Below are 72,089 nucleotides of genomic sequence, written 5' to 3'. Positions count from 1 at the left end.
AAAGATGAGTTCTCTCTCTCTGTCAGTATTCTTACTGTAAGGGAGCCACATCCTGTTGTGCAGGTGAGCCAAGTCAACCAACTTAAATAAATGTTAGAGAAAAAGATTAGTTAACTAATACAGAGATATAATTGAGGGATCAGTGGTTATTGAAAAAAAGAAAAAGAGATGAAGTAAAGTACTGCAGATCTAGTTTTTGGCTCTAGTTAGTGCATAAGAGACTACTGTTGGAATGAAAATGTTCAGAAATGTGACATCTTTGTGAGACCTGACTAGATTTCTTATTTTGCACAGCTTCTAGGTTTTTCAGAGCTGCTGGCTATGGCTATGCTCCTAAACAGTAGGAGCAAGGCTTCATTAGGAGTTAAGGTTCCATCTAGCTATTCAGTTTTCATTATTTCTTTCTATGGATGGACACAGTATGAAATGCCATTATTTCTTCTTTGGTATTTCAGCTTAATGGGAAAGTGTTTTTCTTGTACACTGTTATCTTTGCCAAGATTTCCATGAAGGATACAGACATTCTTTGGCCTAGTTTTCTACAGGTGTTGCTTGTATAATGTTACTTCACACCTTTAGAGGGGCAACACGTTGTGACGTGTGAGCAGACCCTCACAGAGGACAGCAGGCAGCAGCTTGGTGAAACATGAAAAGCTCTTTATTATCTGACTCCAATAGCTTATATACATTTTGTACAGAGGGCCAAGATTGGCCCAAAGAGGTTACAACCTCCTGACTCCATTGGTCAATATGACCATCAGTCAAGTTCTCTCTCAGAGAACAAGAATGCAAAACATACCAATAAATTCTAAGAATACAATATTGTTTACATGAAGCAGTGTGAGAAGCTGCTGCAAAGACTCAAACACTTGAAACCAAGAAATGCAGGGATGACAATATAAGGTATTTTAGATAAACTGTTTCTTAGCTGCAGAAATGTAGTGGATTCCTAAGCTATGGTGGAAACTGGATGTTGTCAGTGCAGTCTGAAGTATTTATTGCCTTATTCTGAGATACTGACTTTAGAACTGCAGAGCTGCAGCAGATTTTCAGTCTCTTCCTTCTCTGTGAAAACTGGGTTAACTTTGTCTCCCTGCGTTCAGAGATCAAAAAGAGACTTCTCTTGATGATGGAATGTAACTGTCTTTACAGAACAATTTTCTCATCCTTATTCAGTAACTTGATTTACAAATACCTTGGTGTCATCGCAGTCTGCTTGGAGCGGCCAGTATTATCTTTGATTATGCTACATGTAGCTGTCACCCTCTAGCGTTAGTATGTATTACAACAGGGTCATCAAGATTGATACAGGTCCTAGAAACTATTGAATTAACCTGTTAAGAAAGAAGGATGCTGATGCACTTCGAGAAGGATAGATTTTAAAGGGCACAAAGACTTCTGCATGTTTTTTCTGGAAGGCTGTTGCATCAGTGATGAGTGACATTGTGAAAGCAACCAGTAAAATTCCCAGTAGATGGTCAGGCCAAATGAAGAAGCAGTGGATGGAAACAAAATAATCAAAACCTCAGGCCAGCAGTTTAAGTCTCCTAAGCAGTAAACTCCATGCCCCCAACTTCCCACTAGTTAATGTGTGGCTGGATTGATGTGCAAACAACAGATTCTTTCAGAGACTCTTCACTGATTTATACAACCAGTATGTGAAGAGACTTATTAAGCTTAGAATGCTTACAGAATCAGAAATTTCTGAAATGCACTAGTAATTGTTGTTGAGATGAATAGCATTAATTAATTGGAGTCTTATTGTTAATATACAAAGTGAAATTTCTGCATTTCTGCCTTCTCTTCCTTTCCTTTTTTAAGGAAGAAAGAGTATTCTCTCCTGATCTGAAATGGAATTTGTCTGTTCCTGTGCCATTTCAGAAGCAGGTCATAGTCTAATGCATAAATTAGCTCTAAAGCAACAAGCAGGAATAGGTGAATATATAACTATATAACAAAGTGTCAGAATGACTGAGTAAGTAACATCAGAATGGAGCTCTGAAAGTCATTTAGTCCAATGTCCCTGCTCAAGCAGGTTTCCCTAGAGCACATTAGTCAGGATTGTATCCAGATGGCTATATAAATGGTAGGTGAAAAGATAAGTAAGATCTTGGAGATATCCACGAAATTACTAGTTTACAATCTTTATTTTAAATTTTGCATTTTGTTAAAATATTTATTTTTGAAACCCACGAGTGGCTTTCTAAAGAGGCTGGTGAACACTACTGGGTACTGCAAATACTCAGTACAGCTTTTCATATCACAGTATGGGAGTGCATGACATTGAAAAACCCAGATATGATATATCCAGAGAGGAATTGCTGCATGTTTTGTTGATTAAAAATTTTTAACATCCCTTGTATTATTAATTACATTATATGACATCCCTGTGTTATTAAATGCATGTAGGACTGGATGAAAGTGTTGATTATTAATATTTTAAGAAAAGTAAAGTACTTATTAAGATGTCAGTAACAGTGGTGTTTACAGAAAACCAGTATTAAAAATAGTATTAATAGTGATAAGCAAGATGCATCTTAAGAGATATCTGTAGTTCTTAATACGACATTTTTTCATCATGTTAATTAGTATTTAATTTCAGTTAAAGAGTGCATGAAGAGCTCGTAATTATTACTTTTTAATATGTGAGAGGAGATATTCTAAGGTACTTTGAAATAATAAAAATTATTTATGTTTATGAATGAATGAATTTATGTAAAACTTAAATTTACTTCCATCAATGGGTATTAATTTTAGTAGGAATTATTTTAGCATCATGGCATTTACCTGAAAATTATGGGCCAAGGTGGTGTACTGAACAGACCAAGATGTTTCAGGTGAACTAAGTTGCTTTCTTGATTTTATTCTGAGTTACAATTAGATAGGGAAACTTTCTGTTGTATCTTAATAAATGAAAGAGAATGTGATATTCATTGTATTGAATGTACTGTGGTTCTGAGAAGGTACATTTTAATTTGACAAGTTGAATATTTTGTAGTTACTGGCTTGTTTGCAGTGACATTCTTCAAAAAAATAGCGATTGATGCCTTCTGAAGGATATAGTTTACTCTTTGACAAAGTCCACATCAGATAAATTATGTTGATCTTTCCTCCCCTTTAAAAAAAACCCCAAATGATGGAGTTTGTAACCAGATTGTATAATCAAGTAGATGAGGGAGTCCACAGACTGTTTCTGTTGTCCAGTAAATGCTTTTGGCAGCTGGGGAATCTTGGAGAAGCAGGAAAATCTGAGAAAGATTGTGACCAGGTCATCATTACTTTTTATGATGTGTATTAAACAAACTACTGTTTTAAACTCCTTTTTCTCTGTTTAAATAGCTGAATTTATCTGACATTACGTATATCGCTGTTTATCGTATAGTGCTGCTCAAAGACAATATGTGTGCAGTGCTATTAATATTAATATGAGCAATTTATGAGCATGCAAAACAAATTATTGTCATCAGGTCAATGTGTCAAGCTGCCCAATTCAGTTATAACATAAGGAGGTAGAATTTCTTAAGAAAGACATATATGAGATAATATTGTATATTAAGTATATTAACTTATATAGTATATTAAGTATAGGTTACATATTATTACAAGTATATTAACTTAATATTATATAGTAAGCATATTAACTTATTTCAACAAACCATCTTAATTTCTATACACTATATCTGTGAAGAGTCTATGTTTGGTTTGCTGAATGGGGAAACAAATTTTTTTGCATTTTTATGCAGATAAAACTGTAGTTTGTAAATGAGCAAGAAAATTATCTTGACCCTTAAGATTGAGGATAGCCTTGATTGGAGGAAATAAGAAAGCTGCAAGAAGATTTCCAGGTTTTGATTGACAAGGCTAAGGTGATGTTCTCTTTCCTTATACACCCACCCAAATCCAAACTGAAAAACCCCAGCACAACAGAGCACTATTTAAAAAACTAGATGGACAAAAATATGGTTTGGGTGTTTTTCTCTCCCTCCCCTATCAGTATTACAAGAAAGGAGTGCAACTGGTGCCAGATGATTGTTCATTAAATATGGAAGAGAAAGATCAATCTTTAACAAATACCTGATTAATACCTGAGTCATAAACATTCTGACAGAGAGGAGGAAGACTGAGCTGAAACAAATCTATCAATTTGTGTGAGTGAAAACTGTTATTTTACTTCATTTTCATGTAAAATAATTACTATGATGTTCATGTTATACTCTGTAAAATCTATGATTTTTTTCAATCATTAGCATTACTTGTCTTGTGCAACTATGCCTGACGTAATAACTTCTTTACTTCTTTATAGATGAAGCTGATGTAAAATCTCACCTACACAGATCCGATTCTAACACAAGTGCCATGGACTTTTCAAATTTTTCATGACAGCTTGGCAAGTCAGAAAATTTCTGTACAAAATAGCAGAGTTCTGAGCTTCACAATAAACACTTTTAGGAAAGCAATTAACAATATTACTAATTTATTTGCATATGTAAGCCTAATTTGGCCTCAGGGCTATTGTCCTTGTTCTCAGAGTTGTGTTATGTAATAGCTTATTGCAGTGTGTGTCCCCTGATGTGATGTTTATCACCTTTGATGCCTGGGCTGAGGTTATAACGTTTTTGTACTTTGTATTAATGACTTATGAGGTGATAGATTCGCTGGTCATGAACCTAATCCTGTCTGCCTGCTTGGCACTACAACACCTCTGAATCTCGGGAGCCATCTGGTGGGAACTGTTAACAATCACACCTATATTCTCCCACGTCTTCCCCTTCTCTAGGCTAATTACAGTGGCATTTGGGGCTTCTGAAAAATTTGAATATTCTTGGGTTGTTGAAACCAGCATGGTCCTATTGTTAGGAACCATGAATGTGGTTCAGGTCTTGTTTAGAGGTGGGGGTTTGGGTGGTTGGGTGGTGTTTTTTTTTTTTGTTTTGTTTTTTTTTTTTTTTTTTGGTTTTTTTTTTGGTTTGGTTTGGTTTGGTTTGGTTTGGTTTGGTTTGGTTTTGGTTTTGGTTTTGGTTTTTGGTTTTTAATTGCCTTTCCCCCCCTTTTTACTTCATTTCAATCCATCCCCCTGGGGAGGGGGGAGCAAGTGAGCAGCCACATGGGAGTTAGTTGCCATCTGGATTTAAACCACAACACAAGGTTAGACTGCTGAAGCTAGATAGTTTTTCATATAGAAATGCCAAGATAAGGATGTTAGACTGCTGAAGCTAGATAGTTTTTCATATAGAAATGCCAAGATAAGGATGTAAGGGCTCCTAAACAGGTAAATAATGAAAGTCTAGACTCCAGTCAGGTCTCACCAGAGGGGAGAGAGAGAATCTTCTCCTTTGCCCTGCTGGCTTCACTGCTTTTGATGGAACCAGGGATATAGTTGACTTTCTGGGCTGTGAGTGCACCTTGCTGGCTCATCTCCACCAGCAATCCAAGTTTTTCCCTTCAGGGCTGCTCTCCATTCTCTCATGTCTGTGTTGATACACAGTGAACCTCATGAGTTCTTAGTGAACCTCATGAGTTCCCATGAGCCCACTTCCAAGCTTTTCCAAGTCCTGGATGGCATCTCATCCCTTTCACAAGTCAGCTGTAACACTCAGCTTGATGTCATCTGCAAATTTGCTGAGAGTTGCCACCGTGTCATTGATTGAGACAGTCCTTGTCTCAATATGGACCCCTGAGGGACACCGTTTCCCACTGATATCCATTCAGCTCTTGACAGATACTTTCTGGATACAGCTGTCCAGCCAATTCCTTATTCACCAAACAGTCTACACACCAAATCCATGTCTCTACAATTAAAAGAGAAGAATTTTGTCAGGGACCATATCAAAGGCCTTACAGAATGGCCAACGAATGTCAGCCACAGCCCTTCCCTTTTCCACTGAGTAGTCACTCCATCACAGAAGTCCACTAGACTGGAAAGGCAGGACTTGCCCTTGGTGAGCTGTATTGATATTCCCAAATGACCTCCCTGTTTTCCACGTTCCTTAGCACAGCTTCTAGGAGGACGTGTTCCAGGATCTTCCCAGGGACAGAGGTGAGGGTGACAGGCCAGTAGTTCCCAGGGTCATCTTCTCTACCGTTTTTAAAGATGGGTACAATGTTCCCCTTCTTCCAGTGTCCTGGGACTTCACCTGATCGCCATGAATTTTCAAGTATCATGGAGTGTGGCTTGGCAGCTGCATTGGCCAGCTCCTTCGGGACTCTGGGATTCATTTTGTCAGTTTCCATGGACTTCTGGACATTCAGGTTCCTTAGTGGTCACAAGCCCAATCTTCTTTTACAGTGGGAGGGAATTTGCTCCCTCAATCCCTGCCTTGAGAGATGTGGAAAGAGAGATTTGCCAGTGGAGACTGAGGCAAAATACTTGGATCTCAGCCTTCTCCTAGTTTGTTATTATCCGTTTCCCAGTTGTGTTTATCAGAGGAGTATACTTTCTTTGACCTCTCTTTTTTTTTCAGAAATACCTATAGAAGCTCTTCTTATTGTTCTTTCCCTTGCCAAGTTCAGCTCCAGCCAAGCCTTGGCTTTTCTAACCCCATCCCTACACAACCAGGCAGCATTCCTATTGCTATATTTTTATAAAAATCTGGGCCAATAGTAGAGTAATTTATCTTGGAACTTTTGGACCACTAGTCCAAATACACCAGGTAAGCAGATAAAGGGGTCCAAATGTACTAGGTAAGCAGATAAAGAAGTCCAAATGTACTTATTAGGTTGGGAGATAAAGAGGTCCAGATGTACTAGGTAAACAGATAAAAACTTAAGGACTACCATATTCCATTTTGAAAGGTGATAAAACTAAACTGACAAAAGTTTCAATCAATTTGTACATTGTTCTTGTCATACAGAGATCAGGTATATGTGGCCATTTTCAGCATACATAAAGTTGCACAAAACACTGTAATACCTACATCATCAACATCATCATCAGATGATGAACTGGAGTTGAAAATGAACAAACTGGAGTTGAAAAATGGAGGAAAATATTTAATATGTTGTCAAGTCCTATCTATTTCTCCTTGCGTGTTTTTTACCACTCATTTGAAAGCAAAATTAATACAAATACAAACCAAAAGTCTGCAAAAATAAAAATCTTCCTCAGAATGACAACGTCTAAAAGAGATGCCTCTTTCCTGTAATTTAAAGCATATTTAGGATTTTTCTTCTGCTTTTAATAAAATATTTAAGTATTCCATAAGGTGTTTACTTGAAAAAAGAAAAGAAACTGAATCTTTGAAGTGTGGTGTGAAATTTTCACAGCAAAACAGATGTGGAATTCTTTGGAAAAGCAGGATCAGCACAGCTTGAAGGAAATCTTCATCCCACTGGTTGCCTAGCAGAACACATGAGAGGTAAAGGAAGTGTCCATCATTGCTTCCTCTGGGACGAAGTGCCAGATTGAAAGAAAGAAACATCATCTCTGCTCTTGTGATAGCTGGATGACAGAGGCTTTTCTCCTAGCCTGGATAGATTCTGAATGTTTTCTCATTCAGTATCACAATAGAACCATAATTTCTCAAATAACAGGAAAGAAAAGACCATCTGTTGCTCAAAGCAAGAGCAATAACATGCTTGCCTGGAAAGTTATGCGAGAATTTTAACATCGCTCTGTTTCGTTCAGCTTGTCTTGTAATCAACCTTCAGTCTCCTACCACAAGCAAGTATCCTGGTCATCAAGGTACTGAGCTCTTCTAGAGTCTTTGTCTTTTCCACTGTAGCAACTGTATCAACTATTCCTTGCTGACAGGAAGTGCAAAATGGAAGGAAGGATATTGATGTAGTTCAATGACTGTAGTTTTTAGGAGAAGGTCTATGTTAACTCTGGGAAATCATCCCCATTGAAATCAGCATGGGAATCCCCAGCATAGCATCTTTCATGGAAAAAAAGACCCCTGGAATACAGATCATGTTATGCATTTAAGTTGAACTCTGAGAGCTTTTTTTGTATGGCATAAAAAAGTACAGCAATATTCTTATGTATATGTGCTGCACTGACCTTACTGTTCCTGCTGGGTAGCAGTCTGTATTTATTTGAGTTATCTTTGATGTAAATATGAGGGCTTAAAAGCTGTCTGACTGCAGATCTCACAGATGATTACTGCAGACTCACAGTATAGCTTTAAAATAGAAAGCAGCATGTGACTTCATTCTGGCTTGCCAGACTCCCGCTAGCAGCAAACAGCAGCTGCAGATAAAAATAGAAGCTCATAAGCAACCAGGATCTTTAGTTAAATATAGAAGTCACTCTCCATGACAGTAAGGAGTCCAGAACAACAATGAAGTCTCTCCGATTCATTAGCGCGGAAGCATTCGTGTCAAATGCAGAGTTTGCCAGGAAGAGTCTCGGTGCTGTTGCCCATGATCTTTTTCCGCTTCTTTTTAAAGCCAGCTATTTACTGGAGCAAGGGGAAGTGATTCATGACTTGGTAGAGAACTGGCCACTTTTTGATTTTAACATGGGAAAACTTTTGGGAGCTACTCTGGACTACCAGGAAGACCTGAGCCATAGAACATGCTCAGTGTGCTTGGAAAGCTGTCTGACAGGGCTGAGAGACTATGTGCTGAATCAGTCTCCTCCCTACATGAAAAAGTTGAGAGTGGTCGATCTGACGGGTATAAAAGATGTTGAAGTTCAGTTTTGTAAGTGCAAGAAGACAATGGGGAGGTGGGCCAGGACACAGCTGCTCTCTAAGCTTTGTTCAGAACTGCTGGTTTACCTGCAACAAGCACAGTGCAATCCAGGTACCTTTGAAATCAGTATCAATGTGCTAATTGACTTGTTTGTTACAGAGAGGAACTATGATCTGGTCGTGAAGGCCCTGTTGAAGAAATGCAGTTGTCCACTGAAAATCTGCTGTGTGGCATTCAGATCTGACAACCTGAGCTTGCAGAAATTCTTCTATATCATAAAGCTCACTGATCCCTCCTTGTTGCGTAAACTGGAAATAGTTCATAATGTTCACTTGGAAATGGAACACTTGGAAATGCTTTTCAACAATATCCACTTCCCTGTATTGATGTCCTTGACCTTGCCAGCACGAACATTTAATGTGCGGAGGTTCACAGCCACAGATGAACAGATGCTTGCTCACATTGGAGAAAAGATGGGTGAAATGACGCAGCTCACTGAGCTGAATATGTCATTTTCTATACTCACTGGAAGAATACAGAAACTTCTCAGGTAATGTGGTCATCCTGCTTTCAGTCACACTGTAAAAAAGAGCACTCTGTGCCACCAGCAAGCTGAGAATCTCTGAGAGCAGGGGAAGTGATTGTATCTTGGGGTGTGTGGGGGAAGGGGCAGCAGGAAGCTAGGAAAGATCATTTGTTGATCATTAGGTATGCCAATGCATACCTAATACACTTCATTACTTTTAAAAAAATTGACTGTTTTGATTAGTTTTCCAGAGTCCATCTGGTGAGAATATACTTTTAGCTACCACATAAGAGGCTGGTATACCCAGACATTTTAAATTTGAACGTATGTATTAATCAGCTTGCACTGCCTTTAATGCAAGTCCTGAGTTGTATTCCAAGTATTTTTTAGACCGTCTAGTGAATTTTTGTCTTCTAAAGAACAGTCAGTAAATATATTTTTCCACAGATACTGTACTTTAAGGAGGCAGGGGAATAGTAGATTCTCATTTGAGACTTTGATTTCGTTTGCTTGTTGTGTCTCTTGATGTCAAGACAAGAGAGATCTGATATTTTTCTGTACTGCAAATTAAACTGATATGTGAATATTCATTATGAAGTCCTGTGGAAAACTGGCAATTTGCAAAAAGCTAGCAAACTACCAGTGAGCAGTATTCATATTTGAACAGGAAATAAGTTAATTGTAAGCTTTCAGAGCATCAAAAAAAAAAAAAAAAAGGCACATAAAAGTTTCATCCAGACAAATCACCTTGGTCTAGAATTCTTCCTATACAAGAAGCTATTTTGTTTAAAATTTGTGAGTAGCATACTGCATATATTGATGGATGCAATTGAAATCAATTGCAAGTTTCTAAGCTTGATCCATCTGAGCCCTGTGGCAGAAGTCTCACTAAGATCTAGTAAGCATGAAAGCGATCTCTTGATTTTCATTTGTCATTTGTATTTTATATTTAACATGAATATCTGAGTATAATCTCCATTACACTTCTTCCAACCTTTTTCATCAGAAGGTCTCTTTGCAACTCCAGAACACTATAATGTGTAAACCTCTTGGGCATTAAAAAATGTAGCAGGAAAAAAAAAGCTAGAAACAGAACCAGATATCCTGTCAGAATACTGATTGGTTTTCACATTGGAATTAATCCTTCCTTAATGGAAATTATCTAAATCCCTGGAATAATAGCAGCTTTCTACAAGAAAAAAGTTGCTCTTATGATAGTAGTGATCTGCTGTTAGTTCAGCAAGTCACAGACACTTGACAACATATAACTGGTTAAAAAATAGATACATAGAATGTTAATAAATTAATCCCCATTAAAATAGCATGGTGGAGTAATGCAAAGGAGATAATTAATGGAACTAATTTCAGGAGGAAAATATACTTGCTATTGTTTCACATGCTTCTGTTTTCAAGAGAGGTTTGAAAAAATAATGTGGTAGATGGCTGCATTCATAATGTGTCTAGATGCGTGAAATTTTTTTTATGTAGCTTTTCAACATTTTGTACCATAAAACTTTTTTTCTCTTTAATTCTGCAGCCCACTAAAAACTCCACTGAAGATTCTGGACGTTTCTAACTGCTCCTTGAACCATGCTGATATGGCCTTTTTAGCCAATAGTTTCCATGCCAATCACTTGGAAGCCCTGGACCTGAGTGGTCATAATTTGCCTGAGCTTTACCCATCAACATTCTTTAAGCTCCTCAGCCATTGCTCTTCAGTGCTCAGGAGTCTTACCCTGGAGGACTGTAATATCCAAGACACTCATGTCAACATGTTGATTTTAGGTTTAAGTCCTTGCCAGAAACTACAGGAGTTTAAGTTTATTGGAAATCCACTGTCATCCCAAGCACTTAAACACCTTTTCACATTTCTCTGTGAATTGCCAATGCTGAAAAACGTGGAGTTCCCAGTTCCAAGGGATTGCTACCCTATTGGCATCACTTACCCCATTGATGATACCAGTCTTTGCAGATATGATCACCAAAAATATGAAAGGGTAGCAGAAGAGCTTAACCTCATTTTACTCCAAGCAAATAGAGAGGATGTGAAGGCTTCAACACCACTCTTTGGGAGTTATGATGCAGCTGTTCAGGAGACAAACAATGAACTGGGAGCTTACTTGATCAAGTCCTTCAAAGAGACTTTAGAGAAGTTCACTACTTCATTTAACAAAATGAGTTAAATTTGTAAAATTGTAAAGTGGTGATGAGATGATCTGCCAAATCAGAGCTTAAATTAGTCTTTTCTAGAACTGCACTTTCAATCATTACTTGTGAATTTTCTTTCATTTTTTGGCTGAATTTACTATTGTTTGAATAGCCTTCAATCACCTGAGGTATTGTAACTTATGCTATATCTATTGCATACACCTTACACAAGCACTACTTGCTCACAAAAGAGGAGAGGACACTAAATAGCACATTATTTTATACAAATGTATTTTTTCTCAGTAAATCAAATAGGTGTCTAATCTTGGCTGGTTTCTTATACAGGTTCCCTTAGACTTGTCAGCTGGTCTGGTAGCCCTGTATAAAAAACAGGGAAGTCCTTTCCCAAGTCCAGCAGGATGTTCAAAAGAGTGTGCACATATCCTCACGTGTGGCTCCCTGAACTGATTTTTTTTTTCCTGCTCATGACCTGAATTCACCAATCTGTGTTTTATGCAGTAAATTCCCAGTAATGGAGGCTGTTGCACAGCCTCCATATCCCTGTGCCTCTTTCTTCTGCAGAGGCAAGTGCGATAACTAGAATTTGTCTTATACATTGCCCTTGGTGAGAAGTAAAATTTCATACTGAGGAGGCAGCAAACCAAATGGTTGGCTGAAAGCAGGGGATCTCATCCCACTTACCCAGCAATATTAAGCAGTCTGTGGGGACTCTGCTGATGTTGTTGCAGCGTGTATTTTAGAAAGGCAGACCAGGACAGTGCCACACAGCCACATCTCTCATGTCAGCTGGTCAGTGCCCCAAGATAATCCCTTCCTGGAATCAGCCTCTTGGCTGGTAGGATGTACCCTGCTCCTTTCAGCTGTTTTAAAGAAAGTCTAGGACTGGGGTAATATTGAAAAAAAGACTAGTGTTGAAAAGACATGAAAAAAAAAAAAATTAATCCAATGCCAATTTAAAAAATGTGGAAAAGAGACAAGGCTGGTTGCTGAGTAACTAGAAGTTCAGCTGTGTAAAACACTGCTGGGCTTCTGTCAGGACTGTGTATTCTCTACAGACTTGCAACCAGTTAAGGAAAAATTGCATTTATCTGTCAAGATTTAGTGCAAGTAAAGTATTAGAGTGACAGAGTAAACAGTATTGCAGACTCCACACAGGCAGCATTGGGGCATAGGTAAAGGGGCCAGCTGGATGTCAGGACAGTAAGAGCCACAAGACACACATCTGGAGAGAGTACTATAATCGGGCCCTGAGTGGTAAACAAGTGCTACTCAGCTTCTCACCTGTAAAACTAGAGACTTGGTTAGCTTCTAGATAATAATAATAATAATAATAATAATTAAAAAAAAAAAAAAAAAAAAAAAAAAAAAAAAAAAAAGCGCTCAGGTTAATGTGCAATATTCTACCATTAAATATACTTTAACAGTTCATGAAAACTTGATCAAACAGGACTGAAAGAGTGCTTTCTTCTTGCTGTAGTTCATCCTTTTACTCTGTTTCCTCTGTTTTCTTTTTCTGAACCCCACAAACTCCTGCCTTTCTTCCATTTTCAATCTCATGCCTATATGCTGGCTCCTGGGCCAGCAGAAGTATGTAGCTTTGGTTTTGGTGCAAAGTGAGGCTCACCACTATGACTATTTTAGAGTTTTAGTTCTCAGAAATCCCACCTTCTTTTCATTAGGTTCTTTAATTATGGTTGCTATCATTGGTTTTAAATACAGGTCGAGCTTTAGCATTTTGGTGTTTGCCTGACTTACTGCAACAAGGATTTCTGCATTCTCTCAGAAGGGTTACTGCATGTCTTCTGCCTCATCAGACTGATTATGGTTTGGATCTGCTCTTTTTTCCTTTTTCTGTGTGGGACTTGGAATGCAGCTATTAGACAAGAAGGATTAATACTATGATGACCTAGCCATATAAAGTTACCTGATACTTTGCAAGTACATACAGATACTGACTGAGTCCTGTTTGGTGTTCCCTTTTCTTCCTTATGGGATTATTTCCTTATGGGAGCCAGTTTCACTGGGTTCAGACCTAAATGGATCCAAGTCCATTTGTACTGTCTATCCAGGAAACTGTCTAAAACCTTAATTACATACCACCTTGAGGTGGAGACAGCCTTCTAAGCTCCAGTTAAGGCTGCCCAGACAGGAGCTACCACAACACTGAAACCACACAGCTGTCAATGAAGTGAAGATGTGTCAGGTGTGGTGAATGGAGTTGTATTCAATTCCCTCCTACCACATCTGCTCATGATGTTCCTTTAAGTGTCCGAAGAGGAATACTCTAAGAACCTTGAGGTTTATTTGTGAAAGACACAGAAAAGATGCACGTAGAAAAAATACCCTGAAAAACAAAACCAGGATAAAATTAAAACCATTCTCACCATATTCAAGCAAATGTTCTAAACACAAAATGCAATAATGTGTATCACAGAGAAATTAAAAGCTGAATTTTTAGTTCCAATACAAAGAAAGAGACTGTTAAATTTGTATTTTATTCACCATGCTTTATTCAGTACCATGTTTTATTCACCATATTGTATTTTTTATTCATTAGAATATTTGAATTTCATTTACTGGGATCTATTTAGTTCCAGTTGCTTGCAGATCTTTCTCTCTTGTAGGGTAAGAATTTCCAGAAGAGCTTTCTGCTGTTGAAATTGCCAAACTCCCCTATTCACTAACTGTACTTCATTCAGTGATATACTTAGTACATAGGAAATAAATATTCTCCTTTGAAAATCTTCATGAAACTGAAGAACAGGTAAGAAATCTTCATAAATGATCTTTAAGTCTCATATTATGTTTTGGCCACAGAGATCAGTTGAAAAAAGCAACAGGAAAAAAGATGATAGTAAGATTTTTACTGTGGAAGAAGCAGCACAGCAGCTATGTACTTGGAGACAGCTATCTCAACAACATAAAAGCCTATCAATAGAAAAAGGCAAATAAACACTACTGTTGCAAGAAAGTTGTTATACAAGAAACCAAAACAAGCTTCCCAATATAATCCTACACCTTTTAAATTAATATTCTTAACCCCAAATTTATGGACTAGAGGTCAATTCTTCTGAACAAGTATGAACTTTGCTTACAAAGCTCTTCTTTCTCTCCTTAAAATATACATCAGTCAACAACAGAGCAGGACGGTATGAACTACCTTGCAAAGAAACAAGGGAAGGAACATTGTACCTGATGCTACTCTCAATACTGCCTTCAAGTAAAAGTACCCTGTGTGAAAATTATTGTGTGTAGGATAATAATTTATAACAGAAATTTAACACCTGTTTCAACAAATGTGTGGCCAGAGATTCAAAGCTGTCTCTGGTTAATCCTAAAAGCAGCAACTGTAAGCATTATTTTGTCAGGTTTTTTTAATAGTCTTATACCTAGACAAAGAAGCTTTACTTTTAAAGAAAACACGTTGACTGTGACTGATGATTGCATTATTTTTTAAAAGTCTTTCAATAGCACCCAGCATGACCTTCTCTATCATTCTTCTAGGTACTAAGGTTAAAGATAGTTTGCTGTCTAAGGTACAGCGGCACTGATATTGCTTAATTTTACCCAAGAATGTTTTACAAAATAATTGTAAAGATAATTTTAATCTCAAGTAGAATGTGCAGACTTTATGCAACATAGGATCACTGGATTTTAAGGGGAACACCACTTGTCTGTCCAGAAAAAAAAGAGAAATTATTTATCTCTGTGAAAGATGAGCAAATCCCCATCTCCCTTCAACTTGAAAGTATTTTAAATTCCAGAACTGAGAATATTCAAACATTGAAAGGCATATATCTGTTCTGGGAATTCATAATGAAGGTGGTGGTATTTTTTTTTCTTCCTTCCCAGTCTTTCAGTCAGAAGTGCTTTTTTTGCTCCTATTGCCTCTGCTGTGAACTGTGGGAAATCATGCACTGAGGTGCTGCCTTTTCCTTTTCCATGCTTTTCTTCACTGGGCTGAAGGTGTCTCTTAGCCTGAGATCCACCATACAACATTGCTAGAGTTTTATTTGTTTGCTGTAGAAGTTTTTATAGACTGAAAGACAACCTTGGCTATGCTTCTCATTATTTTACTTTTTATTTTGAGCACCAGCTAACCTGCTCCTAATGAAGCAGAACTATAAGCTTCATTAATGCTTAATAAAAGTTTTTTTTTTTTTTTCTTTTTTCTTTTTTTTTTTTTTTTTCTTTTTTTTTCTGCAGTGGTTTGATATTTTGGCTCTCTTGCCCATTGCAAGCTTGGAATGGGAGTGAGCTCTGCTATTCCCTTAGCTCCATTTCCACAGAGGCTCTTCCTTGTGCAAAAGAACCTGTGCTTGGAAGGGCTCCTGACTTGCTGCATTGTTCACTGCTGCTGCTTCCCCTCTTTCTCTGTGTCAAGCAGAAGTGCAGGGCAAGCACTAGAGCGCTTTTCATGCATCACTGGCCAAGATACACAGTGGCAGAGTACATTTTGGAAGGCAAAAAGTGTGCTTGTCATTGATACATGACCTACTTTGAAAAACACTCCATGGCACCACACACTTATTCTTTTGTGTGTGGTCAGTATTGATCCTCACTCATTCTTTCAAGTTCTTATTCTCTTTCATAAACCAATATTAAGTCCTGTATCCACTTGGAATACTTTGTGTCTTTCAAAGTTCTTTTGGGGCTGTTTTCTCCAGAATTTTGATATTTTAGTATGGTGTATATAGGGGCAGCTGTTCACCAGTGCAACATGCACATTGAAGCGCATTGATGTGGCCTCATCACAGCGTGACTGCTACATGAAGTTCTTTAAATATTTAAATCCGGTGCATTCTACTGAGGTTTGAAAGAAATGTGCAGTGAGGCTTGGCCACTTCCTCTGTTGTGATGTTGTGCTCTAGGGTAATTCGAGATTAGGTTCATAATGCCTGATTCCTGGATATCAGAAGAGAACAAGCACAAAACCTAGCTTCTCAACAAGGAGGAAACAAAAATTAATTTATAAGTATTTATTTACATTATTTCTGGGCTAAATCTATTTACTTTTTTTTTTTTTAATAATGTTTGCACAGTAGAGGGAGAGTCGAAAGTTTATATATTCAGTGTAACTGCTGCCTGTGTGTAAAAGATGAGAAAAAAATATATGCCCAATATAAAGGCACATGTACTTCTCCTTCAGCCTGTTTCTGTGAACACAGACCAGGTTAACCTCTCCTTCTGCTATCTCCATTAGATTAAACTATTTATACTAAGCCCATTTTGATAAAACCAGGCAAGGGAGTGGCTGCATGTTGAGCTGGCTGGTAGATTTAGAAGAAAATATAAACCAGTGTTATCTTTTGCCTTCCCAGAGCTACAGGCACCATGCACATCCAATGAGAAGTTCCTCAATTATGGTTTCTTCTCAGCTCTTCCACCGGCTAGCTTTGCTCTTCAGACAACTATAAAATGCAAGTTTTGTGGGTCTCAACCTCAGCAGAAATGTGGTTATGGCTGGAAGAAGGAGGGCTCACACGTGGGAAGGAAGAAGCTTTATTTCAGGCTCATGCCCACTTGTGGAGAGAGCCCCGGGCTTCCTGGCTTCCCCTTTTTCCTCGGGGGGAGTCCCCAAGGAGGGGAGAACCCAGAGCTAATAGCAGGGGCAGGGGGATGTGACCCAGAACAGGAGAGCCACCTATGGGAAAAAAAGAGAATGGGGGGAACCTGATGCCTGGCTGAGTCACTTGGCCTTCACCAGAACACTCAGGCCTTAGGGTGTGTGGCAGTGGGTATTGTCAGGAAAGGATTACAATGGGAGTGCGTGTGGGGATAAACCATTACGGAAATTTAATAACAAAACATTCGGAACTTTAGGAAATCCAAAATGCACACCACAACACTCAATCAGTGCTTATTTCAACACACATGGGAATCATCGGGAAACCCTCTGAGGAATAAAATACCCCATTTTCCTTGCTGTAATTTAACCATTTTAGAAAAATCACCTACCTTGCAGCAGCCCTACTTGATCCTCTTGTTTCTGGGACATCTCTGAACACCCATAGAGAAGCATGAAGCAGCACCTCTGCTCTGCTGAGGGCAGAATTTCTTTTGAGCAATTTGCCTGGGGGTCCAGCTGCTTTCTTCATGGCAGAAAGGGTGCCAGGTAACATGCTGCCTCTTGGGGCACATCTGCTGCATGGCCTCCTCTGGGTGGGAGCAGCAGAGTAGAGCAGAGGAGCTGAGGAGACCTCAACAGGCAGCTTGGGTACATCATGACAGCACACCTGACCAAAGCCGTAGTGACCTCGGAGTCTGTGAGTTCTTTTGGCTCTTACAGTCAGGAAAGCCTTGATTTTCCTTTGTATCCTTTGTCTGGGAATTAGGAGGTCTAGTGTACAAATGTAAGTGTACAAAGGTCTCAGCAAAAGGCAGATGTGGGGAGGACTTTGAAGGATCTTTTAAATTAAGACAAGAAATTTGAAAAAAACAACTTTAGGAAACAGGATTTTCTTAATGTGATGAGATGGTGGGGGTGCCTGGCACTGATGGCAAAAGTATTTATTGTGAATTGAGTTAAGAGAGGATGTGACAGAATGAGAGCTCCAACTGCATGGACGGTCACATCTCAGGCAAGGAGAGAGAGAGGAAGGCACAAAAAAGTTCAATACTTTGTTTTGTGAGCTTAAAGATGAGCTTAAATTTGCGAGTGGCATTTTGGAAACTGAAATTTCCACTTTTACATCAGATCTGTCCTGTTGTTACCTGTATTATTAAAAGAGATGGCTTTCTTTATAAGCATTTTTTAATCGCTGTATGTGATTAATTCTGCTGTTTCTTCTCAGGCGACTGCAGGAACAGTCAGTTCAGGCTGTTACCACCGGGTGTCTCTCGCTGGTAGAGCGTGGCATCCTTTTCGCTGTGACCCGCATCCTCTCCCCGCCGATAATTACTTTCTCTTATCTGGTCAACAAAATTCTCTTCAAAGGATTTCTTTGATTAAAGGAAATTCATTAATATGATGTCTAGATAATATTAATGCTTTCCTGCTTAAATCTTCTCACTTACTGTTTGAACGGCACATTATTCCATAATTTCTTAAGGAACATCAGCATCTTCGGAGTTTATTGGAAGCTCTACTATCAATCAATTAATTAACATTTTTTTAGGTTCCAGAAAAAAATATTTGAGAAAAGTAAATCTATGTCTTATTATTGCAGAAAACATCCCTGCCCATCTCTTACACACAGGGATTTAATGTAAATCCTTGGGCGTGTTTACCCGAAGAACAACCTCCCCCTTGGGCTTTCTGAGCTCATCTCGCAAGCTGTCGTGCTCTCGCTCAGCAAACCGGACAAGTTAAGGAAACGTTCAGGAAATTAAGGCCCTTTTGACGCTACAAGCAACTGCTAAAAGGTGTGGTTGTTAACAGTTCCCACCAGATGGCTCCCCAGGTTCAGAGGTGATGCAGGGCCAAGCACACAGACGGGATTTGGTTCTTGACCAGCGATTCTATCATGTCATAAACCACTCCCGCAAAGAACAAGAGTTATAACTTTGGCCCGGACCCCATCGACCATCAGCATCACCGCAGGGAACACGTGCATCAAGAACACTGTTCTATAATGCACCTGTGAGCACACGTGCAGGGAACAAATGAAACAACATGGCGAGCAGCAATGATTAAACCAATTGAATGGTTCCTTAAAGTAATCTGCTTTAACAAGCTCTGATCAGATCTGTTGTTATCTCAATCCGCCGAGCACTACATTGGGCACCAAAAATGTCTGTTGTGGTTTAACCCCAGCAAGTAAGAGCTGTGGAGCTGCTACCTCGCTACCCTCACCCCAGTGGAAAGAGAATTGGAAAGAAGAGGCAAAACTCATGGGTTGAGATGAGAACCGTTTAGTAATTGAAACAAAATAAAACATACTACTACTTCTACTGACAATTGTAATGGAAAAGACAGACAAGAGGCAATAAAACCCAATAGAAACAAGTGATGCTCAACGCCACTGTTCACCACCCACTGACTGATGCCCAGCCCATCTCCCAGCAGTGATCGGCCCTTCCCAGCCAAGTCTCCCAGGTTTATATACTGGACATGATGCCCTATGGTCTGGAATATCCCTCTGGCTAGTCTGGGTCAGCTGTCCTGGCCATGCTCCCTCCCAGGTCCTTGTGCAGCTCCTCACTGGCAGAGCACAGGACCCTGAAAAGCCCCTGGCTCAGGGTAAGCACTGCTGAGCAACGACTGAGCCATCAGTGTGTTACCAACATCAGTCTCGTGCTGAATTCAAAACATCACGCTGTACCAGCTAAGAAAAAAATTAACTCTATCTCAGCTGAAACCAGGGCAGATCCTTTTATTTATTTCTTCCAGAAAGGAAGAAATATGACGAGGAATCTATTAAAGGAAATTTGTTCATTTAAGAAATGGACTTTCTGTCTCAAAGTATGAACCCAGCTTTCATCACAAGCCTAGTCATACGCCTTTACTTTATTCAGAATTAGAATAGCAGTATTCTGAAGAGTAGACAAAAAGTTAACAGTGAGGGTTCTGAGAGAGGAAGAGTTGGGATATACGTATAGAAGACAGAGCAAGTTTAAAATATTTGGAGATAATATTGTCTTTTAAAAGTAGTTGCCTAATTTATAGTGTGAACAGGTTTTGATTTTTTGTTAAATATTTAGGATTCTTCCCCCCCCCCCCCCCCCCCAACATGTGTTTAAAGCACTTTTGGGTAATTGTAATTACGTAATATTGTAATTATTTTTGTTCTGTTTGGAGTTTGTTTTGAAACTCACATTTATTTGAAGCTCTAGTGTATGATTAAGGCAAATGATGATCTTGCAACATCAGTGCCAAAAAAACCCCTACCTTCAATGTATTCAACACTGTTTGTCTTCACAGTGAACTTGAAATCATGGTCTGACTTTTGGGCTGGGGGAGATTTCATATTTTCTGATAGGTCTCACTTCCTTTAGTGCAGCATTGTATTATGCCTGCTAAGATCAAGCAATAAATTCCACCTGACATCACTGAATTGCAACTCAGTAGCTAATATAGTAGTTGGAAATGGCAAATGTGCATATGGGCCAGTGGTACACTACCCACTGTGCCTGTCATCCACTTACTCACATCCTTCCTCTGACTTTGTGGAGACAATGACAAAGATAGCTCACCTTTGGAATATTTTATATATATGTCTACCAAAAAAATAGCTGCCAATGTCAGTTAATCTAGATTATTTAAAGCACTTTTGATCATCTATATTATTTGTTCCCTTACATGGAAAAAATTAGTACCTAGTAAATTTGTTATGGGAACTATTGTTATCTCACTTTTTTGTTTTCGATATTTTCTAAATTTAAAGCAAAAAGAAGTGATGGTAAGAAGAGATCCTGAGTAAGATTTAACTGATACTTCTATGAGATGCAGATCATTCTACTATTAGAAAAAATAGTGAGAGATGCTCACAGCAATTCAATTAAATATGAAGGGCTACATATTCTGTAAATTGAATTTTTTAATGAACAAAGCCTTTCATAGAAAGTAAACATTTGAAAAGATAATATTTCCTTTCTTCTATCATGTATACTTTCATTTGAGGTTTGATATTATTTCATGTTAACTAACTCATAAATACACACGTTACTTTTCTTAATAATATGAATTTCCTTAAAATATAGGTTGGTTCTCTGTGAATCAGAGATTGAGCACACCAGTCCCAGCAGCCTACACTGCTGTTGGATATAGGGCAAAGATGGTGAGTGCTACCTGGATAAATTGTCAACCCACTGTTCCCAACCATGTCTTGTTCTTATTTTTGTGCTGCCCCAGATGAAACATCATTTATTCAAATGAGAGCTACAGTCACTTGTGATAGTGAGATACTCTGTCATTTGAGGTAAGCAGAACCCGAGCAGATGCTCTCCTTTCTGCAAGTGCAATAAACTCAATTGCACCTTTCATTGATGCATTTGTAAATGCAAACAGTAGTTTCATTCCTATGTGGGGGAAATAATTGGTCTCCTTTACTGTGATCATTTGAAGGGAATCCCAAGACATGAAAGTATGTGGTCAAATAGTTAAAGAACCCTTGTGAATGGATACATTTGCAGTCCCTGGAGAGATTTATGAATGAGATGGAAAACACAAGCAATGGTGTCTCTGAAACACCACCTTTCTTTCCTCCTCTCCTCTTTTTAAATGGCAGTGACAATCAGTGATGTTCTTCAGGCACATTGCCAGCAAATTTTCTCCAAATTTCTCAATAAGTGAAAGTTTTTACTGTGCATTTCCCCAGTCAGGAGTAAGGGAGGTAGTACTAATAAAGTGGATGCATGATGGAGGAGAAGCTCTCTGAGTGTTCTCCTCAAGTAATGGAAGCTGGGTCTCTGCACCATGGCACTCAGAGGGAAATTGGTCAAGTAGAACAGCATGAGGCAATATTGCTGCCTGCTTTCACATTTCATGCAATTTGTAGCAAATTCTGTGAGATATGTCAGTGAAAGAAGTGTGAGTGTTCTGTGCATGAGCTGGGGCTGCCTTGGGGCTGTAAAGATGACAAGATTAAAATAAGATGATTTATCATGACAGAAATATGTGTGAATGTAATAGCAGGTTGAACTCAGCCTTAATGAAAACATGTTATGATCTATTTTTTTATTTTCTATTTTACTTCAGAAGACAATTATACTAAGAATTAGGACTGGATAATTAGAAAAGTTATGTATTGCACTCATTTGGTGCCATCAAATTCTATTTACTATGGTAATATCTTTAATTTTATATAGGGCTGCATTTTTCATGGAATAGACATGTATGGAATTTCTCATTTAAGAGGTGTTATAGGGTGTGTCTGGCTCAGCCTTAAAGCCAGTCATTCACGCACCTAGGAAGGACAATAATCTGTTTTCATATAAGGAGATGCTGCTTCAGAACTGCACTGATCAGAGCCCACATATGGAATCAGAAAGCCTGTGCTCAAATAGGCTTTTCTGAACTCGAGAAGAACTGAACACAAATAGGCTTTTCTGCTTTTTCTTGCAGTAGGTTTATGTTGCTATCTCAAAAATCTCTGTGGAGTCAGCTGAGTTCCAATGGTTATAAAATGATCCTTGAATGTTCCTTCAGCCTCCAGTTCTGTAAGAAACTGAAATGAAAAATCGTATGAAAATAAATTCTAACAGGATTCTAAACAGGATTTCTAACAGGATTTCTAAAAGGAAAAAAAAAAAAAAAACCCCACGGTCTATGTTTCCACTTCTCTTCTTGTATCTTTCCCCCTGATTTTCCAAGCTGAGTTATTTCTCAGAGACACAATAATGTATGGGAGACAGTCTATGTATTCTTTCCTGGCGTTTTCCAAACTGCTCAGCCAGCCTGTCACAAAAAACAAAATTAATTTCTGAGTAGAAAGTCAGGTCCTCTAGAACATAACTGAAAATGAAGTGTTTAAACCTTTAAAATTAGTTTTGGCTTTATTTAGTCTAGAAGGAATGGAGCACTGTGTGCCTTTTACTTATGTTTACATTTACATTAAAAATGAAGGCATGATTTGTTTCCCATCTCTGAGCCAAATTACAAAGATTTTATATTATAACAAAGCTTCTGGCTGGTGTTGAAAAAAGAATAGCTGTGCACAACAGGAAGAGAAAATTGTGATATGCATGACATACAGTCACCAGTAGTCTTGGGATGCTCTTTTTGGTAAAAGAACAACACATGGGAATGAGCAAGATATCACAGTTCCTACAGATTTGCACTTGGGTCCTTTGATGGGAGTGTTTTGCACTGTTGTTTGTAAAACAAGGGGCGAGTGCTTTGGTGGACCCTTTACTGGGGAGCTTCTCTCCAGAGAGAGGGAAGAGGCGTTTGCCATCATTCCATAAAACCTGTCTGCTTTCCCTTGACCTGTGCAATGACATTGTGGAATTTTTAATTTTTATTTGGTAGGTGTTGGTGTTGATGGCATAGGGTACAGAAGTTCCTTGTTTTTTTGGTTCTTTTTTTTTTTTAAATCAAGACAATTTACTAGAAACTGGTATGGGAACAAAGTAATTGAATATTCTGCTTCCTTCAACCGACATCCACATGCTGTGTCGTGGGAAAGCTGTCATGTCAGAGCTAGGTATATAAAATAAGAGGTGCTTAGAGGTCTTAGAGGTGCTAAATACTCACAGCTCAGCACTTTTGAAATAGAGTGCAATCTGGAACATGTGAACACTCCCTAGATGCTTTGCTCTGAACATGGAAACCCTGCTGAAATCACAGTGCACACCAATGCATGGCTTTAAAATTTAAAATTTAAGCTTTAGAAGCCTGGCAAGATATTTGTGTGCTTCTGTATTCCATGACTGTTCTTATGTAAAAAAGTCTAAGATCTTTACATAAAAATTGTTCTTTCTTTTCCTCTTCACTTAAGGTAATATAGGCATAAAGAGTTTCAGATCTGACTGATGTAAACTAAATTTGGGTATTATGTACGGTCAATATACCAGGGTGGGCCTTTGAGTTGCAGGAAGAAGCTGGTTTTTAACTGCGAACTGCGGGGGTGTGTGGTTTATCATGTTTTTACATTTTCTATATTGATCGTAAAAAGAGAAGAATTATATTAATAACCTGCAGGGTTTTTTTTTTGTTGTTGTTGGTTTTTTTTTTTGTTTTTTTTTTTTTTTTTTTTTAAAATTCTGGAGCAGGCATGGCATGCTTCTAGGAACACTAAATAGGAAGGATGACCTACTTTAGTTTAAAACCACAGGCGAACTGAGCCTACTTTTTCAAACCTCAGTCCAGCAAGCAATCACATTTAAATGTGGTCTTGAAATCTTAATGTGTCTTTTATAGAAAATTGCTGTGCTAGGAAGAGGTGAAGAAAGCTTTCATCTGACACTGGGCAAAGTCAAGCAGTCAGGCATACAAGCAAGCAGCCTCTCTCTCTGGGCCAATTCTTGAAGCAACAAGGGAAGGCAAGGTTGTTTTCTGCAGTATAATATCTCCAGCTTTTTCTTAATTTATTTTATTATTTTTTCAGTTTCTGTTGAATCAGTTCAGCTGTGGAGCAGGAAAGTTTATTATCTTATCCTGCACCATTCTGAACCCTGTAATGCTGGCAATAACACCTGTCCTGGCCAGCTTGACTTCTTCCATCTCTTCTCACCATGGACTCCTCAGGAATGTTCCATACTGAAACAGCTACCTGCATGTCTGTCACTAAACTTTCTTTTACTCAGTGTCTTGTTAGCAGATTTGAGCATTTTAGAAAACACCTGAAGTAATGTGATTGCAGCGCTATCTTCAGGGTACCTGAGGAAGTGTCAGTGTGATTTCTGGAGGTTTTGTGTCTGGAAATTAAAACAGACTATGGTTCTGAGGTCCCTGTTAGTGTGTGTGTTGGGGATGGGATTCAGAGCTTTGTACAGCAAAGGGCATTTATAGTATTTCTTATCTGATGGTGAATTGGACTTCTGCTGCTGGTATAGGTGCATGATGCTACCGAGGCAGATTTGCAGAACAAAAAGGTTGTTTGCAGTCATGCTGGAGTGAATCTGTTTGCATTACTGCAATACAAGGGGGCTGGGGGGAGTGGGCAATCTTACTGAAAAACTGCAAACAGCCTCAGTTTTTGAACCTTCTTGCCGAGCATTCTAATGCTGTCACAGTTTTGTTCAAATGTGAATCAGACTTACTCATTTTAGACCACATTGCTGAAGATATCACCTAGCATAGCTGGCTTGTGATCCAATGCAACATGCTGCATTAGTGCATTTACCTATAAATTTTGTCTATTTGTTCTACCTCTACTGTTTGCACCTTCAAACTATGTCCTGCAAGCACAAAATGGGAAGTGCTTGCTGAATCTTGAGAGTTGCAAGAAGTAACATTCATTTTGCCAGTTTTTCATCTGAAACAGATGAAGAAAACAAATGCAATTGATGTAATTGTCAGCATTATCTCCATGCGTGTTACAAAAAATATTGCCTTTACACAGTATAATGTACTGTACTTTTAAAACATTTTAAACATATAATTTGCATATAAAGCATGATGGTTAACCTCCTGAAGATCAGTCTAAATTATTGAAAATACTAAATGTATTTTCAGATTTGCAAGTAAAGGAATTTGTGATGGAAATCAAGATCTTACTGTTAGAAAGGATGCTATAGATGGTATAACGAGTCTGTGGTGTATATGCCTTCACACTTGTCACTTCGCTGCAGTTCCTTCTGGCAGGGGCAGCTTGCAAACACTCCTTACAAAGCAGAAATGGCAGCCCCTCTGCTGAAGGATGATCTCCCTGAGCTATGGTTTATTTATGGTTTATGGTATTTTACAAGATTTGCTTCCAGCTAAGTGGAAGAAGTGGCACACAAGTGATATGAAGTTCATTCTAACTGACACACTTAAAAGTCTGCAGAGCTGCTTCAACGTTGGATTCCCAGCCTTCTCTGTGGTTTCCCAAGTTTTCCATTTCCTTCAGCCCAGATAACAGCATAAATCAGACAAAGGTTGTGTACTGAAAGCAGTGGTTACAAAGGCACACGCAGCGCATAATTCTGCTCTTGTGTTGGGGTCCCACTCTCCAAAAGTGTTTGGAAGCACTGTGCTAGGCAAGTGTAAGTGTACCTAAGAGTACCCTTTGTTCTTGCGTGTGGCTTGAAAAATCTCTTTTGAATTTTGAAATTTTGTGGTACATTTGACCTTTAATAATGGCAGTGATTTAATGTTCTACTAAAAGGCAGTTATTGAGGCGGAGTACCCATGTACCCAGAAGAACACCCTGGGCCTTTGTTACTGAGCAATACTATTATTTTTAGGTAAGAAAAGTTGCCTTTAGCAGCTTCCCAGTCTAGTGTTTCTTGATGGAGATGCTAATTTCCTAGAGAGAGAACTCCATGAACACAGCCTTTAAATATTAATGAAAATCAGGAGCCGTACCATCTCTGAAAAGAGACAGGCAAAGATGAAATGGCAACATAAAAATACACTTAGCGTCTTGGAACTCCAGGCTGCTCTGGGTCTGCATGGAGTCGGGCCAGCTCACCGCCCATGCTCAGCTGTAAATACTGAGCGCGCCAACGCGTCTGGGCCATGCAAGGGCTGCAGGTGGGCTTACACAGGTGGGCTTTCCCTACACAGGTGTCCCTCCAGCTCCTCATGCCTTCACCCCCACCGCCAGGATGTCGTGGCAGGAGGGGAGAAGCTGCTCTGGCTCCCAGGGCAAGGGATGAAGAGTCCCTGAACCCCTCGGACACTTAAACCAGAACCTCCCCCGTGCGGGGTAGGTGCCTTTCCCCCGGGCAGCCCCACAGACCGGTGGCTGGGAGCGGCACGGCTCCTGCCGGGCTGCTGGAGCAGCGGGGGGCACGGCGCGCTGCCGCGGCCGCACACGGAGCGCACCCACCCCCTGCCCCGCCAGGCCCGGCCCATGGGAGCCCCCGGGGGCGGGGGAGCCGCTCCCTGCGCGCCGCCCCCGCTGCCGCCGCCGCCGCCCGGGGCTGGACGCGAGGCATGAAGAGGAGCCTCCCCGGCGGGCGGGCCGAGGCGGGCTCGGGCCCTGTGCGGTTGCGGACCGGCCGCCCCATGCGGGCTCCGTCCCCCGCTCCGGGATGGAGGCGCGGGGCAGCCGCCGGCGGCAGCTCCCCGTCCTGCTGCTCTGGGGTAAGTGCCCGCCGGGGCTGCCCGGGGGCGGCCCGGGGTGCGGCTCGCCGCTGCTGCCCCGGGACCGGCTGAGCATCCCGGCGTGTGCGCGGTCCCCGAGAGCGGTGCTTTCTGCCGGGGCGGGGGGTGAAGTTCGGGCAAGGTGGGAGTGCCCCCCCTTTGGCTAGAGCATCCCTTCGGGACGGGCTCTCCGGGCGTCCCTTGCCGGCGGGTCGGGACGCAGCGGGGGATCGCTTTCCCTCCGGGCTCGCTCTCCATCCCGAGCGGAGCGGCGGCTCCGCAGCCGGAGCGTTCCGGGCGGGCAGCGCCGCCGGGGCCCGTCAGCATCGCGCCCACATCGCCCACGGCAGTCCCCGAATAGGACGCCCAGGCCCCAGGGAAAACGATCTCAAACTTCTAGGATCCCACATGGATTCTGGGGAGGTGTGTTTGGCTGGCTGGGGAAGGTTTTTTTCCCTGCAGACTGAAGGGCTGATTCCTGTTAGAGTAGTTGAGTTCCAGGCACGTAGTTATCAAGCGCAGGTATCCTTCAGATCTTTCACTTAGAGTGCCTCGGCTGCTAGAAAAACTATTTTATTGTTCCTTGTCAGATTGTTTTAGGGCTCTCAGATTTAATGTCTTGCAGTCATCTAAAGTTGCCAGAAGTCTGCTGTGATCGTCTTCACTCAACAGTAAACTAAGATGTAGTTGATTGCCTGTGAGTCACACTTAAGGGACATAAGTTCAGGCCTGGTTCCTTTAGAAGATATATCTGAGGACTTCAGAAATTCGTTTGCTATTCTAAACCTCTTCCAAAGTACAAAGCTGGTAAACACTGCACATATTTCTATGAAAAAACCTGCAAACAAATGGACAGTTTTATCGACAGTGTTCAGTAACATCATCCTTAGCTGGTCTGTCAAAAGAATGACACATCACATGCACAAGTTTCTCATTCTCTGTGACTTGAAGATTTCTAAAATCTAACCTCAGTTGCTCAGATTCGTTACTTCTCAGCTGAAAAGGAATAAAAAGGTAGCCAACGGTCTTGACACATGAAAGATTTATGCAATCTTGAGCTTAGAGAACTAGGCAATGATCTTTTTGTATGGGGAGATGTCTTGATGTAACTATGATTTTTGCAAAGCAAAATTGCCCACTGGAGATTTATTTTCAGATTTAGTAGAATGAAGGACAGTGTCCTTGTGGGTCAGGAAGCTACAGAAGGACATATTTCACCAGAGAGGCACAGATAAATCAATTGTGCTAGACATTTTTAACTGTGCTGGTTCAATTCCTAATAGAATAACTCACATACAAAAGATTTAAAGAAAATCTGTTAACTGATAATGCATTACTTTTGCTTGGAATTGGAAAGGGTAGATATAATCAAGAACTAATGAAATGAGACTGATTTCTTAGTAGAAAAACTGTAGAGTTCTAGGATGTGAAATCAGGTTTTTTTAATAAGAAAAGCCTAAAGTGGTAGAAAACTAAATTTCTTCTTTGGGAATACAGACACAGTTTTAAACCAATTATTTTTGAAGAATTTTTACTTTAATTGAATGGTCATTCCTAATGGTTTCTTTTGATTAAGCAGAGAGCTGTGACCTCTGTCATTAAGGTGAAACCACCATTCCTCAGTGTTAAGCTCACTGAAGGCAGCTGCGTGGGGTGTGGGAGTGTACTTCTGTAACCTCAGACCACTATTTTCTGTATCTTTCTCCCTAGGACTCTTGACACATTATCTCTGTGAATAACTACCTGTTGTGTTCTCCATCCTTAGCAAGGATGACAAAAAAGGTGGTGTGTTCACTCAGTGATTGTAGGAGAAGTTGGATTTGCTGAGTATGGAGGGGAAAGAATGCATCGGGTACTTGTTACACAAGCGTGTAGTCAGTTCTATGAAGTGCTGATAACACGCAGAATGGGGCAGAGCTGAAAACACCAGCTGTCAGGTGAAACCCTCTAATTTCCTCAGCAGAGCTGTAGATACTTAGAAGACGCCTACTAACTGTGGAATCTAAGCACCTAAGAAACAATCTAAGAAATAGTGTTGTATTTACCATCATACCAAATTCTCTTATTCTACTTCTATGTCTGGAAACTGAAGTAAGAAGAAACGTAAGGGCTTGACCAAGACTTCTAACAGACAAAGTGGGTTTTTTACACGGGTCATTGTTTTGGAATCCCTGCCTAAATATTTCTCCTTCATTCTTTGTGTAACACCTGCATTTCAGTGGTGCTGTTTGTATTTCAGGTAAAAGATGCTGCCAGAGTAAACCTGGGTATTTTTTAAATTCTAGAGTAATCTTTCTCAATATTTTTTAATAACCCATATCAAGAGAGATGGTGTGATCCTTATCTGGAGCAGTTCTTGTATGCAGATTTCAAAGATTGTTCATAGGTTTTTGCATTTCATAATTGTGCTTTCACTAAGACAAATTTAGTGCTTTCGTCAGAGGTGAGCAGCTGGACAGTTGGAAACAGCCTGGTCCCAATTACATTTTTACTTTCTGTTTTAAAGGCTGTACCTCATCTGCAAACAATAATGAAAAATCTGTGTATGAAAATCCAATTTCTGTAAGGTCCTAAGCTCCCCTTGTGTGAAACATGGCATATGTAAGTCCAGGAGAGTTTGGATTCCAATGATGAAAAAAAAGGTACCCAAGAGGAAACAATTTTAGCTGGTTTAAAGTTTGAAAACCAAATCAAGGAGTTTTTTTCTCATTATTTTCTTATGAATATCATGCTGTTCTGCAGCTGCAAAGGGTGGAACAAAGAAAGGGAATACCATCGTAGGAGTTCTGAATTTAATAGACCCAGGCGAGCATGTGTGTGTAAAACAAATAAACCTTTGCAAAACAGAACATCTTATTCTGAGACAGACCACAGAGTTCTAACAAAAACGCTTCTCTACCAAAGTGATGGTTCATTTTCTAAAGACATGATTTTCCACACTAGGCAAGCAGGCAGACAGGCAGCAGACCCCACCAATATCCATCCTGAAAGCAAAGTATCCGGTGTAAGTGCAGCCTGTGTTCCAATTTGCGGTTGGATCCAGGCATTCTTCCCACCACCCTTCGCTCTGCTTATGTCTCATCAGGAGATCTTTTATTTGGGAAGGTGTTGCTTCTTTCCTAAGATCTACTTGTGCAACAGGGGACAGGTTCATGCCAGTTCCCTTGAGAGGGTGAATGGCAGGACTGTCCCTGTGGTGGCAGGTGGACTGCAGGTGGTAGCACAGAGCATTGAATGGTGTCTCCAGCTGGCTTGGTCCCAGCCCTCAGGAGGAATGGCGCTCCATTTTTGAAGGTAACTCCAGGCTGAAAGTATGGAGGAGAAAATGAGTTTTAAACCCTTATTTACAGCAATGAGATCTAATCCTGGAAACCATTTAGCTAGTAAACTCTTGCTCTGAAATTAGTAAGATCTCGCTATCTACATCCTCATTAAGGTTTTAAATACCTTTGGTGTCTCAGGGCTTTGCCTGTAGGTTTGTTTTGCTTATGAGGCAAATCACAGAAGGGACTATGAAGTGGAGATAGAATTCTGCACTGAAATAGACAGGTACTGCTGCAGGTGCAGATACACACAAACTGCATGATTTGAAGGAAAGGGTCTTGAGCTGAGCTCAACGGGAGCTATGGGAGGTTTTGTCAGTTGAATTGTGTTTAATCATTGTACTACCAGTAGTTTTTGTATCATTTGTGTTTCAGTTTCTCCCACCTATCTGCTGGTAACTGAGATGATTCATGGCTTGAATTGCAGACAAATTAATCAATTTCCAGTTTGCCTTACCAAGCAAAAAATTGCAATGAGTGGTCCCTTACAAAACACCATTTGCTACCATCTGTGTCTTGGCTATTGAAATTAGTACTTGAGAGACGCATGAAGAAAGCAAACTGTGCTTTCATTTAGGGCTCAGAGAGATTAATTTTCACAAGCATAATGAAACCTGTTTTAATTCACACCCTTTTAGTTTAGTGAAAGCTGTCACATGAACCATTTTATTTCAGAACAGAATTTTAGAAGTGTATTATTTCGTGTTTTATAGAAACAGCCTGTCTTTTCTAAAATAATCTCTTCACAGCCAGGCTTGCGTTGAGATAAACTGGAAAATATAAATGAAAAAAATTGACATTTTTTTAATGTGAATGTATATGTAGAGCAACCTGAACACTGCTTGAAGGACTCTTAGGTCTTTTGTGGAAATGTGCAAGTGTGAGGAAAGAAAGGAGCAGCAAAGTGGAATAGGGGAAAGGTGTCCTTTCACAAGTTTTTAAGCTTAATCTCCCTTCATATATTGGCTTCCTTGAAAGCAGTCTGAAAAGAGGAGACAGCACTTTTCCTTGCTAAAAACCGCAAAAGAAAATGCAGCGGCACTGTTAGAAATGGTCCAAAGGGTAGAGAGGATTCCTTGTCTTCAGAGCAGCTTAACGTGATCTACCAGATTGTCTTGGACAAGGGCCATGCCTGCATAACAGCCCTTGGCCTCAGTTTGTCTCCAGCAATACAGAATTTTCCCTGTATGGAGGCAGATTGGTGGCCTTCTGCAGATGGGGCGTCACTTGCTCTCCCAGGCTCTGAACCAGGGGGACTCTCACCTGAAGAGGAAGATGTGGTGGTGAGACCCTAGCAGAGCCCCAGGCTGATGAAAGCACATCTTGTTTGCATCTAACCAGATTAAGCTGGGTGGACAAAGGACTGTGCAGAAGCACTGGGCCCTGCAATAAAGCATCTGTTTAAAGATTTTCACACTCTAATAAATGTGACTAAATTGCCTTTATTTTGTAGAGCATTATCTGTGGGCAGTGTCACAATAAGTAGTGTAATTAACATTGGCCTATAATGACTGCCGCTTATTGTGTGAAATCATTTTGTTTCCAAATGTGACAAGTGACAGATTCCTTGTGCATCCTTTTGTATCCAGAGACAGTCATGCTAGATACTCTAATTGTTATAAAATATTATTGTGTTGTTTTTGTGGTTGTTGTCTCAAAATACATAGTTTGATACTTGACGGGGTGTGCAGCCTTTTTTCTGGGAGGCCCTTCTTTAGCAGAAAGAGGAAGAGATTTCATAGCTATAAAATGTTGTGAAGAGATGGGGAGGTACTGGAACAGGAAGTGGAACCTTACAGAAGTCATTCAAATGGTCATCAATAGGACACAAAGCTCAGGTTTCTTCTGAGACTTCAGCACTGGGACTTAAGCTTTGATCTGATGCTAAGCATCTAAGCTGATGCTCTGTCACTGGAGAGTGTCCTCAGGGCTGTTCTCCTGATGTGAGCTTGCAGTTGGTATTGTCTGAAGAGCTATGGCTGTCCCTGGGGTACCCAGACATGTGTTCTGTAGCTTTGGAGTGGAGGTGGCCCTTTGCTCGAAGGGGAATCTCAGCCTTTGTGTCAGGGTTTTGCTGTCTGGTAGCCACGTGGGGCTGTGGAAGAGATTTTCTCTTCATGCTTGTTTCTGGCAGGTGCCTACAGGTGTAATGCTGTCTTTCCACATCTCTTGAGTCTGTGAGCTGTTCCAGCTTTACTCCTTAAGGATCTCCATGTACCAAGAACATAACTTGTCCAATTTAATATTAGAAGAGGTTTATTTAAATGTATTTAGCAATGTGTATTGTAAACTTACAATGATAAAGCATTAAGCTTGCATTTTCAAGAGAAATAGGAAAAGTAAGTTTGTTTTGGCTTTCAGTGAAGAGATGCTTAAAGCCTTTATTTCCATTGAGTCATCAATTGTCAGTCAGTATGTGTGAAATCTCCTCTATTGCTGTTTTCGTTTTAGGAAGCAGATCAATATTTAGGTTTTTTAATAAGCTATGTCTGTATTTCAATCTAATGTAAAGTCAGAACTTACTGTATCATGTTAAAAAATAATGTAAATCATTTTTTTTGACCACTGGACCTAGATAGATTCGCATTCAGGAATGGTAACCTTTGTCATTAGTAAATTTGACTGCTGAACATAACTTGCAGGGTTGTGTTTGGGGTGGGAATTTTTTACTATGATTACTTAGCGATACACAGTGGAGTTGAGATAATATTGGTGGAATAGCCATTGGTCCAGTTTCTATTTAACTGGCTCCAGTGTAAACCAGAAACAGCTAAAAAGTCAGAGCATTGCGAAGTAAAGGTCAAAAGAAAATTAAGCTCCTCAAAATATTTGTTTTCTTTCTGTACTTTAAGATTTTTGGAAAGAAATGTTAATGCTCTTTTCTTGGATTTAAATAATTTTGAAAATGGGCAGAGGAATCTCTGTGAAGTAATGTGACATTTTAGACTTCCTTTTTTCAGCGAGTTTTAGTTAAAGTAGGTTCTAACTCCTCTTTGTCTTACCTTTATGATGGAGCAGTACAGAACAGGTGGAATGTGCACTGCAGCACCATAAGGATGCTTGATGCTATATGGCTCATGCTGTTCTGTGCCAAATATGCCTGTACAATATTTAGGTTTTCTTTTCCTCCCAGCTACTTCATACTTTATCATGCAGTGATTTAGAAAACAAAACTTGTCAAAGAAATAAGAAGTGCTGGCTGGAACAATGTAAAATAGACACCTCTTGTAGGAAATAGGGGATTCTCGCAGTCTTGAAATATACACTGGAAATCTTTATGAAGAATATCTGTTTTTGACTAGATGTTCCAGGCTTGGTCCAGAAATTATTGTAAGACTTTCTTTACCTTGTTCTACAAAAGATCTGGAAGATGGGAGGGATTCCATCTGGTGTCAGAGTGTACCACTCCACAGCTGTATAAATAAATTAAGCTCCTTATAACTTCATGAGTTAAAGTATTGTTGACACATTTGCAAAACTAGAGGGAGGGGAGTACTCATTCTTATCTACTCTCCTTTCTGCTTATTTCTTGCATGACTCCAAAATCCTTAGGAGGATTTCCCTCAGGCTTTAGGTGAAAAAGTTTGCCTGCCGTATGGGAGCAAAGCCACAGAAAATACCAGCCTTAGAACGTCTCTGAGACTATGAAAGCAGGCAGATTTAGGTAAACTGTTTTGCAGGCCTGCTGATAGAGTTGCAGTTAAGCAAACCCTGACCTATAGATGAATAGAGAATAACCAATATTGTTCAGTTGAATCTGCTGTTGGCCAAGGCCGAGCCCATTAGTGGCAGTGGGAACACTTCTGGGATTACATAGTTATGATGGGGAATAAAGACTGCTGCAGAACAGCAGCTGCAAGTGTGGAGTGAGAACATGTGACAGAAGCATCTCTGGTGAGTTCAGAAGGAGGGGGAGGAGGTGTTGCAGGAACCAGAGCTGAAATTCCCCTGCGGCCTGTGGTGAAGACCAGGGTGAGGCAGCTGTGCCCTTGCAGCCCATGTAGGACCGCATTCCTAAACATGAGGTAGGTGAGATCTACCTACGACCCCTGGAGGGCCCCATTCCCAAACATGTGGATGCCCAAAGGAGGCTGTGACCTTATGGGAAGTTTGCAGGCTCCTGGCAGGACCTGACACCCAGTGGAAGGACACACACTGGAGCAGTTCTTGAAGAACTGCAGCCTGTGGGGACAACTTATGTTGGAGAAGTTTGTGGAAGGCTGTCTCCTGTGGAAGGGATACAGCATTGGAGTAGGAGGAGAGTGTAAGGAGTCATCCTCCTGTAGAGGGAAGAGTGTCAATGTGTGACTGCAGCTGCCATTCCCTATCCCCCTGCACTTCTCCAGGAGGAGGAGGAGGTAGAGAAATTAGCAGTGAAATTAAGCTTGGGAAGAAGAAAGAGGTAGGAGGAAGGTATGTTAAGAATTGGTTTTATTTCTCATTACCGTACTCTGATTTTTATTGGCAAGAAATGAAATTAATTTTACCACATTGAGTCTCTTGCCCATGATGGTAGCTGTTAAGTGATTTCTTCCTGTCCTTGACCCATGAGCTTTTCATTATATTTTCTCTTCTCCTGTGTAGCTGAGGAGGGCTGTAATAGACTGACTTGATAGGCACCTGGTGGAATGATTTACTCCAGTAGATTGGCCTACGTAATTTCCTATGCCAGAATCTGTTGCTTCGCAGTTTTCTATATACCTGTGTACACCTAGGAAAAATTATGATGTCCAGGGATCATGCTGCCATGCAAGGATCTGTTTTCAGTGTTTATCCCTTGGAGCAAGGGTGCTCTTGTAAAAAGCCACTGACATCTTCTATGACCAGGTACATATACAGCAGTATAGGTAGACATGCAAAGCTCTGAAATTTTGTTAGTGTTTCATTGTTCTTGTGAGTTCTTCATGGCAACATGTCATTTAAAATATTCTGTGATCATGTAGGTGAGTATCCAGGTCTCTGGAGCCCTGGTAGTCAAGCTGTGCCATTGAAGGAAACAACCCCACATTTGGATGGGCAGGCCAACTTAATATTTCATAGTAGGCATAGAATTGAAAGAAAACATTACTTCACTGGAATCATGTTGATACAATGCCTCAAAATGGTATGTAACAGCATTAGGAATCTGCAAGAGGAGTACATGCAGCATCAAGAGAAGGTAGATGTGCAGGGTGGGAATTTTTGTCATCTGGTCAGAAAAGGAAAAAAAAATTTTCCCAGGCCTTCTATGATGGTGGTATCTTGATTTAAATGTTCTGCCTGTCAAGGGAAGAAGGAACTTTAAATGTTTTCAAGTATCCCATGGTTTTAAACACTTCCTCAGGAGGGAGTGTGCAGTGACCCTTGTCTGTAAAATCTTCAAGGGTCATTTCCCCCTCCCAAAGTTATAAAAAAAAAAAAAAAAAAAAAAAAAGATTTACTTCTTTTTCAGGCTACCTCACAGGAGCAAACTGAAGCCTCTATTGGCCTTCAGGGACTAGTGTTTCACACTCTTTCATAGGTGGTTAGGTATGGAATAAAGTCTGTATTGTGCTTACTTCTTTTCCTTATTGTAAGGAAGCCTTATGTCACATCACATTTTTGTTTGTGTTTTCCTGCCTTTTCGACGAATGACAGACATCTGGGTTGCAATAATGAGCAGCCATTAGATCAAATACGTGTTTCCAGGTGATCAGGAGGTACAGTGTCAAGCTGAGGTTCTGGATGCAGATGGCCAACTCCAGGAGCTGTCACAGTTCTCCTCTGGTCTGGGGTGTGTGTGTGTCTCAACACTAATTGCAAGCTATCTCACTGTTGAGGGCAGTGGATCAGAATTATGCTGTCTCATTTGTTGACATACCTTTCCTATAAACCGCACAGCTGACACATCTCACAATTATCTTTTGGGCAGAGACATTGTTCTTCAGTTGCTTTGGTAACATTTTCTGGGAGGAGATAGTAGTGAAATAGGTACTGGCACAAGACTGCTGCTGGTTTCTGCTTGTAACCTTAGACAGACTTCTTACTAGTTCTGTCATTATTTCCACAGTTCATGTAAAATAGAGGCTTCAATAGCAGTACCTCACAAAGCTGTAGTGAACCTGAAGAAGTAGAGATGTTTGGAAGTAAAAAAGAGATTTTTCACTTCCACTTGCTAGAAGTGTATTTATCTGTAGTCATAAATCATGAAGAGCTATGGTGTGGTTGTTCTAGATGTTACGCACTTCTGTGGCAACTACTGTATGCTGAGATTCAGAAGACCAGGTCTTGCAGGCAGACGTTAGATGGAAACAAGGAGCACAAAACCTTTGGCAGGCCCATAGATACATGGTGAATAAGTCCTTGCCTTATGTCCTAGGTAACACACACAGAAGTTAATTCAGTGAATTTGGGTTTATTAGGAATGTTATGCTTGCCTCTGCTGACCATAGGCACCTCCTGATGTGTATAATCATCTGGAACTCTCTTCCTTCCACCTTGTATCGTGGAATCATAGAATAACCTGAGTTGGAAGGGACCCACAAGGATCGTTGAAGTGCAACTCCTGGCCTTGCACAGGACAGCCCCAAGAATCACATCGTGTACCTCAGGGTATTGTCCAAATGCTTCTTGAACTCTTTGAGGCTTGGTGCTGTGACTGCTTCCTGGGGGAGCCTGTTTCAGTGCCCAGCCATCCTCTAGGTAAGGAACCTTTTCCTGATAACCAACCTAAACCTCCCCTGACACAGTTTCAGGCCATTCCCTCAGGTGCTGTCACTGGGCACCACGGAGAACAGATCTGTGCCAGGCCTTCTGCTTCCACTCATGAGGAAGTTGTAGACCACAATGAGGTCTCTCCTCAGTCTCCTCCAGGCTGAACAAGCCCAGTGACCTAAGCAGCTCCTCCTATGGCTTCCCCCTTCACCATTTGGACTTCAGCAAAGCCTTTGACGCCAACTCCTGTGGCATGCAACTCCTGTGGCATGCTCATGGAGAAACTGGTAGCCCACAGCTTGGACAGGAGCACTCTGTGCTGGTTTAAGGACTGGCTGGATGGCTGGGGCAAGAAAGTGGTGGTGAATGGGGTTGCAGCCAGTTGGTGTCTGGTGCTAGTGGGATTCCCTAGGGATCAGTGTTGGACCCAGTTTATTATCTTTAATGATGATCTGGATCAGGGGATCAAGTCTACACTTAGTGAATTTTTTTGTGGATGACAGCAAGTTGGATGCAAATGTTGATCTGCTGGAGGATAGAAAGGCTCTGCAGAGGGATCTGGACAGGCTGGATCAGTAGGTCTGAGATTTGACAAGGCCAAATGTCCTACACTTTGGCCACAACAGTCTCATGCAGCGCTGCAGGGTGGGGGCAGAGTGGTTGGAAAACTGCCTAGTGGAAAAGGACCTAGAGGTGCTGGTCAGCAGCTGAACATGAGCCAGGATGGCTGAGAAGGCCAATGGCATACTGGCCTGTATCAGAAGTAGTGTGGCCAGATGGAGTAGGGAAGTGATTCTCCCTCTGTATTCAGCACTGTTGAGGCCCCACACCTTTAGAGCTCTGTGCAGTTTTGGGCTTCTCACTTCAAGAAGGACATTGAAATGCTAGAACGAGTCCAGAGGAAGGCAGTGGAGCTGATGAAGGGTCTAGAGGGTAAGTCCTGTGACGAGTGGCTGAAGGACTTGGGGTGTTTAGCCTGGAGGAAGGGCGGCTCAGGGGTGACCTTATCACTCTCTACAGCTGCCTGAGAGGAGGGTGTGGCCAGGTGGGAGTCAGTCTCTTCTTCCAGGCAACCAGTGACAGGACAAGAGGACACAGTCTTAAGCTGCGCTGGGTAGGTTTAAGTTTGATGTTAGGAAGAATTTTTTCACAGAAAGGGCGGTTTGATATTGGAATGGGCTGCTCAGGGAGATGGTGGAGTCACCATTCCTGGAAGAGTTTGGGAAAAGACTGGATATGATTCTTAGTGCTCTGGTCTAGTTGACAAGGTCATAGGTTGGACTCGATAATCTCAGAGGTCTTTTATAATCTAATTGCTTCTATGATCTTTGCAGCCCTTCTTTGGATGCTTTCTAATAGCATCCAAAATGTATTTTTCTGTTGTGGTGCTCAAAGCTGCTGAGGTGAGGCCAAGCAGCACAGAGTAGAGTGGGACAATCAGCCGCTGGACCAGCTGGTGATGCTGCGCTTGTTGCTTAAAAAAAAAAAAAAAAAGTCATCTTTAAACCGTTTCTAATACCACAGATTTCTTTCTAGTCTAGAAACAAATGTAGTCCTCTTACCCTGCCTCAGTTTTATTTTCTGGAAGGATGGATCTCAAGTCAAGGGTTACATTTGTGTATGCCACTTTCGTAAAAGTGTGAAAAAGTTTTACTTCAAGCAGTTGATTCTGCTCTTGGAATATATAGTATATTCACTGTCTGAAAGTCAGTGGCTATTAAAAAGAAGTATTTTATATTCCACCTACATACTACTTAATCAAAAATGTAATGGGACAGAAGAGGCTTGAAGAAAACATTGTTAAATTGCAGGCTGAGCCATGCAACTTCCAGCACAATACAGATCTTAGTGTACAGCTAAGAAATCCCTTCACAGGTGAGTTGTTGAACTTGTATGTTTAATGTAATTATTTATTTGACTAATTATTAATTATTAATAAAGAAATATTTTATTTAAATACTGATTATATATTTATTTAAATAGAGCATACCAGTTTCAAAGTAGTAGAAAACCTATCCAACACTTTTGGAAATAAACTCTTCAGAAATTGTGGTGCATTATTAATATGCTGCCAGCAGTGATTTGAAGACTTCAAGAAACAATGTAAAGGACAATAATTTGCACTGCTACTCTGAAAGATTCTCAGTTGAAGAGAATCTGAACTTCTCATTCTGAAGAGTTCAGAATAATGGTCACAGTTCCTAGCAGTCACTGCAAAGCTGGGGAACTCTGTACCAACATGGGTCAGAACACTGGATGCCCTCAGACACATTTCCTGTTGATTTCTACTGGTGAAAGGAAAAGGCTTAATTTTCTTCCTTCCATGCATTTCTTGCTCTGCAGGAAGAAGGCTCTAATGTCCAAAATAATTAACAATCTGAAATTACAATTTCAAAACAATCATGTAGTGCCTCAAAATGGGACAAAGTAAGCATTGAGCTGCCCTTTTAGTTTTAGATATTATATTTATATGGCTATATATGCATCTTCCATACCATTGACACAAGGGGATAAAAAGAGTATTGAAAAGGATTCAGCATCCAAGCAGGAAACAATGCAAAGCTGAGTTCTATGTTATGCTGGCTCTCAAGGAAACTTCTTGAACCTGGAGACAGATCAGTGCACTCTGCCAACAGGTTTACCTTGCTCCTGCCACTCCATACGCTGAGGCACATTTTTTTTCTGGGCCAATTTTGAATGCAAGTGTAACACTTCTTTCAAGTACTATATTTATTGCAAGCTTCTGTTTATTCCTGGCATCCTTCCTTTGTGTTGAGTTCCTGTCATTGCCTGTCCCTGTGAACTTCAGTTGCCTCATTTCCTTGGTTGCCTTCACACTATGTGAAGTTGTTCTTGTGTCCTGTCCCTGTCCCCCTCTCCCCATTCCACTCCTCTTAGGAAGAAGTCTCTAAAGGACATGGTAGCTGAGAACAAAAGATGACCTTCTGAGCCATGTATATTGTGTAGAGAGTTATTTAAAGAATGACAGGTGGTTTAGTTTTTGTACCAATAGTATTATTATTATTATTATTATTATTCCTTTCCTTCCACTTCTATAGTGGCCTCTGGGCTTTCCTATCAAGGTGTAGGATTTCTTAGCCTATTCAGAGTGTGTCATGTTTTGGCCATGTACATTTGACTTGACCCCAATAGAAGAGTTTTAGAGAAGCCTTTGGAAGGCAACCATGTGACACTTGTGTTAGCTCATCTTGTCCTTCTGTATTCAGACAGACCCTAGTGAAATGAATCTCTTAAATTATGAATGCCCAGGAAACAGATTATAAAGAAACCCTACAATGGTGTTTTTTTGATGTAGTATGTTACCTCTTGACATTGTGTGAGAGCATAGGAGAAGTAATTTCCACGAGGGATTTCTTTTGCATTAGATACCCTGAAGTGTCTGTGCATTCCTGCTAGAGCACCTGTGATGGTACAACTTGGGGTCTGCATAAAAGATTATTGAACTTAACATGATCCTTGGTAGTACCTGTGCAAACAGGGAGGTTTTATTCAACATATAAATACCAAGAGAAACACTAGACTGCTGTAAGATTGGCTTATTCAGTATTTAAAATCAGATTTATTAGAAAATGTGGGTATTGCGATTTGATCAGTATGACAAAATTATAGAGATATATATTGATTATATTAATAATAGAGTTTTAATCTCTCACAGTCATATGTGCATGATTGTAGAGCAGCAGTTCCCATTTCAACCTCTGGTTTTTCTTGCTTTTGTGAACTGTATGTCAGGACAGTCATGTGCTGTTATCAGTGAGACTTCAAGTTCTGCAGAGAGGCAGCTGTTTGGTTAGTACATAATTTCCAATGGAGATCTGTCCTGATGTAGATAAGGATTAGATGATGGCAATTGGCAGGATTGCCTTTAAAAAGAGATACAGAGGTAGGCTCTTGACATGGGGTTTAACTCAAGATCCTTATGTGTTCTTTTTGCTTATGAAAATTATGATTGATAAAAATGAGGTTTTGAATAAACTTCACAAGTTTTGAAGAAAATGCACAGTATTACACTACTGTAGTTGCTGGTTAAAAGGTGCATACAGCAGTTTTATCTGTTAAAATAAGAATTATTCTGAGAAAGTATTGGAGTCACTCAAAATACCTTACTATACTGTCAGTAATAGCATCTTGAAGAAACATTCAGATGAGGGAAAATTGTGACATTTCACTCCTATATTTACACGAGATTTTCAGAATTGTTCTTAAAACATGTTTGGAGAAAGGTGGAGTAGGGAGAAAACACAGCAATTCATATGCTGATTCAGATTTATTGAAGTATTTGCGAGGCAGACATTCAGTGCTTCTTTTAAGCCTCTGGGGGAAAATATCAGTGAATAATAACAGTATAGAAGAAAAATAAACATTAAGGAATATTTTCCATTTCACAGAAAAAGCTTATATACTTGACAAAGTTACAGGACAGTTACCCTGTCATGCACCCCAGTTGCGAATTTTCATATGGCTGTGACTATCATTTTGAACTCCCCTTTTAGTGTCAGAATGGTGTCTTTTTGCAAAAGGAGTGTAGAGAGGAGATAATAAGAAGTTCTAGCGAAGATCTAGGATAAGATTTTTCGTATACAATATCTTGAAGAAAGATGTGAATAAAAAAAATTGATTTTTTCCCTCAGTTTTCTTATTTTCCATTACTCTCTCCTACTTTGTTTATCTTCTCTTTTTCTTTCCAAAAGCCCTTCAAACCTATTCTTTCCGAAAGCTCTTCAAACCATCATCTTTCATTTGATGATGCTTTGCTTCACCTCTTGCTCTGGCTCTAACATTGTTGTTCCCTTCCCATCTGATTCAGCTGATGCCAGGGATGATCATACATGCTGCTACTGTGTGTGGAGAAAAAAAGTGAGCAATCAGTTCAGCCAGCTAGTACAGTTAATCTGAACCTCCTTTTCTCTCCCTAAATGTTAGTTGAGGTGGGGGTGTATGCCAACTGTTTTATTTTGAGGTCTTGGTAACACCTTTCAACAGTGACCCAGTTTGCTGCTTCTATGAAGCTTCTAATGAGAGATGTCATGGTATCAGCCTTTCAAGAAAAAGCTAAGCTTGCCCTGTCTTAAAAGAGCTACTGGAAAGTTTTTGTGTAAACTATCATGGCCAGCATGCTGTAATCTCCTGATTAAATCTTTGTTATGAGTTGAGTAACTCAGAAGAAAGAAAATAGAGGGGGGGTGCATGGTAATCTGAATGGCTGTTTTAGCCTTCTCTGAAGGTATCTGGACTCTTTTGGCTGAGAATAGGTGGAAAACATCCTGTGCTACTTTATGAGCAGATCAAAAAATGCAAAAAACACATTTTCTTGTCGGGAAGAGAATTTGTGAGCACTAACCTGTAAGCCTTTAATTAGTATTTGGTTTTTCATAGCTTTCCTCACCAACATTTCGGGCAGTGTGGTTCTAGTTGTAAACCCTCTCTTTATTTCTATTGCTGTGGTCTTGTGAGGATTTCTGCAGCCATAACTATGAAAGATCTAGAGCACAGTGATAGGAATTGATAGAATAAGAATTGGAGGTGCAGTGATCTTTCAGGGTAGTACCTGGGGTATCTGTGTGCACCCTACACTGTTTACTCAGAATGGGTGGGTTTGGATTCATTGTAAAGTGTGTGCTTTTAATGTGATCTTCAGTCTTCTGCGGTCAATAAGGCACATTTTCAAATGAGGATTCGAGAAAAACCTACCCAGGGAATCAAGTACATTTATTGGTCCGTCTGCTAATAGCCTGGAAAGAAAAGTGCTCTATTTGTGAAAGAGATACAGCCATCAGAGTGTATTATGAGGTTTAATCTCTGTGTGTTTGGATGCAGGACAATTTTCCGATGTGTGGATTCTTGCTCTTCACAATACATTCTGGCTCATTAGTAACTAAGACAGAGATTAATGCTTTTCTGGAAGAAAAATATGTTCCTTAGAAGGATCTGTATTCTTTTTGCGTGCATCTACACAATAATTTTCAGTTAACTCAGTTGACAGCTTGGCAGATCTCAGTGACCATGGTCTAGATTAATGATTGGTGCTGATACTCTCCTATGTATATCTTGATCATTTTACTGGGATACCATGGATTGTATAAACAGGGAGGCACCCATCTGTGTGAAACCATTCATTGAATTTCTGATGTGACATTAACACTATAAAGATTTGTCAGGAATTTTTATTTTTTGTGGAACATCAAAAATAATTGAAGCCATGTCTCTCAGCTATTACAAAATCCTGGGTGTGGCTGGGGCTGTGCAAACACAGTGGGCTTCTGTTAATTTAATCCATTTGAATAAACTGCAAATCACTAATGAGAAGGCTTCTTCTGTTGGTATAGACTGTTACCATTTGGATGCTCTTCTGACATACCTGTGTTAGCATAACTTCAGCATAAGAAGCTTATAGGTTTTGATTGTAATGTTTTTCAAAATGTGTGACTTCACTGTGCAAAAGCTGGAGACTTAAACACAGCAATATGCTTTTAATGAAGAGAGTCACACTTTCTTGTGATTGTGTTTGCTTAACAAGAAAAGGATTTTTTCCTCTACATGTTATAATGTGCAGTACACCTGTGTTTTAAGTGTATGTGTTATCTTCTTGAGCTTTTTCACCCTTAAGAAGCTTGAAGTAAGAATTGCCCTATCCCTAATCCTTAATGCTAGAAACTAGAGGAAGGAGTGGTATATACAGACCCACAACAAGTCTGACTCAGCCATTTATAGGATAAGTAAAAAGGAATTTAAAAACATCATGTTCTCTATATGCTCATTATTTCGTTCAGACGCTCTTTAAGAAAACTGAAACTAATGTTTGAATAAGCATTTTGAATATTCTGTTAAAACGTAGTCGTCCTCTACTTGGCTTGTAATTGCACTAGTCATTTTATATAGGAGTGTGGAGGTATCTAACTCATCTCTTTTTTTTTTTTTTCTCTCTTCCTAGTTAATGGACTAATGACGCTTGGATTCGCAGGTGAGCTTTACTTCAGAAATTCAAATTTCTGTTTTGCTAATGGTTGACATTTGAGAAACACTTCCATCCTATCTCATCTCAATTAGTCAACTGTCATGCATTTTTTACAACTGGTCTTGTCCATTGGCTGTATGCAAAGAGAGTGTTTTAGTGTTTTGTAAATGTCATTATCAATAGTGATGGTGAAACTGTAGAATTATTCATGATTTTGAACTCTTCTGCTCAGGGGTTTAGACAGAAACTCTTGTGTCATCAGGTTGTGCTCAAGTGACTCTGATAGATGGGTTTTTTTTTCTGTGGCCCTGCAAAACACTGAAGTTTTAAATACAGACAACCAAAAATACCAAGGGCATTGGAAATCCATTCGAACACCCTGCTGGGAGGGGCTGGAGTAAATTGTCACCACATGTGACTGAGTGGAAGAAAAACTTATACTCTGTTGGATTTGGTTATAAATCAAATGATAGCTGGCTGTTTAGAATACCCTGCCAGAAAAAGCAGCTTTGAGTAACTTTTGTCAAAGCATGAGTGCCGGATTTAAGTTGCGAGCTATGCAATTTTCATATCTGGTTTCAAATTCTGCACAGCTTTAGCATTCATCTGCAGGTCTAGCTGTGGAAAGTATAACTGGTAACTGCTGCATCTGCCAGATGAATTGACAGGAACACTTAAGTAGGCAGGACCCATGTTACCATGTTAATTTCCCATGAATAAAATTATACTGCACCTGTGTGGTAATTTTCGCCATTTCTCTCAGTGGTGATTAATTGTAGTTCAGAACTATGAATACCTCCTCTCCCTAGTGTGAATATATTCTCGGTGAAAAAAAATTTTAGGAGTAAATTGTCTGTTCTTCTTGGCTTTATTCTTAAAAAAAAGTTGTTCCTCCAGAGTTCTCAGGAGGATTCCCTGATATACCAATTTGTTAGGGTTGCAGTTTTGTTCAGGTAAATGCACTTCTTGGATTTGAGCTGCTGTGCAGGGAAAAAAATTACACAGGTTTATTTTCTGACTAATTTAATTTAGGCTTTTGTATTGAAGATGTTTATATACACGTATTTACAGGTAGTTTTCAATGTTAATGCATTTTTTGTACAGAAGAATGGTCAAAATAGTGGCATCTGTAGAGGTAAAGCAAGACATGTTTAATGGCTTGATCAAAACAAAATGTTTCAGGCTTATCAAAATGAAATACATTAGCCTGAAGAGAATTTTTTCAGAATTTAAATTTTGTAAGAAATACCAAATATTACTTTTTTACTCCAACACAGGCATGTGCTGGATAGGAAAAACATTTGACTGACTAAATATACTGGAGTTGCCATTATAGGTTGAAAAAGTTACAGGCTTGCTCCAGGTTAACTCTTTGTTTGCAAGTAGCTATATGCTGTAATTTCAGCATTTGATAATTGTAGATAATTCATAGAATTATAAATAGTTTATGTTGGAAAAGACCTCTATGATTGAGTCCAACTGTTACTCCAACACTGCCAAGTCCACCACTAAAATTTGTCCCAAAGTTCCACATCTACACATCTTTTAAATACCTCCAGGAGTGGTGGCTCAACCACCTGCCTGGGTAGCCTGTTCCATCCCTTTTGGTGAAGAAATTTTTCCTAATATCCAATGAAAACCTCCACTGGCACAACTTGGAGCTGTTCTCTCGTTTGTTACTTGGGAGAAGAGACCAAACCCTGCCTGGCTACAGCCTCCTTTCAAGAAGTCATAGGGAGCAATAAGGTCTCCTTAGCCTCCTTTTCTCCACACTAAACTCCAAGGTCCATCAGCCACTCCTCATAGGATTTGATCTAGACAATTCCTTTAGTGGTTATACTAAAGAAAAAGCTGTGATTGTGGAAATTCACAACCTTTAGCTGGTAAGAGATACAAATATTTCCAATGTTAAAGGAATTTCACAGTAATATAGTTAGTTGAATGTGATACATCTGTTTAAGCTTGAAAAGTGCTTTCTACACTGAAATTTGGGGTTGGGAGATCCAGTTAGCTTTTAACTAAGAATGCAAATGGATTAAGTATGAGTAGTAGCTAAGTAAGACTAGAAAAGTCATTAGATAGGCTCCTCTATGCTAAGTTTAAAAGGCAGTACTATATATGGTAATCTTTAGTTTTTTATACCAAGTTATGTTTCTAATGTATTTATGTAAATACGTATTTTGTCTATTTTCTAAAATCTCTTAGAAAATTAAATGCTGAGCTTATGAGAATGTAAGTGGCAAGTTGGACTGTGTGAACAAATTTGAGTGATGTGTTTTGTACTTCTATTTCAGTGTTTGTGATTAAAGGTGCTTCTGATGTTTCCTAGGTGCACGTCAACAGACTGTGCTCTGCAATGAATCTCTCATGTTAGAAAAGTTGCCTGCCTGTGGAAAATCCTTTGAAGAGATGATGAAGAAAGTGGACTCAAAAAAGTGGTGCAACCTGACAGAATTTATCATGTAAGAGTTAGTTTTGGTTTTAATAGTTTTAATAGTTTTAGTTTTAATAGTTCTTCCCTAATGCATATAAAATATTTCTGTTCCAGAAAATAGAAAACCTTCTTTATCTTGTTGCCACTTGCAGCAGGCTAAGCTGTAGCACTTAAGCCCTGCAGTGAGGCTGTGTGCACACAGAGACTGAACTCAAACAGTATGCAAAATAGTCCACTTTAATGAAAACTAACCAATGGACTATTTTATACCAGCTGGTATTAAATTACCTCAGACAATTGTGTTCACATTTAATCTATATTTCTGTGCCTTTTAAGCAAATGTTCCCTAAATAATTTCTTTTCTGTGAAACCACTAAAGCAATAATGCTTTTAGTATCATGCTGTTCTCTCTCTTGACAGCAAAGCAGTTTCCTCCTCTGATTTCCTTTTTTTCAATAAGATGACACTGTTTCAGAAATTCACCTCATGTGAAATTGCCCTATCCAAATTTAAAGTGATTTTTCCTATTGAACCTGCTGTCATTTGTTTCTTTGCCTGCCAGCTAGCATGGAGAGAGTGAGCAACCCCCCATTCTGTTTGGATGTCTAAAATACTACAAGACTGACAGTAGTGAGGGTGGCATTATTATTCTCTAATCTCTTTTCCTGTTCTGTAGTTACTGGAGATATTTAAACACTCCTCTATAAAGCTGCACACTTCAAATTCTGATCTGGAGAAAACCCACAGGGTTTATGAAACTGGTGGCATTTTTGGCTTTGTGGAGCATCTGCTTCTTAAGACCATGTCTGCTCAATGCATAATGCCTGGTTTTTGGAAGCACTGAGTATCCTCTACACCAACTGAAATCAGAGGAAACTGCAGATGTTCAGCACTTCGGAAAACAAGACTCAGGTGAACTAGAGCTGGTATGGTTCGAGCCATCCTGAAGCAGAACATCTTCCTGCATTTGAAACCGTGCTGGTGCAGTTTCTGGAGGCTGCTCTGGAGGCAGAATAGCCCTAAGCCAGCTGTCCCCAGACCTGCTACGGTGTCATTGAGCCCCAAATATGTTCTCGTAGGTTTGTTGGTCTTGTGTCCTGTTCAGTGTCATGCTGTGTGATACAAGACTTTAACTGGCTGATCATCAGCATACTCAACAGATAATGAAATATTGGACTGCAGTGCTATGTTGCAGCAGCTCCTCATGACTCCCTTAGTGCCAACACCTGTGTTGAAGTACCCCTGTTGATAATGTTTCATAATCTGACAGTATATTATCAGTTTAGATGCTGTTCCTTCTTAGCACGTTTATTTGCCCACCTTGATGACTTTAAAATCTTGCAGTCTGTTAAAAGCTAGATTCTTAAATCTTATGGCACTGGAGGGAAAGATGCACTCATGCAGCTCTCTCCAGCTGTGGGGACGAGCAAGAAGAGGTTTGCTCTTCTAAACCAGCTTGCAGAAACCACAGTCAAATCTGACAGAGAAGTGTGTGTACACAAAGAAAAAGAAAAATCGTGCAGTGCTGGTACTGCTAAATTTATTTAATACATACCTATACATTATGGAACAATAAATTTACTTTTATAACTCTTTTAGGTACAAGATGTTTTATTTATTTTGAGGGAAACACTGTAATTTTGCTCCATTTTATCTTCATTACAATTGTTTTAGAATCACAAGATTTCTTTGCTGATACCTGGTTTGAATTGATAAGTGACCTCAATTAATGGGATTACTTGCAGCAGTGAAAGGTACCTAAAGGAGCCAAAATATTAGACTGAACCTTTACTAATCCAGATGAAAAAACAGGTGGCTTTTTGCAAGACTTCTGCTAAAATTTCTTCAGTAATTTGCATATTTTGGTGCACAAATTTTTTAAGGTTTGGAGGTGACTGAAGTCTCTGAGTTAGAGTTAAGAATCCACCTTGATTTTATTCTTTCCAGTTGTGCTACTGCTTGGTGTTGTTTTCATTCCCTGTACAAGAAAATTTTTCTGAAGAAGCTGATCAGTCTGAGGCTTTGATAATTTTTCCTCAAAAGCAGTAGCAGAATTCAAGGCTCTTACAGAAGAAAAATATTTTACATTTTTTCATAATACACATCTCTAAAAAAATATTTTTTTATATTTTTCAAGTTCTACTTTAGAAGAGAGTAGCAAGAGGAACTTGTTTTGAAGTTTATCTCCTGAATCAAGGATTAATCAAGCATTAGAAATCTGATTACAAACTTATCATAAGGGTCCATTGCACTGAAGAAGCAGCAAATATGCATCTACCGTTAAGATTTTTACTCTTTTGAGAATAAACATTATTATTTGATGCATTCTGTAAGAAGAAAATAGAATCACAGGATGGCCTGGGTTGGAAGTACCTGTTAAGATCTTCTGGTTCCAACCCCCATGCCGTGGGCAGGAACACATACAGGCTAATTTATTCCAGCTCATTGGAGGAGCCCTGAGAGATGGGACAGAAACACTTATTACTCTGGAGTAATCTGACAAATTAATGAAAAACTGGTGTATCTAGCCATGTGCACTTAAAATTCAGATGTTTAAACCTGGTAGTACTAGTTTGTGCTGATTTTATATCTATGCTCCAGCAGTAAAAATTAGTCAGCCTGGATCAGATAGTGGGTTAAAACTGAGTTTTATATAAAAGAAACTGTTTCTTCATGCAGTAATTTCTACATGGTGCTTTTCACTTGGAAATAAATCTTTGTAACTTATATTGAAATGTAACAGTTAATGGAAATTGGCTAATTTTCTAAATTCTTTGTTTCATGTAGGAGTTTAGCTCTTCAGTGTAAATGGCTGCCCTTTGCTTATGGGATTGCAAATAACAATTATCTGTAGTGCTTCACCATTTGGCCAAACATGTGTGAGAGAATTTGAAGGGACTCCAATTTGCTGTAACCTAATTAAACTGTAAGATTTTCTGACATCTCTGACATTCTTAACAAACTTGTGTTCTTTAAAAAGCAGCCTTTTCGCTGATATGAACAGATGAGGCTTCTGTGTATGGCAGCTGGTACTGCAAAGCGGTATGAGAGTTTTAGCCTCCACAGCTGATATTGATCTTGCTGGAAATATTAGCTGATCACATATAAACAGTAAATTCTCAGGTAAAGTTTTACAGAAGCACTATTACATGAATGTTTCCCTATTGATTTTTGCATATTCCCATGAGAATTTGCAGCTAGTTAAGATACAAGTGCTCTGCGTCAAATTGTCCAAAGGTATTTGAAAGCTTAAGTATGATGAGGGATCAAATGAGATTTTAAAATATTTTAAGTCATTTAGACATGGTGGGTTTCAGTGGTTCTAGCTTGGATATCAGACTGTGAAGGGCAGCCACAAACGGCTTACAAGAAAGGTAAAAACTTCAATACACAGCCAGAGAGAAGAGAAGGAGTTTGCCTAGACATAGTTTTGCTGAGGCCTTTAGATTATTAAGAGAGACCTCTGAAGATGAAAATACAACAAGGTTGTTTAAAAGACTCAAAGTTATGATACATGGCAAGCAAATAAGCAGACACTAAACTGTAGGTGAAAGCTATATGAGGAATTAACAAAGGCAAATATACTTTTCATTTGCCAGAAGACTGGAAATTGCAGGAAGGTTTTTATTTTTCATGTGTAATATTTTTGTTATGTCTACTTATAGTAACAGGTATGTTAATAGTGCATCATTACATATAATAACTTTGTGTTATATTTCTGTATTATCTTCTTTCTTAATATTTAGCAACTACAGCTGAATATGTAAAATCAACTACTGTCCATGAGTCAAAATTCATTATTAAGTCAGACTTTTTTTTAGTGTGCTGTGATAAATCCTGGTGTGGGACTACAGTTGAGAGGCCAGGTATGACTAATTCCTGAAGCAAGTGGCCAGATGAAGGCGGGAGTGCCCAGAGCTGTCTTACATGAACCTGAAAAAATGTTCCTTATTGTAACTGCTTAGATTACTTTCTATTCTTAGTTCATGAAACAGTTTTTCAAATACTTCTGACTGGATCCTGGAAACAATTTAGCTACAAACAAACAGTCTCTAAGCAAATCTGCCTGTGTCTCCTAGGCCTAACCCCTGTGGAAATGTGGGACCAAAATGTACTAAAGATGATTTTCAGTGGCTTGTTAAGCTTTTGGCCTGCTCCCAAGCACCAGTCTTCTCTCTTCTGAATCACCATTTTCTAAATATTTCTGAGTGTAATTACCAGTATTTCAGTATTTTTGAGGCGAGAGAGGTGGCTGTGGCCATGTCTGCAGTGTTGCATAATACAGGCCACACAGTCTGCCCATTAGTCACTATTCTAAACCCTGTTGAGTATATTATGGAAAAACATCAAATCTTCATTTAAAAGATTAGTATTGATCCATTCCATCTATAAACAGATTGTGTCATCTGTTACAGGTGAGACATTCTCTTGTTTCAAGCCAATATTACTGTTGCAGCACTCATCTCACAAGTGTCTAAGGTTTCACACCTGCTACTTTGGGAGCTCCCAGTCAGTCATTCTGTGTTTACCAGCCAAATAATAGGTGTGGGTTTAGAGTCCAAGGGTTTTCACCAATTTGTGCAGCAATTTGTGTTTTGGAAGAGATTTCTGGTAAAGTAGTGCACGTAACACGTCAGATCTCAATTTTCTGTTTAAGAACTGATTGTAACAAACTTCTTCCTCCAATCCCTACGGTTCTTTTTACCTATTTTCACAGCTCTAGGAGTCCCTAATTTGCTGTGAGGTAGTGGCTGTGTGACATTGCTTTACAACACCTGGAAGATGTTAAAAGTCTGATTTTTCTGATATTTTAAATTTCAGTTCATAGGAGAGGGCAAGCTTTTTCCTTAACTGTACATGTAAAGCAGATTCCTTGCAGGTATACATGTACTTGATGAAATTCCCTGCTTTGCTGTGTGCATGGTCCAAGGTCCGTGCCCACCGTAAATAACTATTCTTTTTTCGCTCCAGCTTTAGTGTAGTTTTCCCACAACGCTTTGCATGAAATGTTAATTCTATAAACAGTTTCAGTCCCATTGAAGATCATGAGGGAGTCCACCCAAGTTCTGTACATAAGCTGAGGATTTGAAAAACAAATTAAGGGAAAAAAAATCTGTATGACTAAATTTGATGTAATTTGGAAAAGTAATCCCGTGGCTCAAATTTAAAGTCAGTGGGAGTTTTGCCTGTTACAATTTGGCCCAACTAAGCTAACTGTAAAAGTGCCTAGTTTTCAAAGAAACTTAATAAAATATTCCATAAAAGAAAGCCAGATTACATTAAGATCAATGGAAAGGCAAATTCTGGAAGAAACATGTGCAGCCCAAAATGAAATTATATGCCCACACTTCCTAAAGCTTGGAGCTAAGAACCTCTGCTGGCTGAGTATGTATGTAAGAACCCTCCAAAGTGAGTAATTTTCTTGATTGGTTATCTAAGTTTTTTCATCTTCCCCACTGACTGCTGCAGGAAGCCTGATCTAGACATGATCAGTGATTATATCCAGCTGCTAATGACAAAACTTATACAGAAGAGGAATGTACTGTGAAAATCATAGAATCACTGAATGGTTTGGGTTGGAATGGACCTTAAAGATCATTTGGTTCCAAGTTGTGGACTGGGACATCCTCTGCTAGACCAGGTTGCTCAAAGCCTCATCCAACCTGTTCCTGAGTACTTCCAGAGATGGAGCATCCACAGCTTTTCTGGACAACCTGTTTTAGACAGTAAAGAATTTCTTTCTAGTATCTAATCCAAACCTACTCTATTTCAGTTTAAAGCCACTCCCCCTTGTTCTGTTACTACTCTCCTTCTCTGCTTTCTTTAGACCCCTTTAGGTACTGGAAGGGGCTGTAAGGTCTCCACAAAGCTTCTTCTGCTCTTAAGATTAACAACCCTAAATGTTTCAGCCTGTCTTCAGAGGAGAGATGCTCCTTTTAATTTTCCTTTTTAAAAGTGGGGATTGTTTCCTCTTTTCCAATGGGAACTTCACTGAACTGCTGTGACTTCTCAAATGTGATGGATAGTGACTTAATCACTTAATCTGCCAGTTCTTTCAGGACCTGCAAATGCCTCTCATCAGGTCCTGCAGACCTTCAGCTTCCTTACATATTTTTGAACCTGGTCTTCTACTGTGGCTAGTTCTTCATTCTCCAAATTCCTGCTTTGCCTTCTGCAAGTTGTGGGGTGTGACTGGAGCATTTGCCAGTGAAGATCAAGGCAAAAAAGTCATTCTCAGCCTTCTCCTTTCCTGGGTAACAACCTCTTCCATTTCCTTCCAGATAGGGTTGGCATATTCCCTAGCATCAAATCTCAGTACAAATCCCTAGTGAATATCTCAGACAAACCACTGGGTTTGTTTTGCAGCTGAGGTGAGCCACTGATTGGTGTGAGCTGATATGTTCCCATGGTAATGGTCTCACTATTAGAAAGCTGGCACCTTTGGTTCATTCTTTTAAGTACTGTCAGAAAAGTCTTGATTCTGGATTTTTGCATGTGATTTTCTCATGTGAAAGGCAACCTGAGGCTGCTGGAAACTGGATGTTTGAGTGACCAGCACATGAAATTTTAGATCCAGAACAGTACTGATCAGAGGGACTCCCACTTTTCCTCATTTGTGTCATGTAGTTGAGATCCATATCCCTGTAGACAGACTAGTACATTGGTTATAGTTTACTTTGGGCAAAGTCATGATAAAAGTGCTGCAAATCACAGATGTGCTTGCACAACAAAAGGCCATCATATTGCCTGGTCTCTGGGTGATTTTCTACAATATTGTTGCCAGAAGTTCTGTGTGTGTCTGAAGAACAATATCTGCAATTTTTCCCCTGAAGATCTAACTGAGAAGGGTGATCAAAATCCCACATTTAGCCAGCTGTAAGTTCTCCCAGTTTTGTTAGTTCAGGTTCTATAGGAGATATTCTTTGTCAGCTCAGTGTCTCTGTGAAGTAAGGTTGAGTAAACCTGCACTTTGTATTCCTCATGTCAGTGTAGCTGATTTATGGTTTAGTGTTTGGTGGAGTATAGAAAAAGGACTGGTATGGTAGACACCAGCATTTGGTCTTTTTTGGTAGGATTGTCTTCCTTTGAGCTTCTCATAGAGATACAGTTGCTGCTTTTTTTTAAGCTCTCAGTGAAAGCTGAGATGATGATACTGATATTTAATCTTTTTTACCTGTGTATTTCTTTCACCTCTTTACAAATCCAAACTTACAGTATTTCTGTACTAAAAAGGCCATCTAAAAACTCCCAGAGGTCATGGCAGCAATGGCAAAACCAGGCTAGTAACTGTTACTCCAAGAACATACTATTTTCCTTCTGTGACTCATGCCTTTCTTTTCAAAAGCAAAGCAAAGCAGCCTATAAATCAGTTAGGTGTGAGGAACTAAAACAATGGAAAAGAATGTTGTATTTAAGCGCTTGTGTTGCCATCATGCTGGTAGCTGACAATAGCAATTTTTCATTGCAGAAATAATAATGCTTGTCATCTATTATTTAAAACATTGGGAATGAAAGAAACCCAAAGTTTATAAAATCTCATGGAGTAGCCAGGTACAGGGTTGTGCTGGAATGTGTACAATCATGTGCTCTTTTGGGATCAGCCATCCCAAAAGTTACACTATGAAGTTAATGCAAAGGCACAGTTGGTCCTGTAGTGGGCCTATAGTAGAATATCTTCTGTAGGAACTTTATTTCAGATCGTGCTTTCTTATGAAATGTATTGGCTTTATTTTATATTGTGTAGATAAGAATATATCCCAATGAATATAAATAAAGTGGTTAGCTTAAATTCAGACACCAGGGCTCACCATGAGGTAGGAATACTTCATTTTCTTATAACTGCTTTCCTTCTGATGGATGGAAATACGGTTCTTCAGTGCAGTTATAATTATCACCTTTACTATAAAGAAGAAGCACAGACATTTTATATAATACATGGTTGTGCAAATAAAGTCTGTATTTGATAATGCCAAGTGAGGTATTGGAAATGCTTTGGATACTAATTTCTAATATTTTTTTCTCTCTTTAGTGCAGAATTGCAGCCATGAGTTTCTAAAACTGTGTTTGCTGTGGCCATCTTACATTATGCAGAAGGATGGTGAAAAACATTGATGAATGTTGAATTTTTAGTGAATTACTCTGACTTCGGAATTGTAATGCTAAATTAAGAACACTGGCATTTCTAAATTCTGTGATGACCTGCAGACCACTTTGCTTATAAAATGCAAAGCCATCAGTTTGTTCTGCAGCATATTACAGACATGTTGTGCTACAAACTAGCAAAGCCTTACCAGTTTTTTTTTCTGATGAGATTTCTTGGGTTTTCATTTTAGACACTGAAAAATCATGCTTTTTGCAAGCAAAACCTGCTTTGAAGAGCTCACTTGAAACTGGTAAATTGGTTTATTGTAGAGAATTAGGAAAAGGTTGCCAATATTTTAGGAGGCTGCTGAATTATTTACCCCAACTACCAAGAACTCAGATTTGGTGAGCTAAAACTACGTGTTTGTTATTTAGACCACAATACATGTTGTAATCACAGTCAACAAGAGCCACCATTCAGGGATACCAATGCAGTGGAATAAGGAGAAGAGAAAACAACTGGAATTTGTTATTTGTCATGGATAACTTTTTCTTTGTTAAACCACAGGAGACATTGGGCCTTCCATTACAAAAACGTATCATGACCATATCATACCTGAATAATGTGCTTTTTCAGCCTATTATCCATATTTTTAAGGTTTTTAAGAGCTTAAGTCTCTCTGTTCTTCAGTTTATGAATAATTTTGCAAATCTTTGTGAAAGGTTTGTTAGTATGAAAAAAGAGAAGGATCTTCTGAGTCTGCTGCTAAGTAGGAAGTCAATTACCTTTTCATTATCAAAAACTGAAAACTTCCCAGTTTTTAATGTTAGGGTTCAGTTTTTCAAGTGCTTTTTTCAGCAAGTTTTAACACCTGTTACTTTTTTTTGAGTCTTTTTTTTTTTTTTTTTTTTCTTTTTTCTTTTTCTTTTTTCTTTTCTTCCCCAAAAAGGGAGTGAAATCTGGCATTTCTCAAGAGGTCACTGATATAAATACCAATATTTTCTTAAAGTTCTAGAAGAATTTTCAACATTGGTGAAGTCAATGTCACCTGAAGATCCCAGTAACAATATTTTAGCAAGGGTGCTGTGAGTCAAATTGATGTGTACTTGAGTTGATGCCTTGGACTAATGGTGAAAGCTTACACTCACAAGGTGGCATCAGTATGTCAGTGCTCATATTTCCAAGTCAACTAACAAATAGTTAAGGATATGAGAATATAGTAATTCTAAGTCACTTAGAAAAAGATAATGTAAGCAATTCAGAGGTGATGTTAGGAAGCAGTCTGCTGTTTATCTCAGGACTGTCAGCTGATATGCCTTTCAACATCTTTCATGACCTTTTTAAATTTTATTGTGGTAAGATCAATAATTGAAAACAGTCTTCATGGAGCTTAGAATAAAATGCTGTATTTTAAAAAATCCCTTGCATAAGATTTCTGTGTAAAGTTACTTGGTGGTAAAATAATATGGTATAACTTGATAGACTGGTATGAATTATGCAATGCATATATAATGGACAGTATATTTTTAGAGGCAGTGAAAATGAAAATATAAATGTATTATGAAAAGGAAAAGTTAATGCAAACTTTTCTGTTACTTCTGGTTTGCAAAACAATTTCTACTTTCTTGTTTTCTAAATGGACCAACCATGAACATACAGTAATGGAGATTAACTCAGCAGAGACAAAAAAATAGTTTTTCTTGCTCTGGGCTACATGTGGTATTATTCATGTGGTTAACTGTTGACAACACAATACGTATGAATTAACACTAATATGTTTCGTATTCAGGGTCTTGTTTCAATTACAGAGGTTTATTATGTAATAATACTTTTTAAAAAGAAGTATTTTACATGATTAATTGCCAAGTCTCTGTCATTTCTATTTGTCTTTACAGAATAGTATACAATTCAGTGTTGGAAAGTAGTTCCAAGACAAGAAATAGGATCTTTGGTACTCTTAAGCAGATAAGTCAACTTCTTCAGCCTGTTGCATAATCTGCAGAAGGCAGACACATGTTGCTGGCTGCATTGACAAACTTGTAGGCAATGGATGAGGTGCCTGTAGTGCTTATAAAAAAGAATAGAGATATGGCAGCTTTGTAAAATTATAAATTTTCTCTAAGATAAGCACTGAGTATAGAAGGAGTGGAAATCAAAAGTTGTCAAGGCATAGTGCATTGATGAACAATTATGGGCACAATTCTTTGCAGCTTTCAAGAAGCTGATGTTTTGCCTTTCTCTCAGATATACAAAAATCTTTCTTACATTTCACTGACTGCTAAAATGTACCATTTCATATTAAGGTATTATTATAAAATAAACATAGAAATATTAAAATGAGCTTTCTGGCATCTATAATTGGGTTCTCTGTCTGCCTGTGGGACTGGGAGTTATCAGTGAGGCACTGAGTCTGATTTTTACCTGCAGGAAGGTAGCTTAAGAAGCACAGTGATTTTAATATGGTTCTATATTATGTATAATTTACCATGTTGCACTGTAATCTATCATGGATTTTTGCTTCCTGTTACTAGCGAGTATATCTATCTAATATATATCTAGGCCGATTTGTGGTATACAGGGATAAGGTATTAGTATTTCTACTTACAAAAAATAGGTGCAAAAATAAGTCAGCTTCTTTCTGCTGTTGGCTATTTCTATGCAGGGAAGCAGATTTTAACCATCACTGTGTAAATAAGTCATTGTTTTCATCAGCCAAAGAGGAGTTTGATAAAGGCTCAGAAAATACCCTACTACTCACAGTGCTTAAATATTATCAGACCCTGTAACAGCTTTCTTGTGTCAAGGGTTTGTAACGTTTCACGTGTCATGTGCCATGTTGCATTGTTCTTCCTCAAACTGAGGTAGAGTTTAGCTGAGCCCAAGAAGAATATGATTGAACTTAGCAGATCCAGGAGCTGAGAAACACCTACCTTACCCAGGTGACACTCTCAGGATGCTGGGTCCCTCTCCTTCTGGTCTGCAGACAGTCTGGCTGCACATTGTCCGAAATCCCCTGACATCATATTTTTTGCACTTGCTTAGGAGGTTGCTGGCTTACCCTTGAGCAACTCCTGGGAGTGTTTCAACTCTCAAATCTTTCATACACTCTTCGGGATAAGGAGTAAGGCCCTTTGGATCTGTTTGTGTATGTGAGATATTGGAACAGTCTTGGGAAGCCATGAAGCACAACAAGAAGTTACATAAGGAGAGGAAATGTGTCTTTTCCATCGCAAGTAAGAGGGGAAGACATAAGGAAAAAAACACATTGAATGGTGAGCATGCTGTGCTGTCAAAGTCACGCTAAAGCATAATCATATACTTGAATAGTAGATAAGCAGAACTTTTCTATATTATGTTTCTTCCTTAGGGGTCTTTATGTTTCATTTTAAATCAATTTCTAATGTTGTTACCATTCCTTTGATTTTGTGGTTAATTTTTCATCAGTTTTGGTCTTGTTTGTGAACTCTCCATGCCTAGATTGCAATTTCACATAGTTGTTTATTATGCAAGACTGCAAAAAGGATTTATTCTTTAACTAGTCCAGTAGATGACATAGTCTTGAACTTTAAGATCTGTAATTAGTCAACTGACTTTTGACTCCCATTATTTCTGCTCTGCTTGGAGCAGAACATAACAGCCACTCTCCTCCCAAAGCAAGTGGCTTTTTTAATTACAAAATTTTTTTCAAGTTTATGTAAAACCCATTTTCCATAAATAATCAGGAAAAGTGTACATTCTTTACATGCTCATAAAAATTATGTGAGGAGGGTTATGAAAATGATGATGAAAAGTTCGACTTAGAGGCAGATTAATTGTTGGTTTGTTTTCTTTTTTACTTTTTTCAATCTGTGGAGATGCTGCAGTGAGTGTTTCTCAAAGCGTAAGCCTGATTGACTAATGATTTCTATTTCACAGTTGCATATTACCAGATATTTCTCTCCCCTCTTTCCACTTGAAGAAATAGTGCTGTGGTATTATAAACGGTTTGTGCTACTTTGGTCTAAGTGGAATCTAGTAACAGCTTCCACTCAGCAGGTGACACTTTAATACTCTTTAATATCCTCATAAAAATGGAATATGAAGCAGTTGTTTGTAGATATAAGCTGGAATGAAGGAGGCCCCTTCTTTTATTTCTTTCCCTGTAAGTTTTTGTCTGTTGGTCGGAAAAATGATTGCTTGGCTTCATGGTGGCTTGTTTTGAGTGTCTGTCTGGAGGCCCAGCTGTGGAGCACCAGTCTGAATCAGAGCCACATTTTCTCTGTTCACCTGTCAGTTTGGTTCATGTAGATGGAAAGAAAAGCCTTGAGCTCCTGAAATGGGGCATGAGCTCAGAGCAGTTCCTAGCTAGCAACTTCCCTCCTGACTCTGGCTCCTCCCCAGGTATTGGATGATTGGATTGAAGCTGGCTGAGCATTTAATTTTGGAAGCAGTGGTGGAATGATGGTTTTATCAGGGAGTTGGAACATTCTGAGAAGACTGGAGACAAATAAGCTCTTATGTGTAGCAAACTTTACAAGGTGAATGAACAAAGTGAATGATGTATTTGGGAGAAAGTGGAACCAACTCAACAGGTGAATGTGTCAGTGGCTGACCCAAATGCCTGCATGCACCAAGAGCACTTACACTTGCACTGACTGGAGTGAGGATTGTGCATATCCATGGTGACTCAGATGGAAATGCTTTTGGGAAGGGTTGAGCTGAGATAGATACAAGGACAGTGTACTATTTGCATGTCTCTCCGTCACTACAGTGGCAGATTTGAGTGTAATGCTCTACTAGCTTCCTTTTTTTGTGAGGCTTTTTTTTTGCTAGGGTAAACAGCACTGTGGGACTTAAGCTGTACAAGGTACTAGTTGTCTTGGACTTCCTTCCTTGGCAGGGGCATTTTAAAGGAAGCTGTCTTGTGCATCATGCCCTACAATTATTCCAGTGTTTCTACTGACTATCTCTAAGCATGCAGAACTTTGATTTGAAATGGAACATGACCATAAATAGTAGGAATGTGCTTTCAGAGGATGTTACTGGCTTTTCAGGGCTCTCATCTCTGTCATGCTTGGCCTTTGAAGGAGAATATGCACCAGAAAATGGTAATGGTTTTCTTAATGACACTGAGGGGAGATGCACAGCTGATGGGAAAGAAAAGAAATCCAGATCTTAGCCAGATATTGCCCTTGCCCTGTTATTGTGTTAAGTAATCTGAATTCAATAGAGAAATAACTGACTATAATAGAGAAAAAGTAGATCAGGTGGCAGACATGCCTCTGCCATTTTCAGCACTGAGAAGTGTTTACTGGAGATCCAAAGATGGTCTTATAATTTGGATCTGAAATTTTAAATGCTTCATGCTTCCCTTCACATGTTACAATACAAGGTTTAAAATTTTAGTTGTAAAATTTCAAATATTGTTGTGCACAAAAACATGTGATGTGTTTCAATGCTTGCTCCCAGAAACACTGTCTCCTTTGGTGAGAAGCCTAAAAAAATTAAGGGCTTTCACTAGTTGACCAACTTAAAAAAAAACTTCAAAACTTGATCCATAAGAAGAGATTTTAAAAATTTGCATTTCCCTAACAGAATCACAAGCCTGATGTGTTTGACTGTAAGGGATAGGTATGTAATGATTCTTATCATGCTGTTAAGGATATCTTCCATACATCATCAGTGATGGCTACTTATGAGATACTGTGCTTATAAGAAGTTGGGTATGTATGCTTAAATGTTTGTGGGATTAGGATTTGCCTTGCTCTTCTGATTTTTGTCTAATTCAAGGGAGTTACAGGATTTGCTTCTGAAGACATGATGTAGGTAGTTGTAGCCAGCTGGGGGTTGGTCTCTTTCTCCAGGCAGCAACTGACAGAACGAGAGGACACAATCTTAAGCTGTGTCAAGGGAAATACAGGTTGGATATTAGGAGGAAGTTTTTCACAGAAAGAGTGATTAAATACTGGAATAGTCTGCCTGGGGAGGAGTCACCATCCCTCGATGTGTTTAAAAGGAAACTGGATGTGGCCCTCAATGCCATGATCTAGTTGAGGTATTAGGGCTGGGATGGACTCGATGATCTTGAAGGTCTCTTCCAACCTACACATTCTGTGATTCTGTAGTGATGGCTTCAGAGACTACTTCTCCTTTTACTGGCTGTTCTCCAAAAATAGGCCAAGTGTAGAACTAAGTAATCATTAAAATCTAGGTCAGGAGTGGTGGAAGGTAAAGCCTACTTGCCAGTTGAAGCTTCTGGCTTGGTAAAATTCTGGTGCTACGAAATATTTGATTTTAATGATGTAGTACCTGATGTCAGGCTACATTTACCTTCTTGTTCTACATTTGCATAATGTGTGGTTTCTGTTGCTCATTAGATGTGGATATTAGGTGTATAAAGTGACTGCTTACATCTACAGTTGCCCTTTATATTTACATTTTCTGTCTGTATCTTTAGGGAATTAAAAAACAATGTCATAATAGTTGTGCATTTTTTGGTTTTTAGTTAGGTTTATTCAACCATTTAGCATTTTCCAGACAGCTGTTGATGTGAAATTAAAGGTGGAGATCTGTAATTGCTTCAAAGAATACCAGAACCTGTTTATTATTTTTGACCCAAGTGAGTAAATCTGTCACAATGTCCATTATTTAGTGCCATGAGAGTGAATTATACTTCATAATTTTGTCGTTAAACCAGTTTCACCCCTCCCCCATCCATTTCCTTCCTTATGTTTTTGTAGCACATTATTTTCTTGAGGCTGAATTCTGTATTGCAGCTGCACAGCAGTAGGTCTGATCTGATTAGGGAGGTAAAAATGTGACTGTGAGAATACTCATCTTGGCAGAAGATACGTGATTAAAAGAATGGTGAACAAAGACGGAAATCTGTTTGGAGAGATGTTGAATGAGAAAATCTCAGAAATATTCCACCATATTTATAGGCTCCTAATTCACTATAAAATTAAAGCTGTCCTTTTAACATGGTGGTGAAACTGCAGGAAATTGTCATCTTTAAGGTTTGAATCCTTATTTGAAGTTGTTACCAGGCTGTTACACTCTGAAGTTCTATACAGTCTGGCTGCATCTCACATAAGAATTTTTATTTTTGTGAGGTTTTTTGCTACTTCCTGCCTGCACTTCATCTGAAATGCTGTAAGAAAAGCCTTTCTTATCATATGAAATTTCTTATTAATATTTTTACACTTCAGCATTTTGGATTACCATCTGGGTGGAGGTTACAAGGATGGTAATTCAATTTAATATGTGAGTGTGTATAAAGAAATTTTTGGTTGAATAATCTGGGGGAAAGCAAATAGTTTTAAAGCATCTTTATTAAAATACACCATATGACTTGTAGTGTCCTGGAACAGTGCCTCTAGGTTGATGTCTGGGATTGTAGACGAGCAGGAGTGAGTGTCCCTGGTGTATCTATTACCTAGTTTGCATCAAGACTCAATTATGTTAGAGATATTTTTCATTGTATTTTGAGTACTTAGTGGATTCAAAATAACAAAAATTACTCCCAATGTATTATGTGTGTCTTGTACTACCCTTCTATAATTATATCAATAGTCATAAAACTGATTTATTTTAAATGGGGTAGTGAAAGTGTGGTGTTTTGTTTTTTAATTCCTGGCCCTCCTCATTAAGAAAACTGAGAAATATTCCTGACTGCTCTTGTGCTGAGTGTCTCTGTGGTGGTCTATCCATGAGTGCTGGAGAGGTGGATTCTCCCACTGGAACTGACAGTGGGTCTACTGGCTGCAGCCAGAAAATGTACTCAAATGTTTAAGTAGCATATATATGGTATTCGGCTTTTTGAGAATTGTTTGGAATTCTTTCAAATAACAGTTTTGCATTGGAAAATGCTATTTTGTTAAAACTCTTAATTGGACAATCTATTTGTTTTCTTAGTCTCATGAAAACGTGGAGGAGGGGTTTGTGAGTTTTGTGTTTTTGTAAGCCAATCATCTCTGCAGTTTTCCTGTGCAGGGATATTGAGAAAGAAAGCAAGAATGTACCACATTCTCCCCTGGAGATGTGGGAAACTATGGATAAGATTCAAGCCCCACTTAGACTGAGTAGTGCCCTGAGTGAGAGGCAATGGTGTACCCTGAGACAGATAAGATGTAATAAATCCAGCTGTCTGTTTAAACATTTGGAGTGGACACTCCATGAAACACTGTCCCATTAAGGCAAATGTGTCCACTACCATTCCTCATAATAACTGCCAGCTGTCCAGGTTCTTGGTTATAGGTAATGCATAAAAATAGGTTTTCTCATGGGTAAAATACTCACAAAATGAAATCTTCCACAGTTTCAACAACAACAAAAAACAAACCAGTGACATGGTTGTTATTATCTAGTTTAGTGGAAAGATAAAGTACAGGAGAAAAAGTGTGTGTGCTCTGAAAATGAAGTATTGTTCTAGAATATTGAAAATTGTCTTTCGTGACAAACGTGTTATAGCTGAGAGATTGCTCTGAAATGAATTATTTTTTGTGTTCTCTGAAAGTATTTTTGATAGTGTTCTCTGAAAGTATTTTCAATAATGTGCAGTATGATCAAGGAATTGATTCCTCAGTAGAAACTACAGTTGTCCTGAGAGTACCAGGGTAAAGCACAACTTTATATGGATTTTGCTGCTCAGACTGTGCTTAGATTTTGGATTTTCTCTATTGGACTACTTAGCTGAGTTGAAACTCCTATTAATTTTTTGGCTCATTTATCACAAAGCTCGTGACCTGGCTCCCAGTGAATATCTGTTTCCTCAGTACTACCTGGGTACCTTGCAGCTAGCCTGAAAGAGATGAAAATGTGTCTCACCACAAAGAATAAGAACGTTCCCACACCCTTTTATAATCTGAGAGGTGAAGAAGCTTGAGCTCCAATGTGCTTTCCAGTTATTTTTTCTGAGATTAAGTAGAAACTATAATTTCTTGTTCTCTCCTTTCACAAGTTGTGTAACTTTAATGCCCTTCTCTTGAAGTATCTCCAGTTAGAGGCCAGGACTTCTTTGTCGTTGCCATTGCATTACGCGGTGTGAAAAGGTTCCCTATTCCAGCCTTTACCATTTGAATAAAGAGAATTATATAAGGCATAAAAGAACTAAGCATAGGAGAACTGAACTGGAATTAAATATCTATTAACCCCCATCTCCCTCTTAAAAAAGCCCAACCACTTGCAAACCAATTGATCAGCTATAAGAACATCCATGCTGTAGTAATGAGGATGCAGTTGCTCCCTTCTGAGGCAGCTGTTCCACAGTGCCATGCAGAGGATCCTTTTTCTTAGTATCAACTTTCTGTTGCAATGCATAAACTCTAAATTACTAAACTACATAAATATTAATGTGAATTCAGCTTTATGGGCAGACATTCAAGTCCCAAGCTGAGATTTTCCTCTATGTACCTTCTCACAGTTGTGTGAACTAAGAGTTATAGTACAGGTAGCTTTTTTTTTTTTTTTTTTTTTTTTTTTTTTTTTTTTTTTTCTCACGAGTGAAAGTTTTAAGGAAAAATTGTAAGGAATTCCAACTATGATGATAATATTTTTATTCTACTTTGGCTCTTAAGGCTTCAGTATTTCAAATACAGTGTATGTCACAAGTTATTTTTATCTGGACTTTTGGCAACACTTAACCAACATTTTCTAGCCATGTTTTATTTGCAATCAAAAATCAGTGGGAAATATTTTTGTTCACACCATCTAACATTTAAAAAAATAATCTAGAGAATTCTTGGTATAACATGGAATTTTCTATAGGATTTTAAACACAGAGGAAAAAATAATTATCTCATCAAATAGAATGATAAAATTAATTAATAAAAATAATGATAATATATTGATATATCAATTAATAACAATTAATTATAATTATTAATCAGAATAATTATATCTTTGAGCTTAGGATACTTTTATGCAGAAATCAGCTGGATTTATTGTTGGTTTTCTTATTGAGGGTCTGTAACAATAGCCATTGATGGCATAAGGGTGCCCATGAGAGTATGGTCCAGGGCAGGCTGGAGCAGAGTCCAGCATTCTGGAGTCTTGCCTGGTGTCTGTGCCAGGTGGGGCACTGACCTGTCTGGGCAGCTGGATGCTCCTCCATCTCTGCATTGTAGCCTGCTGAACCTTGTAGCTTTGCCTTCAGACTTGTTGCTCTTCAGGTCCTCTGGAACTCTGTCTCCCACATTCAACTAGACATTTCCAGCTTCTAATTTAGTCCAAGGACATAAAGACTGGATCTCATCAGGTCACACGGAAGAATGGCACTATTAAAATAGCAAGCAGCTGGTATTTGTATTTTATTTTTAGCTTATTTCCTGTTGTTTTCTTGTGGTTGCTGATGTCACAAAAGCTTCCTTTCTAGTTGCTTTGCTTAAAATATACATACATTGTGCATATATGCATCTTTATGCCGGAGTTTGGTGTTAGATTGTCCAGTGTGTTTGTTCATGAATGAGGCAGTATTGGCTCAAACTCCTTGAGAATGAGAACTGCAAGGGACTTGCAGAAGGGCCTTTCTGTGAGGCTTTTTCTTCTGTGAGCACAGCCGTGAGAATTTAGATGCTTAGCAGGCTGTGTTCCCAACCTGTGTGCTTGTAGCATGGGCAGGCAGACATTTCCCCTGACAGACAGACAGTAGATAATAGACTTCAGTCTTGGCTCAAACACTGAATTTCTCTTCTCCTGCAATAACAAAGGACTGAGTAAACATTAGTCCCCTGTAGAACTTAATGTCAGAACAAGTCATTCATCAGGAGTTACCATATTTATATGGACTGTAAAGGAGACTGTAGGGTCTTCAGATGGTATAATAGGATGCTGTCCCTGGGGGTGTCATGTGGATTTTTGCTCTCTCTATTTTTAATTCCTCTTTGAAGTGAACTTAATGAGTCACACAGGACTAAAATAAATGCAACAGACAATAATTCAGCTTCCTTATTTCTTGCCCTTTCCATGCACTGACCAGACACTCTTCATCTTCCTAATTTCCGATCTCCTCCCCCTTCTCCATTCACTTCCTGAATTTCTTCAGCTTAACACCACAAAACCCAAATGATTACTCATTTAGGCTTATTGTTTCCTTTTTTTGTCCTGAGGGGTAGCCAGTTCTCATAAATATAAGTTATTCCTGGACAGGTAAATTTTAGCTCGTGCAGCATTGAAATAACATATTAAGGATTACAAGGAATTCCCAGCCTCTCATAAGCAAACATGTAATTAGAAATTATTTATTTGTTTATTCCCTGCTGGCATTTGCTGTAGTTGGAAAGAAGAGGGATTTTGTCAACAGCTAAATTTCCGTGTGTTTATTTTCCCCTTATTTTCCTACTGCATGAGACTGCAACAGAACCAAAGTTTTCACACAGTATTGCATGTTGTGGTTCAGTCCTAGTGTCACGTCATAATTTTCACCACAACGTCATGTTTAGTGACAATTGAGGCATGAAATATCTGTACTTTGTTTAAAATGTCCTGTTCTTGGCACATTTGTATGCGTGTTTTTAAAAGAATCTGTAGTTGTCTCTAGTGAGGAAGTTCTGTTTGTACTTTAGTGGCACTAGGAGGTCCTGGCTGTAGTCAGAGTTTGGCTATTGTCCATCTGGGATCTCAAACCTTCACGTGAAGTCTCTCAGTTGCATTAGTACACATGAGTCAGTTCTCCTGCCTCACTGTGTAGCAAGTAGCCACAACTTCCATTAGAGGTCCTTCAGTGGAGTACCTACATGATAGATACACTCTCAGAGTTTTCATATGGCGCCCTTTCTCTAAGTGTAACATGCATTACATTCTATTTCAACTTCTCTTAATTTTCTTCTATTCCCAGGTATTATGACAACTTTACCCAGTGCACAGAACGTGAAGCCAACAATGCAAGTTGCTTTTGGCCAAACCCCCTTGCAGAAGGCTTTATCACTGGAATTCATAAACAATTCTTTTCAAACTGTTCATCAGAAAAGGTTCACTGGGAAGATCCACCGGATGAAATTCTCATAACACTGATCTTGATCCCAGTCATGTTGACATGTGCCATGATAACACTGGTAGTATGGTGCAGCAAGAGAAGTGATATCCTGGTGTAAGTTCTTCTTCTGGGCTTCCTTTTCCTTAATTTCTTTCTTCCCTAAACACTAAGAAAGGAGGATGAAGACAGGAACATCGCATAAAGGTTTCAGATCTGCTGAAATGGAACCAATGAGATACTGAGATGTTCCTGTGAATGAAGAGGTGCCTGCTGCTGCTGCTGCTGCTGCAAGTCACTCCTGTCTTGACCATGAGCGTTACTGGTGGAAAACTCTTCTTCCAATGAGCCTCACCTGCATGGAATTCACAGGCAGCTCCCAGAAACAGGAGAGTTCCCAGGCACATGGACGCCTTGTCTGCAAAAGGTGTAAAGTTACTTTCCTGTGGATTAAAGTGGGTGGCAAAGTTTTACAAAGCTGTATGTGTGTAATACTGACTGTGGGAGAAGTTATATCTCTTGAAGTTTTGTTCAGTAGACTTAAGGTTTTCATCTGTGAACCCTGTGACTTGGAGAGATCACTGGCAAAGGAACTGATTATGGATGTAACCAGGTGGCAGCTTTTCCTAGAATCTAGTCAAAATCATCATTATCAAAACTGGGAAGTATTGTTCTGGCAAAGAAACAATTTATATGTCCAGTGACTATCTGCATAGGGAAATTATCGTGCCACATTATAAAATAGTTTATAAAATTCCTTTAAGCCTGGCTGCTTAGAATTTTATGTCTTACTAACAAACTCTGGGAGGATGTACAGGTCTTACTTTACAGAGCTGGAAAATGTGAGAGGAAATTGGCTGATTATAAATATACTAAGAAGTAATGAAGAAACTTTCATATGACAAACTCTTTATTTTTCCTCTTTTATGATTATTATTCTTGATGACTTGTGTTCACTGTATACTTCCCACTCTAACTTCAATTCGTGCAAGTGATATCCTACAAATATAAAGGTGTCATGCTGATTGAGGTGCCTTTCAGAGTACATAAATAATTCTTTGTGCTGTGAAGAATGTGGTGAAGTATGAACATCAAAACTTGGAATAGAAGTAGAGGGAAAGAGAAGAAATCTTATTCTATAAAGTTATGTAATAGTTGAAATAAAGATCATATGTTCAATACAAAAGAACTTCTCTATGTTGTAAACCTTCCTTTCACAACATGCCTTTCAGTCCAATGCTCTTCTATGACAAGTGTGCAATGTCTGTTACAAGTGACTTTTCATTTTTCCATACCTTATGCACACAAATAAAATACAGTTGAATGGCTGAGTAATTGTGTTTTATATTTTTTATAGTTAGATTTTCTCCTTTAAGATTCTGGCTCCATATTTGAGACTTAGATCTGTGAATATTAAAAGAATTTCCATGCTTGAATCAAGTTATAAGTGCTCAATTTACTAGATTATTTATCTATGTACATTTTATAGAGATAAATAAATAACTCCTATAAAGTGTACTGGTTTGTTTTCACATCCTTTCACAAGGGTTGAAGGCACCAACTTGTTTTTTCATTACTCTGATGTTGGAATGATTCAATTTCAGAAGCGTTTCCTGTGTGTTTTTCCAAAGACTCTTCCTAATTCTCTATATGCTAACAGAAATTGCTCTTTGTAAAAAAGAAGAATGAAATAATATATTAAGAAATTTGATTTAATTTTCTATTTAACTGTTATTTTCTGTATTAAAGTGCACTGGACCACCAAAACTAGTGGTCAGATAAAATGCCCAACCCTTTCATTTTATCCAAAATATTGTTTGGTTAAGCATTTTGTGTGGCCAGAACCAAACAATCTTATATTCTGCATGGAATTAAATTAAAATTCAGCAGGCTTCAAGGCAAGTTTCAAAACTTTGGTTTGAAAACCACATAACAAAAACTTTGACTTTTAAAAAACCACATTAATTTCAGTCTAATTGTTGTGTTTGGGTCAAATTCCAGACTATTTCTGACTCATTTGAAATCATGTTCACCTAATGAACAGGTCACCTGAGAAATATCAGTCAGCTTAATTCATAAGCTTTATTTATAAAATGCCTGGGTACTAAGTGGAGAAGAAAGCTTGATGACTTTATACCACCAGATGTGTACTGTGGTCTTTAAAATAATGCCATGTTTATAATCTCTAGTTCAAAGAGTCATTAAAAATTCAAGATCCAAAGAAATAGAAGTAGTAGATTTTACTTTATGTGCCATGGAGTAGGGGTAGAGGACTCTGACACTAGTCTGTGCTTTGGAGGTGAAAATTTAATCGTTGTGTGTCTTCCTCATCCAAGTGTGATCTTCATTTACTTCTTACATAGCTGAAGAAAGGCAGAGAAGTTGAAACAGTGCATGGGAAACAACACTCATGATTTAACATAGTCTCAGTGGTTTAAATCTGAGAAATATTTATAGTGATTTTAGGAAAAAAAGCAGCTGCAGTAGTTAGTTCTTAACAGTTGTGTACATTAATAGGGACCCAGCATGATGATTGTTGAATCTTTTGACATAGGTTGTACTATGTGTTGATGAGAGTTAGTGGTTAATTTCTGCTGCATGGGCCTTGCTACCTCTCCCCCAAAGCCTGTTTCCATTGGCAAGAAAATCACATCTGGTACCAAGAATTTGGCTCATTTATTAATTGCAAATTAACTTGACATCACAACAGTGTCTCAGGAATAAAGATATTTAAAAAAAAAAAAATTTGCTCAAACTCCTTCCTAGAACTGGAACAGTGGCTGATCCCCAGCAATATTTAGGCCAAAAGAGAAGTTACACTTCCAGAGTTTGTACTGAATGCAAAAAATCACACAACTCAGTTATGTCAACTATCTGTGTTATTTCCATGGGGTATAAGAGCTTCAGCAAAGAATTAACAGAAGAAGATGATGACTAGCAGGATCAAGACAGGCAGAGAGGACTGTCATCTCTTTCAAGAAACATAGCAGGCCAAAGGAGGAAGAGCTCATTCAGGGCAAGGAAAAACATGGTCAAGAACACTAAAAAATTTGGTACTTTCTTTCAGGAGTATGACCTCATCATAAGCAGTTTAGTAGCAAATATCCCTTGGGGCATTGGTAAGGAATGGTGAGGAAATCCTGCACGCTGTCTGCATCTGTCCAATGTTCATGGGGAAGGAATCAACAGCCTCTTTCATTTCTGGCATCCCTACAATTAAATCAATGTATATGGTGTAAGTGCCCTTCTACATGGACTGGGCATCCAGATGAATTTACAGGAATGCCCAACAGGTGTGCCCATTTTTATCTAGTCTGAGTGATGTCTCTTCCTGTCTAAATGTCATGTGTGGATCCTGGAAGCAGGTGTCCACCTGCTCCAATACATTGGCTCTTTTGGAAATGGAAGTATGAATTTTGCAAGGCAGCAAATGTAACACTGTAGTGCTGGACATTATTTTGCTTAAGCCTTGATTGTCAAAAGCATGAGGGTATTTCAGAAAGTGAAAGGTCCTGAGCTGTATTTGCGAAGTCTGAGTTCCATAGGAGAAAAAGAATTTTTTTTTTTTTTTTTTTTTTTTAAGTAATGGGTGGTTTGGAAGGATAAGGATAGTTAGTGACTGTCCTTGCTTCTGAATACAAGAAGAATGGAGCTCTCTATGTGCTTTGACAGAAATACCTATGAGGTTGCAATGGTGTCTTAATACTCAGAAGTGAACATAGAAAAAGCTGTTGAATTTTAGTTAAAGAGTCTGTTTCTGTTACTCTAGCAGAATTTTGAAATAAGCTGAGACCCTCAAATAGCTCTCTGGATTTGATAAGAAAAGCAAATTATCTTCATAGTAGGAAATCTGAGGAGCATTGAGGATACTACCTTGTCTTTGGCTAAACTCTCAGCAGAACATTTTGAAAGGACACAAATAGTGACGGTGCATAGTAGGCATAATCTGTCAATACCAACTGTGCCAAAGCACTCGGGGAGTGGAGGCAGAGCCAGGTGGTCAGAGGCAGTGTAGAGGTACTGCCCTGCTTAGAGCTGGCTGTGAGAGCTGACTCTGCTCAGAAGTGTCTGGGGGCATGTCAGCTTGGAGCCGTGCCTTTTTTCCCTTAGAAACCAGCTAATGTGACAGCCTGACTGCTGGAATGGAGACACCTTCCAATGAGTTTGTAGAATATATGCCTTTGTAGAGTTTCCTGGGAGTCTATGTATACAGACAAGACTACCAGGTTACTGGGGGTTTTTTGGAACTTGCAGGGATGGCAGCAGCATAGTTGTGATTGCTCTGTAAGATTTGACATTCAGTTATAACTGAGTTCTCTCTAAATCTTTTATGGTGGGATATTTTTTTTCAAGTGTTTTTATATAGGTTGTAGATATCTGCAGGAGAATAGGGTCTCATACTTCATTTTCATCACAGTCTAAGGGAGACTCTTGGTTTAGCTGAGATTAATGATCAGAAATGCTTGCAAAGAACTGTGGATCCTAGTGACAGTTTCACTGTAGCCTCGGCCACAATGTAGTAGACATCTAAATTATAGAGGATGCTTCCAGGTACCTTAGATCTCTGGTCTTCAGTGCTGAGTCTGAGTAGGGAAAAATCTTGGAAGGATGCTATAAGCATAAGACAATGAATGATCACCAGTTGCTTAAAGAATACTGAACTGTAGAACATACTTACAACAATATAATGATTGGAAATGACAGCAATTAGAAAACCAACGGGAAATACAGAATTTTCCTGATTCAGTCCATTTGGCTAGTTGTTTTTTTGTTGTTACTTTTTTTATTTGCAGTTATTAATTTTTTTAAATTAATGGGCTAGAAGGAGGAAATAAGAAACCTGTGCTTGTTAAAGCAGAGCCCTAAGTTTCTGAAAAATGCCATTGTATTTCTCATCTATGATTAACATTAATATGTGTCTTTTGTCACCTTCATTCTTCTGCTGCTCAGAACAGCAGGAGAATGCAATTTTTGCCTGACAGTTTCAATAACTTTAAAGATTCAGAATAACAAAGTCAAAGCTTTTTTAGTTTTAGCTGCTTAAACATGAAATACGTTGAGTGACTTGGAAGCTAAACTGAACTATTCTTGGAGAGCACACCAGGGAACTGCATAGGTGTAGAGACAGTGGGTGGGAACACAGATAATTCCACTGACACAAATCACTTTAAATCCTAGGAAATTATGATACATTTGGTTGCTCACCTCATAAAAACAACCTTAGCTTGTAATTCAAAAGCAACTGGAGAAAACCTAATTATATATGTAAATATGTACCTTATTTCTCCCTACTCTTCAACAAAACCTTAACATAAGTGCAAAGGGAATGTGCTGTTGTTTTCCAGCTAATAGTTGTTCTATGCATTATGGAGACTCCAAGACTGAGTGTGAGGGGTATATCTGCTCAACCTTTGATGCATATAGAAATTCTGTATAAACAAGAAAAAGTTATATGGGTTCCTGTCACTGGAAAGAGGAAATGGCACTGCTTTATGTGCATGAGAAGCCATTGGAGGCACATATGGGCACAGAGCCGAGCTTCATTAGAACCAAGACACCTGGGGAGACCAACTGGTATCAGTCTTGGAGCCTGCCTGTGTCTGGTCAGACTCCTGTAACACCAAAGTATTCAGATCTTGATAGATAATATTGGTCAATTGTTGTAAAAGCGAACATATGTATTTCACGAGAATTGAATAAACAGGTTGT

The 72,089-nt window shown here is 39.1% G+C and overlaps 2 protein-coding genes across 2 annotated transcripts; both read left to right on the top strand.

The window, feature by feature from the left end:
- Positions 1–8,274: 8,274 nt before the first annotated feature.
- LRRC14B (leucine rich repeat containing 14B) lies at positions 8,275–11,835 on the top strand. The gene is made up of 2 exons (XM_083870875.1): positions 8,275–9,184; positions 10,698–11,835. Exons 1-2 carry the CDS (start codon positions 8,280–8,282, stop codon positions 11,341–11,343), a joined length of 1,551 nt encoding a protein of 516 aa, XP_083727001.1. The 5' UTR covers positions 8,275–8,279; the 3' UTR covers positions 11,344–11,835.
- A 15,004-nt stretch (positions 11,836–26,839) lies between these two features.
- Positions 26,840–67,855, top strand: RAMP3 (receptor activity modifying protein 3). The gene is made up of 4 exons (XM_083879026.1): positions 26,840–26,945; positions 43,893–43,922; positions 46,246–46,378; positions 66,246–67,855. The coding sequence occupies exons 1-4, from the start codon at positions 26,894–26,896 to the stop codon at positions 66,499–66,501; spliced, it is 471 nt and encodes a 156-aa protein (XP_083735152.1). The 5' UTR covers positions 26,840–26,893; the 3' UTR covers positions 66,502–67,855.
- The last annotated feature ends 4,234 nt before the right edge of the window (positions 67,856–72,089 follow it).

This window comes from Zosterops lateralis (genome assembly GCF_965231275.1).
Source record: "Zosterops lateralis genome assembly, chromosome: 1".
Classification (NCBI taxonomy): domain Eukaryota; kingdom Metazoa; phylum Chordata; class Aves; order Passeriformes; family Zosteropidae; genus Zosterops; species Zosterops lateralis.
The sequence above is the reverse complement of the archived record's forward strand: the minus strand, read 5'-3'. Positions and strand labels throughout refer to the sequence as shown.

Excerpts from the sequence above, each read along its gene's own strand:
- LRRC14B (XM_083870875.1), top strand. The coding sequence starts at position 8,280 with ATGAAGTCTCTCCGATTCATTAGCGCGGAAGCATTCGTGTCAAATGCA. Across the intron at positions 9,185-10,697 it reads AGAATACAGAAACTTCTCAG|CCCACTAAAAACTCCACTGA; the intron begins GTAATGTGGTCA and ends TTAATTCTGCAG.
- RAMP3 (XM_083879026.1), top strand. The coding sequence starts at position 26,894 with ATGGAGGCGCGGGGCAGCCGCCGGCGGCAGCTCCCCGTCCTGCTGCTC. Across the intron at positions 26,946-43,892 it reads CCCCGTCCTGCTGCTCTGGG|TTAATGGACTAATGACGCTT; the intron begins GTAAGTGCCCGC and ends CTCTCTTCCTAG. Across the intron at positions 46,379-66,245 it reads AACCTGACAGAATTTATCAT|GTATTATGACAACTTTACCC; the intron begins GTAAGAGTTAGT and ends TTCTATTCCCAG.